Source organism: Erythranthe guttata, chromosome 3 (genome assembly GCF_056151865.1).
Source record: "Erythranthe guttata isolate IM_541 chromosome 3, IM_541, whole genome shotgun sequence".
NCBI lineage: Eukaryota > Viridiplantae > Streptophyta > Magnoliopsida > Lamiales > Phrymaceae > Erythranthe > Erythranthe guttata.
Genome location: NC_142535.1, coordinates 10,796,415 through 10,868,503, shown reverse-complemented (window position 1 = coordinate 10,868,503; position 72,089 = coordinate 10,796,415). Strand labels below are relative to the sequence as shown.

At 35.4% G+C, this 72,089-nt stretch overlaps 3 protein-coding genes and 2 pseudogenes across 3 annotated transcripts; 3 read left to right on the top strand and 2 right to left on the bottom strand.

Moving 5' to 3' along the window:
- The first annotated feature begins 21,752 nt into the window (after positions 1–21,752).
- Positions 21,753–26,373, top strand: LOC105975476 (uncharacterized). Its single transcript, XM_088815511.1, has 6 exons — positions 21,753–22,156; positions 22,462–25,058; positions 25,141–25,302; positions 25,384–25,440; positions 25,515–25,625; positions 25,701–26,373. The coding sequence occupies exons 1-6, from the start codon at positions 22,111–22,113 to the stop codon at positions 26,175–26,177; spliced, it is 3,450 nt and encodes a 1,149-aa protein (XP_088671637.1). The 5' UTR covers positions 21,753–22,110; the 3' UTR covers positions 26,178–26,373.
- A 15,353-nt stretch (positions 26,374–41,726) lies between these two features.
- Positions 41,727–45,256, bottom strand: LOC148771769 (uncharacterized; annotated as a pseudogene).
- Positions 45,257–55,373: 10,117 nt separating this feature from the next.
- Positions 55,374–57,725, top strand: LOC148771768 (uncharacterized). Its single transcript, XM_088815222.1, has 4 exons — positions 55,374–56,014; positions 56,172–56,321; positions 56,583–56,742; positions 56,826–57,725. The coding sequence occupies exons 1-4, from the start codon at positions 55,374–55,376 to the stop codon at positions 57,723–57,725; spliced, it is 1,851 nt and encodes a 616-aa protein (XP_088671348.1).
- A 7,896-nt stretch (positions 57,726–65,621) lies between these two features.
- On the top strand, positions 65,622–67,971 carry LOC148771767 (uncharacterized). Its single transcript, XM_088815221.1, has 5 exons — positions 65,622–65,852; positions 65,962–66,260; positions 66,418–66,650; positions 66,807–66,988; positions 67,072–67,971. Exons 1-5 carry the CDS (start codon positions 65,622–65,624, stop codon positions 67,969–67,971), a joined length of 1,845 nt encoding a protein of 614 aa, XP_088671347.1.
- A 2,846-nt stretch (positions 67,972–70,817) lies between these two features.
- Positions 70,818–70,903, bottom strand: LOC148771766 (small nucleolar RNA R71; annotated as a pseudogene).
- Positions 70,904–72,089: the final 1,186 nt, after the last annotated feature.

Genomic DNA, 72,089 nt, shown 5'->3' with positions numbered 1-72,089 from the left:
GAGAAACCGAAGACCAAGTCGAAGCGTGAAGTCGAAGAAGAAGTTCTCCTTTTGAAGAGTGAGGCTTGTTCTATTTATAGTAAGCTTTGCCTTAGATATTTTTTACGCATCCCAAGGCCCATATCGCGATATGAGAGGTAATATCGGGCGATATGGTAAAATTGCAAGCTCTCTGTTTCGTTTCTCCCCATATCGCGATATGGAATGGCATATCGCGCGATATGGCAAAAATGCAAGCTCTCTGTTTCGTTTTCTCCCATATCGCGATATGGAAGGGAATATCGCGATATGGTCGTTGCAATAACTTCAAACTCTGTTTTGACCCTTTTGCAGCCCGAATTTGACAATTTTGCATTTCACAAAAGTTGTAGCCCTTGCAGTTGGCTTTCTAAATCCATTTGAATCAGCTCAATCGGAGGCCGTATGAAGAAGTTATGCATAAAATACCGAACGCTGCCACCATCCACTAGATTGCAATTTTTGCTCTTGTTTGACTTGATTCTCGGCTTCGCTTCCAAAATCGTTTCGAATTGGCAAAAATAGCTTCTCTTTACCTAAAATATAAATAAAACAAAAACAACATAATATATACAAATAAAGCCGAAAACTCGTACGAACGAAGACCAAAACTTGAAGAATTGATAAGCGAAAATCATGCAAAATGAACACTTATCACCCCGTCAATTCCATATCCTCAAAAAATTGTAAAGACAAAGCTCGATGCCGAATACCAAAGCTTCTTAGACAAGTTGAAGTAAATTCACATAAATATCCCATTCATTGAAGCACTTCAAAAGATGCCAAAGTGGGTGAAATATCTCAAAGACCTCGTAACAAAGTGAAAGAAATTGCAAGGGAACGAGTGATCCAACTCACCGAGCAATGCAATGCAATTCTTACACGGCCCCTTCCACAAAAACTCCGCAATCCACGTAAGTTCACTATTCCTTGTACTATAGGAGTTAAAAATTTTAGATCCCTCATTGATTTAGGTGCTAGAATTAATCTTATGCCCTATTTAGCTTATAAAAGTCTTGGGTTAGGTGAGATTGAACCGACGCCTATAACTCTTTAATTAGCCGATAGGTCTTTAGTTTACCCAAAAGTTATTTTAGAGAATGTGCCAGTAAAACTCGATAAATTTATCTCCCGTGTTGATTTTGTTATACTTGATATAGATGAGGATAGGGAGATACCTCTTATTTTAGGGAGACCGTTTTTAGCTACGTCGATAACTCTAACCGATTGTGCTAGTGGTGATCTTACGATGACGGTGCATGATCAAAGCATCAAATTAAATGTTTTTAATGCAAATAAAAATTCATGTGATAGTAATGCTTGTTTTGCTATTGATATTATGGATTTTACAAATCTTGAAAATTTTGATGTTTTGATCTTGGACCCTTGGAAAGCATCTTTGAGTGCAGGAGATGAGGGCGGAAACGAGATTAGGAAGGAACAAATTTGCTTTATCGACTAAACAAAAAAATGCGCCAAGAGTTGATCGTAAGAGCTGGGGTGTTGACAGCAATGAGAGTGCGAGGAAACGGATGTTGCCACCCAAAGAACCGAGCAATCCACGAGAGAAGGCCTATGCAAGCTATTGAGATTGTAAGGATAAAGTCAAAGGGAAATTTCACAAAGGACAATTGGTGTCATTGTGCAAATCCCATTTTTGGTTATTCCCCACAAAGCACAAATCAAAGTGGTCGGAGCCATTCATTGTCCACGAAGTTCTCCCTCACGAAAATAAAGATAAATGAGCGTGATTCGGATCGTACGTTCAAAGTGGCTTTGGTCACTTTTGCTTGAAAATCAAGAAGAAACGTCCGGCTGAAGACTCTAAACTTAGCGCTTCTCGGGAGGCAACCCGAGCTTTATTGTTTTTTGTTTTTTTTTGTAAATTTATGTTTCGTTATTTTATTTTTATAGGCATGTATTCTAATTAATATATTTGGTTTTTTAGGGTTGAAATTGTACTTAAGCAATCCAGATGGCCGTCCGAAAATACAAAGGAAATTCGGGACGGCCGTCTGACATCTTGACGTCGAAAAACTAACCTAAAGCTTTTGAGACGGCCGTCCGAAACGTAGTTCAAATTTCCAAACGGCTGTCCGGAATCCCAGAATTGAACACCGACCTACAAATGGTGAGACGGCCGTCCGAAAATCAGTTCAAATTTCGGGACAGCCTTTCGAAACAAAAATTGGGCATTTTAAAAAGAAGGAAAATCAGAATTTCCCCGCATCAATTCTTACACCCCGATGATGATGTTGCGAATCAGGCACGTGTACGCATCGGAAAAAAAATTATATATGAAAAAAAAGTTTAATCATATAAACACGTACTCGATAATAGCAATTATTTGCGTACCTTCATGCCTCCAGTGTAAATTAAAATAAACATTTTCGTACCTTAATGCTTCCAGCGAAACTAAAATACAACGTGCATATAGTTAATTCGATAATTAAATCACGTAGCATGCTCGCAATAAATCACGGATTCATACATAAACAATTTCACAAAATCATTCGAGTAAAATCATACTGCGAATATCAACGTTTTATTTAATCTAATTAAATTAAAACCTAATTAGAACGGATCTGAAAATTACCTCTCGAAGCGTGAGGAGAGTTCTCATATTGAAGCTAACTGCCACAGAAACCAATCAGTGCAGTCGGGAGAAGCGGCGGCAAAGTGACAGCGGAGGACGCGCGGATCAGCGGCGGCGCATGAGGTTCACGCGCTGACTTCGGGCGGCGCGTGAGCGCGCGTCCGACGGCGGATCGACGACGGCGTTTAGGCAGATCGACTCCTTTGTCTTCTTCCTCTCGTATTTTACCTTGTATACCGAATCCAACTGATACGTGGCACTAGACACATAAAATATTGGAATAAGACAGAAGAATAATTAAAATGAAATTATTACCGAAGAGCTATCGGCGCGTGGGCGCTGATTCCGGCGACAGGGCGGCGGCGACGGCGGAGAAGGGGCAGCGGACGTGAGGTGAGCGGATAGGGTTAGGGTTGTGTATTGTGTCTTATTTTTTGTGCAGACCTATAAATCTTATATTATAGTGACTTATATAAAAGCCCTAACGGGCTTAAGTTGGACCGGGCCCAATAGCTTCAGTTCGTTAGTCTTTCTTCTCTCGTTTCTCACAACTCAATGATTGGAAAATTATAACAATTATATTTTTCGGAATCATTGCAACGTTCTCGTCATTACGAATGCCAATTCTTGATTTCCAATTTCGAAAACTGGAAACCCTAATTCAGTGGACATTCTAAATTTGGAAACTTCCCAAAATAGAAAGTTCACTAAGATGACCGCCTAGTTCTTTCATTTTCTTATTCTCATTCATAATTCCAGATTACGAATGTTGGACTCAATTATATTGACTTCTAATTATGCAAAGAGTAAACAATTTTATCTTTGACCATTTATTGAAAGAACTCTGGGGCACGAGCAGTGTGACCCTCGATGGTTCAGGTGTAAGCTTGCCATGGGTCCACAACTCTTTGTTGTCTAAACTCGTCCCTAGAGTTATAATTAAGATGAAGCTCATTTCAACTTAATCACCCAACGAAGCAAGATTGGCGTCTAGCAACTACGCGTAATGATTCCCTAGATACAAGTGAAGTGGTTGCAAGAACCGTGTGAAATAGTTAACGTACAGTACGATCCCTTCGATTCATATGTCCTGTTTGAACTAGAGGCATTGGTTCATCGAGACCTCCTTTGTAGTTCAATAAGTGTGCGACCGTTCTAAGTGCTGTAATCGGTACGTGCATGACTTAGAGAATCGAATTCCCTAATTATCACTTAGTCAGCACTTAAATATTACAAACTATAAGAACACACAGGACATCCAAGACTATTCTAGCGACCGAATCCCCGAATTCAATGCACAAACATCCCACTAGATTTCGGACTGCACAAACACTGGCCCTTGGGGGGGGGGGGGGGGGGGGGGTCCTCGGTGGAACTCAGGGACAGGTCACGATATAGCTGGTCCTCTAGTGAAGTCACGGTGATGTCTAGGTCATAAGGACTAATGATGTACAACTATACCATAGATATCACCATAGATATCTCTACTCGGTTATTGAGAACCACTTAGAGATTTCTAGGGTGAGGGAGTTTAGTGAACTCGTCAACTTACGATCACCCACTTATGCATGCCGATATCACAATACCGTTTTCTGATGAGATGCAATACACATACACTAAGTGCTAATCTCTTAATGGGAAAGGCCGATATGCTCATTGGTGGCGTAACCCTTCGACTAGGAACACACTTGACAGTTATAATACTAAAGTAAATATCTCATGATCCTAAAAGATCAATTACTAGCACTTGTAATAACTGTAAGGACTATATCTATGTTTGAGACAAGGTACAAAGATATAGAATGCGAAGTTGTTTTATCATTAATACAAAAAAGTATTATTTATTACAAGAATAAATGGAAAGACCACAGCCACAATTTGGCTTGTTGGTCACCTACTCTAAAGACGACAATTCCGGATACATCAAGTGTTTTCTATCCTTGAACTTTGTTCTAATTTCGTTGAGGGCAACAAAAATTTTAGGTTTGGGGTCGAAAAAAATTTATTTGTGCTTATTTGTTTTAGTTTGCAAGCCCTAGGCTATTTTATTTTATTTTAGATGTTTTTATTTCTTCCAAAAAAAATATTTGCTTGAGTTGAATGCATCAATGAATTGTGATGATGAGAGATGATGAATGTTTGATGATGAAATTGCTTGCGCTATTGTGATAAGAATTAGATGTTTGTTTAGCATTTGATTCAACGGAACTTAGAAACGAATTATTGCTAATAATCACACCTTGTGCATGTGTTTGGTTGAATGTTTTGTATTTTAAATTTGGAATTAATTTTTGTTTGATTATGCTATGTTCGGTTTTAGAACTCACCTTAGGAAACTTATGATACGAAGTATTGAGTAGTGAGTGATTTAGGATATGATTTGGGCCTTCTTTGAACCTTTTGAGCCTTTCAAGCCGACCTTTTTATCGAAATTATCCTTAGAACCATGATTTGAGCCTCGGAGAAAAGGTGTTCTTTCTTTTAGCCAATACGTTTGAGGTTATGTTCTTTCTTTTAGCCAATACGTTTAAGGTGGAATAGATGGAGATTCTTGAAAAAATTATCCCTTGGAGTTTCGTTGGAAAATTTTATAGAAGTCCATCTTCGTCCTCTTCAACAAAAATAAATGAAAAAAAAAAGAGAACAAGAGACTAGAAGGGAGCAAAATAAAAAAGGACTAGTTGTTGAATTGTTTTTGAAAGCTCGATCCATTGTCTTAAGAGCAAAAATGGAGACTTTTGAAATCTTGAGAATCGAGCTTGTTTAATTCCTTAGAGGTGAATTCATTGTTTCAAACGCCTATCTTTCAAATTTTGGCGTAATCACCTCAATTTAAGAAGCATAGCGACTTATACCTATATTTCCTACCTCGAACCAAAGAGCCTAACAATTGAGAGCCAAAAAGCCCCAATGATCGCAATAACTTAATATTCGGTATTAGTAGAGTAGAATAATTTGATGAGTGTTGGAAGTCAAACATATGCATGAAGCATAATTTGTTTCTATCTTTTAATTTACAAATATTGGATGCTTGAAGCAATTGCATGATTTGTGGTTTTTGGCAATGGTAAGTGACTAAGTGCTATTGAATTTTGAGCTTGCGAATGCCTAAGAATTTTCATTATAATTACAAGTTCTGAAAACGTGAAGTTGATCATTAATCTATGTAATGAGATGTAGTAGTTGACTTATTTGCTTATGAGTATATTTTGCTTGAGGACAAGCAAAAGTTCAAGTTTGGGGGTGTATTAAGTGTATATTTTGACCCTTAATCACATCGTTTAATTCGAGCTGTTGGTGTATTTTATTGATAATTGGTGCTTAAAGTGTTGATTTATTGTGTTTTAGGTACAAATTAAAGAATTGGATAAATAGAGGGTCAAAACTGCAACTTATGAGAAAATATGGGCGAAAAGTGAAGAAGTCAAAAATCTGAAGAACAAGATCCTAGACGGCTGTCCGGGAAATACACATGGAATTCGGACGGCCGTCCGAATATTTTCCTGGGAAGAACAAAGTCTCTGGAATTGAGACGGCCGTCTGGAATTTGAACTGAAAATCCAGTTCTCTCTCCTCGCCGAACCCTAACCCTAGCTGCCCACCGCCGCTTTTTGTCCTATTCCGGCGGCATGTAGCCACCAGACCAGCTGATGGCGCCTCCAGGGCAGCAGCCCCGCCCCTCTTTTGCAGCTATGCTGACCATCCAAAGAACTACTTCACCTCCCCGCCTAGTCCCCGTCGCTTTAGCCCCTCGCCCCACCTCGTATGTTGAACAAGCTCCAGAAGTGTTCTTCTCGTCAATGGAAATCGACCAACTAAATCGTCAGGTAGACAATACACTGATCATGAAATTCTCGGCAGGCCGCCCAAGTTTACAAGATATCCGTACACACATCAATACATAATGGAATCTAGTGTCGGAGCCAGCTATAGGATTTTTAGATCCAAGATATATCACGATTCTTATGGGCTTGACTCAAGATGCAACTCGCCCTTTAACGCAATTCCAATAATATAAAGAATTGTATGTTCAGACTTTTTCGTTGGACACCAAAATTTTCTATACACAAAGATAGTAGCAGGGTTGCGGTTTGGGTTCGTCTCCCTAAGTTACCGCTCCCATACTTCAACGTCTCATCTTTGGAACGAATTGGGACAGCGCTTGGTAATCTCTCACGAGTGGATGATAGAACGTTGGCTTTTACACACACACATTACGCGAGAGTTTGCATAGAGGTTAACGTTGCAAAGCAATTGCCGGAATCGATATTCTAGGTACATCTAACGAGGATGGGTGGTGGCAAAAATTCGAGTATGAAGGTAATCACCTGTACTGCTCTCATTGTGGGTAGTTGGGGGCATCTGGTTGGAGGATGCAGGAAAAAACAAGGGTTACCGAAACCTCCTAGCAAGCCAAAACCGATGGGGCAGAAACAACCTACTCATATATTGCACCGAGGTGAAACCGACACTACTGAGGTTGAGGCCGGTCATATCCCATGCAGCTGATTCTAACCCAAAATATGTATCATCAAGGAAGTCGAAAAATATCGAAACTCCACTCCTTACCACGTCTGGTACAGTTGCTGGTTATCAGGTGGACACCGGCCTCAACCCTAAGCACAAGACTCAAGACGGTTTAAACCTTACTCAACACGTTGACGGTACTCGAGACTCAACATGCCACGTAGATGACACGGAAAATACCCACACTCCCAACACTGAAACTGGTGACATACAACAACCATCCATGCAAGCCCACTCCCACGAAGTGGAACGGACTTTAGAAAACTCTTCCTTAAATCCAACAACCAATAAGGAAATGAGAGACGATTCAATTGCAGATGAAAATCAGTTTGATGCATTACATTTGGTAGGTGATGCGAATTTGACCCTTACAATTTACCATTCCGACGGGGAAGAAGATAACGAAACAGGTGTATCCATGTCTCCAAAATCGGCGAGTGAAGTCCATGCGCGAGCACCGGGAACTAAAGTTCTAAACCCTAATAGTAGGTATTTTATCCCACCTACCGATCGAGTTACCAAATCTATGGCAAAGTTCTCCGCCAATCAGCAAGTTTAACCATGTCGTGTTTGATTTGGAACGCGCGCGGGGTCAGTCCACAATCTAAAGTTAATCTTATAAAAACTCTCGTTTTTCAACAACGGGTCAATTTATTGGTGATATTAGAACCGAAACTTCCCACGGCTAAGCTGCACAATTTCGCCTAGAAATTAGGTTTTCCCTCATACTTACACGGTGAGGGTAAAAACCAATACATATGGATACTATGGAAAACCGAGATGGATGTTCAATGCCTGAATATTTTTGAACAAGCTATCATAGTTTCTATTAACACCCCTAGTAAACCGCCCTTCACAGCTTCCATTGTGTATGCTAGTTGTTCTCACCACTCAAGGAATGATCTTTGGTCTCACCTCTCTGCTATGAATGAAGTTATCTCGGATCCTTGGTTTCTGGGTGGTGATTTTAATGCGATTTTAGATGTGTCGGAAAAGAAAAGGGTCTTGAATGTCGTTACAAGACTCCATGATTTCCATAATTTTGTTATTCAATTGGGTCTACTCGATGCAGGGTTTATTGGAAACCTGTTTACTTGGAGCAACAACCGACATGGTACTAACCGGGTTTGGAGCCGATTGAATAGAGTGTTGGTTAACTATGCATTCCAGCTCCGGTTTCCAACTTTGATGGTGGTACACCTTGACCGCTCTCTATCTGACCATGCTCCATTGTGCATTTACTTCGAGCAGGCCCAAGCTTCAGTGCATAAGAGTTTTATGTTTCAACGCATGTGGATTGACCACCACTCTTTCCACGACGTGGTTAGGCAGGCGTGGGATATGTCTATGCATGGCTACCCGTTTTACATGTTCCACCAGAAACTCTCTAATGTGGGGAGAACACTCAAGAAATGGAACTGGGAAACATATGGAGACATTCATAAGAATATCCGTGAATGCCATATTCGTATTCAAGGGTTTGAGGATAATCTTCAGCAAAATTGGAGCGACTTGGTGGATGATCATTTTATTGCTGAAAAAAAAAACAATTTGTACAATTGGAGGAATGGGAAGCGGAGATGCTCAGCTCTAAGGCTAGGATTGCATGGGAGAAGGATGGTGATCGGAATACAGCCTTTTTCCACGCGAGCATTAAAGATCGGCGAAAACGATCATGTATCCAAGTTGCTCGTCAAGATGGCTCTCTTACTACACATCATCTAGATATTGGTCCCATTGCTAAAAAAATCTTCGCCAATTTATTTTCTACCTCACGGAGTGCCTGCTTTGGTAAATGATGACCTTAATGTTGATTTTTTCCATATTCCGAGTATGGAAGAAATCAATGATGCCATCAAAGGTTTGAATCCATCGAGCACTCTAGGTAATGACGGATTTACAGGCCACTTCTACGTAGCCTGTTGGGAGATCATTAAGTACGACATAAATAACTTTATTGGTGACTTCTTCCGTGGAGGTTATATGCTTAAGGAGACGAATAGAACCATCCTGGTTTTGCTGCCCAAGACCGAAAGTACTCGAAATATTGGCAATAAGCGTCCCATTAGTTTATGTAACTTATCTGGAAAAATTATCTCCAAAATTCTCGCTACCAGATTGGGGAAAATTTTACCTCTTCTTATTTCAGATGAACAAGCGGGATTTTTTCAGGGTCGGCAAATCACCACTCATATTGTTTTGTCGCAAGAGCTGATCCGCGACATCAATCCTAAATGTAAAGGAGGGAATGTTGTTTTTTAATTGGATATGGCCAAAGCATATGACCGATTGGAATGGCGGTTTCTCTTATGAGACGTGCGTTCCTTTGGTTTTTCTCATGCAACGTGTGACCTTACCTATCGGAATATTTGTGGTATCTGGTACTCGTTCCGAGTCAACGAAAATATTGTAGGTAGTTTTAAATCGACTCGAGGGGTCTGTTAGAGTAGGTGACCAACAAGCCAACATGTGGCTGTGGTCTTTCGTATTTATTATTGTAATAAACGAACCTTTATTCGTATTAATAATAAAAGACCTTGGCATTCTATATCTTTGTCCCTTTGTCACAAGCATAGATATAGTCCTTACAGTTATTACAAGTACTAGTAATTGATCGTTAGGATCGTGAGATATTTACTTAACTATTATAACTGTTAAACGTGTTCCTAGTCGAAGGGTTACGCCACCAATGAGGATATCGGTCTTTCCCATTAAGAGACTAGCACTTAGTGTATGTGTACTGCATCTCATCAGTAAACGGTATTGTGATATCGGCATGCATAAGTGGGTGCTCGTAAGTTGACGAGTTCACTGAACTCCCTCACCCTAGAAATATCTAAGTGGTTCCCAATAATCGAGTAGAGATATCTATGGTATAGTTGTACACCATTAGTCCTTATGACCTAGACATCACCGTGACTTCACTAGAGGACCAGCTGTATCGTGACCTGTCCCTGAGTTCCACCGAAGACCATCCCAAGGGCCAGTGTTCGTGCAGTCCGACATCTAGTGGGAGGTCTGTGCATTGTAGTCGGGGATTCGATCGCTAGAATAGTCTTGGATGTCCTGTGTGTTCTGAAAGTTTGTAATCATTCTAAGTCTCTGGACTGAGCTGACTAAGTGATGATTAGAGAATTCGATTCTCTAAGTCATGCACGTAACGATTACAACACTTAGAACGATCGCACGGTCATTGAACATATAGAGAGGTCTCGATGAACCAATGCCTCTAGTTCAATCGGGACATATGAATCGAAGGGACCGCACTGTACGTTAACTATATCTGAAGATTCTTGCAGGCACTTCATTTGTATCTAGGGAATCATGACGCGTAGTTGCTAGACGCCAATCTTGATTCGTTGGGTGATTAAGGTGAAACGAGCTTCATCTTAATCGTAACTCTAAGGGACGAGTTTTGACCACAAAGGGTTGTGGGCCCACGGCTAGCTTACACCTGAACCATCGAGGGTCACATTGCTCGTGCACATGAGATCTTTGAATAAACGGTCAAAGGTAAAATATTTTTATCTTTGCTTGATTGGAAGTCAATATTATTGGGTCCAGCATTCGTAATTTGGATTTATGAATGAGAATAAGAAAAGGAAAAGAATAGGCGAACATTGTAGTGGACTTTCTAAATCGGGAAGTTTCCAAATTTAGAAAGTGCACTGAACTAGGATTTCCACTTTTGGAAAGTTGGAAATTGAGAGTTGGCACTCGTAATGACGAGGACTTTATAATGATTCCGAAAATGTAATCGTTGCAATTTTTCGGTCATTGAATTGAGAGAGATGAGCAAGTAAAAGTACTAGCGAACTTAAGCTGTTGGGCCCGGTGCAACTTAAGCCCGCTAGGGTTTTATGCAAGACACTATAAATACAAGATTTATAGGTCTTACACACACACAACACAAAACCCTAACCCTAGCCGTCACTCTCTCTCTCTCTCTCTCACTCGACCACTCTCTCCCGCGGCCACCACCGCCGTCGCCGCCGCCGTCTCGTCAGAATCGGCCATTCGTTGGCCGATCCCTTTCGGTAGTTCTTTCCTTCTTTATTTTCTTCCGTTATTTCTAACTATTAAGTGTCTAGTGCCACGTGTTTAGTAGATCGAAGTATACGAGGTGAAATCTGAGAGGAGAAAGATCAAGGATCGAAGAATCGAGGAGCAGCGCACGAGCCGAAGCCTCACGGATCCCCACGCGCCGCCCGAAGACCGCGCGTGAGTTGCACGCGCCGCCGTGGCCGTCTCGCCGCTGCTGCCGCTCCACCGCTGCTGCCCCGGATTGTACGAATTGGTTTCCGTAGCAATCTCGTCTTGCTTAGCGCTCCTACCTCACGCTTCAATAGGTAAACCTTCGAACCAATTATCGATGAATTCGATTATGTTTAAATTAAATATGTATGTTCGTTCTTGTATAATTTTATGTGGATACATGAAATTGATTTATATGTTACGAGCATGTTATTTGATTTAAGCGCGAGCATGCTAATTGATTTAAATTCGATTGAATAATTAAGCATGTATGTTGTTTTTAATTTCGCTGGAAGCGCAAAGGTACGCAATTAATTGATTTCAATTATCGGGCATGTGTTTATGTGTTTTAAAGTTGTTTAAATTGCATAAACTTTTTGTTTTCCGCTGCGTACACGTGCCCATAACCCAACAGGGTCCGCCAAGGAGATCCGCAATCTCCACTCCTATTTATCCTGGCGCAACAAATTCTAACGATCAATATCTCCAATAAAATTGAAGCTAATCAAATTCAACAGTATAAAGCGGGGAAAATGAATTGACGGTTTCCCACTTGCTTTATGCATACGATATCCTCGTCTTTGCTAATGGGGGGCTGCAATTTATATAAGCTCTTATGACCGTTTTTACGGCCTACGAGAAATCCTCTGGTCCGTTAATCAACACAACAAAGAGTCATCTATATGTGGGAAAGTGGGCGGAGTCTGAGTATACACGTATCAAGCAGTTAACTGGGATTCGTAAGAAAGAGCTACCTCTACTGTACCTTGGGGAGCCAATTTACTCGGGAAGAAGTAAAGTCGAGTACTTTGAATATCTTGTTCAGCAAGTCCGTCGAAAACATCAAGGATGGAAAGGCAAGCTCCTTTCTTTTGCGACCAAAATCACGCTACTTAAATCGGTGCTTTCGAGTCTTCCGATTTACACATTAGCATGTTCGAAAGTCCCAACAGTAAATCTTAACCGTCTCGAACAGCTTGTGGCTTTCTTTTTATGGAGCTTGGGTGGTGATGCTCGTACATATTGGGTTAAATGGTCCACGGTTTGTACACCAATGGAGGAAGGTGGATTGGCTATTCGTCTTATTAAACAAGTATGTGATGCCTGCATGGAAAACTTTTATGGCAAGTGATGAATGGTGACTCATTGTGGGGTCGTTTCGCCAAAGCCAAATACTACGATTTAAGGATTAATATTAATAGGCGGACGACATCTCCCCTTTGGAACGCAATTCACAGCCATGTTGATACTATGGAGGAATGCACTTAGTGGATCGTGGGTCGAGGAGCGGTCAAATTTTGGTCAGCGAACTGGCTTGGTGAACGACTCACTGGACCCTTGCCTTGTGATGCTCGTCTCACGGTAGCTAAAGATCTTACACAAATCGAGGATTACTTACCGATAATCCCCACCCATTGGCATGACCAGATTCGATAGATTATTTTAGACGTTAATAGCCCTGGTCGATTCGTTTTTACTCTCACTCAAAATGGTGAATTCTCAAGAAAATCATACTGGGATCATATTAGGGTCTTAGGTCGTCAACATCAATGGATTGATCTTATTTGAGGAAAGTTCATAAAACCTAAAACTAGTGGTTTTATTTGGAAATTGATGCATCATGCGTTGCCGGTGGATCAACGTGTAATATCGAGGGGAATTCCTATGGTCTCTAGATGTGTTTGTTGCCAAACTCCCAAACAAGAATACATAAATCACTTGTTCTTCAACTCCGAGGTGGCTAGACAGGTGTGGCAGGGATTTGGCTCCCTCTTCCACCTTCAAGATCAGTTTTCATCGGCAAAACACGCATTAAATGTATGGATTCCAATTCCCAAGAACCTATCTTTCTACAATATTGTTCGTGCCTCGGTGGCCTGCAATATTCTTCGAGAACTTTGGGTTGCTCGATGTAAGGTGGTTTACGACAGCGGTAAGATGACAAGTGCCAATATTATCCATAGAGTTTTTTTATCACGTCCAGAGCATGGGCATGGTACATGTACCAAGGGAGCCTTCCACAAAAAATCAACGGTTACAAGTGGAGGCTGGGGGTTTTCGATTTTATCCAATACCAGTGAAACGAAGGGTGTGGTATAAATCGGAATATCCGAGCATTGGAGAATACAAACTTAATATGGATGGTTCGGCTACGGCAGAGCACTGTACTAGTGGAGGTATTATTCGAGACTCGGGAGGACATCTTGTTGCTGGCTTTTTTATATTCTTTGGCATGGGTTCAAATAACTATGCGGAATTCGTAGCAGTAGTTCATGGGCTGAGATTATGTAAATTGTTGGGAGTTACTGCGGTTACGGTTGAATCTGACTCCTTGTTGGTCATAAACTCCATTGGGACCAATATAGTTGCCTGGGATCTTGCATACGTTCATCGACTTTGCATGCAGGAGGTCGATGCTACTTTCCGTTTTCAGCATATATTTTGTCAAAAAATATGGTTGCTGATCGGCTTGCAAACTGGGCGTATACGCACAAATCAAGTCAAGAGTTTTTGCCGCCTCTAACTTACCGCCAGAGGTGAGGGCTGCCTATACATGTCACAAATTGGGAATAGCGAATTTTCGCATTTGATGAGTGCTGGAGGATGATGGTTCTACATAATGCACTTACTTACATTTTGGTCCTTTTTGGGGACGATTTCGCGATTTTCAGAAGTGTTGCGCTGGGTGCTTCGGTCAGGCCTCCTATGTTGGACTAATTATAGATTAACCCACATCTGGGGGGCTAACAACAATAATACAAACTTTTATTGGGTTTCTAAAATTAGGACTTGTAGTTTCTTTTATTTCACTTTTTACCCCATTTTGGGGTTGTATTGTAATAGTCTAGCTAGATTAGACACGGATTTTTTATTACCATTGTAGGGGTGCTCTTTTCCTTAGGTTAGGCCCACAAGGTTTTAACGAGGCCCCCTTTGCTCTATATTTAATGGAATAATAAAATCTTTTTGGCCAAAAAAAAAATATGAAAATCCTGCAGACGGCCGTCCGAGAAGGCGTAGAGCCGCAGTAAAGGAATTCTAGTTGCAGAAGGAAACGACCTCTTTCTCCAACTTTTCCACCCATATAAAAGACCAATTCAAGCACATAATTGAGGAGTAACTTTTGAGACAATCTTACAGCAAGAGGAGCGAGAGAACGGAGAGTCGAAGATAGAGAATTGACAAATCTTCATCATAACTCTTCTTTCATCTGTCTTTTCTGAATCTATGTCTTTCAATATTTTTATTATGTTTTTCGTAGAGAACATGAGTAGCTAAGTTTTTTATCTAACATTTTATTGTAACCCTATGTGGTGATTCAAACCTATTTTTCTAATATTATGCATGTTTACTTCCATGATTATTTCTTCTATTTGATCTTATTTAGTGCATGAATCTAGCTAATTTATGTTACTATGCGTTATTATTAGAATTGAATCGACAGATCGTTTTAATAATTAGAACAGGGATAGAAGAGCCTTCGAGTTGTTTTCACCGGATGAGTGTGTTAATTGCATGTATTATCGTAGACATACAAATTATAATACTTAGGTAGCCGTTAACGAGATTTGTTAGTTAATGCTTTATTCATAGCTGGTTTGCATAGAAATATAGTGAACCGTATTATGAATAGTAGATTCATAATACACACGACAACGGATTATGAGTAATTGCGTGTCTCGGGTTAATAATCGGGAATCGTAACTTGCATGATAGAGGTTTAATTCGGTGTTGAATTATCGAATATAGGGGGGAGATAAAATCCTAGATCCGTTTTTATTGATATTTTTCTCGTGTTTATTTGCTTTTATAATTAGTTTAATTATTTAGTTGATTAAATTTGACAACCTTGCGTAGGCTGGATAAAAATCATAATTGTTAGAATTTGGTAGTTAGGGTTAGATAATTTGAGTATTCCCCGTGGGATCGACATCCGACTCTTACGAGTCCACTATTACTACTTGTTTGTGATACGTAACTACAAATTTAGAAGTAATGGACAACTAAAGGCGCTTTGGTATGGTAGAAGTTTTCTTCCATTATACGTACATGTTCTTGTTTCCGAAAAACAGAATATTCCTTGTTTAAACGCAATTTGTCTAGTTCGATAAGTGTCTTGGCGAAAATGCCACGCTGATTTCAAAATATAAACTACATCTTATGATTAATTCTTATTCTTACTTCATTTTGTCGCCAGAATCTTAATACTTGAATGAATCAGGTGACGTACAAGAAAATTGCGTTAATTGGAAACAATAACTAAGAGGTATAGAAAAAAAGTGTAGCTCGATATCAATATTTTAATTTGATCGCATAAACACACGATATGTAGATTAATTTGAAATTTATGTGAAAAAAAGTGCAAAAGATGTTGTAAGTTAATAGAAAATATATTTTTACATTTTATTAAATGTTGGAATGTATAGATTTTTAAGTTTCTTTCGTATGATTTCATTTATTTTCAATCATTTATTTTCGTATGATTTCATTTATTTTCTTTCGGTTTATGATTTTTATGTTAGTAACTTTGTTTTTTTAATAATATTTTTAGTTTTATAAATATTTATAGAATGTAACTTCATTTTTTTGGAAATTTGTAAAAGCAAGGAGATTATCTTTTGACACACTCGAAATGTTTAGAAAACAAAATATAATTTTTTCTGGTTTTGCCTAGAAAAACGCAAAGAAAATTTACACCACGAGGACGAGTCCCAAAAAAACTCTTTGTAATCTATTTTGTCACTAAATTTTGATCACGTGTGACTATTTTGGCAGTTACATTATTAATGATATTGTAAAATGCAATAAATACTTATTACCTATATCATATACCTATAATGTTACAAGTGCTCTCTCTCAGAATCCTCAATAGTTGCTCTGACATAATTCTCTAAATTTTACTACCAAAAAAGAGGCAATATAAAATTAATCTTTGTTAACTGATGAATTGCGTAATTTTATAATATGATTACAGATTGATGCATTGGCATTCAGATTGGTTGTTTTAGTTGCGCTAATTTTATTCTCAATAGAAAAATTCAAAGACAATAAATAGATCTAGTATTTTCCAACAATTTCAACCAAAAAAATAAATATTTATAGAGTACATATTTTCAAGAAATTATCGAAACTAGTCTTATTATTCATTCAAATTTTCGCTTATCCTTGAATCTTGCTTCAGATCATGGATACTTGCAACTTTCATACGAAGGATCGACTGTTGTTATGATGCCAACATCCGTATTGCATGAACTTTGTTTCTTGTATACCAGATCTAGAACGTAACTTGCATGACCCACAACAGTGTCGGGATCATAACAAGGACCGCCTAGTTGAATGGCTGAACAATCAACAACTCCACAACCATAGTCAATAAATGCTTGCAACTTGTCTTGAGGAGCATTTGCTTGGGAAATGCACCAATCGACGGATTGCTTATGACCATTTGGTTCGAACTTTGTCTCATAACCATATACAACACCAAAAAGGCAAAAAACTAAAAACAAAGGGACATTGATTTTGTTCATTGCAACTTTGTCTATGTTGTTTGTCTTCTTAAGATTTTTCCTTACAGTAATTAAAACAATTGACAATCACAGTGATATTAAATAGTAGCTAGTTGCCACTTAAAATTAATATTTTCAAATATTTTTAAGCAATCCAATATGATTTTTCTTATAATTATTATAATCTTAAAAATCGATTATACAAAAGTTTATTGGTATTTTTTTATATTTGGAAGTGGACATATTTCATTATCGGAGGATTGTGTAATATAACTACGAAATAAGGTGACATAATAAAATTTAAATACTTAAATAAAAATTAAATGATGACTTTATATGACACTATGTAACAAAATTACAACGACAAGAAAAATCTATTCTATAAAATAAATATTGCCCGCATATGTAAATCGTTTTTTTTTTTTTTTTTGGAAAGTCACATATGTTATGACAGGAATCAAAATGAAATGTTAAAAATTTTGAACTTGGATTCTATTACTATTTTATAGTCTGTCGAATTAAGATCACACTGTTGTTTTTTATTTATATATTTGAGAGTAATTTTGACGTATATATGAATCTAATAAAATACTATTTTACTATGATTTACGTTTAAGGAATATCTAGTAGTATAATTAAGTAAGGTTGATAAAAAAAAAAAAAAAACTATGCTAATGCATATATTTCGTAATAAATATTTTGTACATCGTTTGAAATTGTATGATGTATATACAAATTTATTATAGTTTAAAAACAATCCTCCACCTTGTCAGATTCTCATTGGTATTTAATTATGGGAACATGAATATGTAACCATTTTAAAATACTAAATGACTAGACTTCAATAAAATAAAATAATATTTCATTAATCAAGGCCAAGAAATTAATTATTTCATCAACATTATGAACTAAGAAAATTTATCGACAACAAAACTTACATGTAGTAAAATAAATATGAAAATATCATTCTCCAGAACAATGACAATAGTAGGTTAATTTAGCCCGTTGGTGTTTTTATGGGAAAATTAGAGTACAGAAGTTTATTTAATATTTCAAACTTTAAAATTCAATAAATTTATATCTAATTTTGATATTACAATTGCTTCAAATATGTCTACTCATTCTATAAAATATATTATTCGCCTTGATTGATACATATTTCGGTATATCAATGGTTAAATTCCCAGTAAAATTTTCATGCACCCTGGTTTTTGTTAAGTTTACCAAAAACAATCACTATTTTAATATCTAGCCAAAGAACATCGTTTTTACAGTACACCATCAATGCTAAATGGTTGGATAAAAACTACAGCGATACATTCAATTTTTTTGCATATATTTCCCATTTTGAGTTCATAAACAATCTTTTTTTCTTCATTAAATCATACTATTTGTAACTAAGAATTCAGAAGTAATGGATAATCAAAGGCGCATTGGTACGGTAGAAGTTTTCTTCCATTATACATACGTTTTTTTTTTTCCGAATAACAGAGTATTTCTTGGTTAAACACAATTTGTCTACTTCGATAAGTGTCTTAGAAAAATTCCATGCATATTTGAAAATATAAATTACATCTAAGAATTAATTCTTATTCTTACTTCATTTTGTCGCCATAATCTTAATAATTGAATGAATCAGGTGACATACAACAAAATTGCGTAAATTCGAACCAATAACTAAGAGGTATAGGAAGAGAGTGTAGTTCGATATCAAGATTGTAATTTGATCGCATAAACACACGATATGCATATAATATTGAAATTTATGTGAAAAAAGTACAAGATATGTTGTAAATTAAGAGAAAATATATTTTTAGATTTTATTAAATGTTGGAATGTAATACATTTAAAAAGGATGTATAGATTTTTAAGTTTCTTTCATATGGTTTCATTTATTTTCAATTAAAATGTAATTATGGTTTATGGTTTATGATTTTTATGTTAGTAACTTGGGTTTTTTTTTAACAAAATTTTAGTTTTAAAAATATTTATAGAATGTAACTTCATTTTTTTGGAAATTTGTAAAAGTACGGAGATTATCTTTTCACTCACTCGAAATGTTTAGCAAAAAAAAATATATTTTTTTTCTGGTTTCGCTTGGAAAAACGCAAAGAAAATTTACACCACGAGGGTTGGTCACAAAAGAGTTCTATGTAATCTATTTTGTCACTAAATTTTGATCACATGTGACTATTGTGGCAATTACACTATTAATGATATTGTAGAATGCAATAAATACCTATTACCTATATTATATACTTATATTGTTACAACTGCTCTCTCTGAAAATCCTCAATAGTTGCTCTAAAATAGTTCTCTAAATTTTACTACCAAAAAAGAGAGAATATAAATTAATCTTTGTTAAGTGATGAATTACTTTATTTTATAATATGATTATAGATTGATACATTGGCATTCGGGTTGGTTGTTTTCGTTGCGCTAATTATATTCTCAATAGAAAAATTCAAAGACAATAAATAGATCTAGTATTTTCCAACAATTTCAACCAAAAAAATAAATATTTATTAAGTACATATTTTCAATAAATTATCGAAACTAGTCTTATTATTCATTCAAATTTTCGCTTATCCTTCAATCTTGCTTCAGATCATGGATACTTGCAACTTTCATACGAAGGATCGACTGTTGTTATGATGCCAACATCCATATTGCATGAACTTTGTTTCTTGTATACCAGATCTAGAACGTAACTTGCATGACCCACAACAGTGTCGGGATCGTAACAAGGACCGCCTAGTTGAATGGCCGAACAATCAACAACTCCACAACCATAGTCAATAAATGCTTGCAGCTTGTCTTGAGGAGCATTTGCTTGGGAAATGCACCAATCGACGGATTGCTTATGACCATTTGGTTCGAACTTTGTCTCATAACCATATACAACACCAAAAAGGCAAAAAACTAAAAACAAAGGGACATTGGTTTTGTTCATTGCAGCTTTGTCTATGTTGTTTGTCTTCTTATGATTTTTCCTTACAGTAATTAAAAATATTGACATACACATGATATTAAATAGTAGCTAGTTGCCACTTAAAATTAATATTTTCAAATATTTTTAAGCAATCCAATATGATTTTTCTTATAATTATTATAATCTTAAAAATCGATTATACAAAAATTTATTGGTTTTTTTTTTATATTTGGAAGTGGACATATTTCAATTATCGGAGGATTGTGTAAAATAACTACGAAATAAGGTGACATAATAAATTTTAAATACTTAAATAAAAATTAAATGATGACTTTATATGAAACTATGTAACAAAATTACAACTACAAGAAAAATATATTCTATAAAATAAATATTGCCCGCATATGTAAATCTTAATTTTTTTTATTTGGAAAGTCACATATTTGTGACATGAATCAAAATGAAATGTTAAAAATTTTGAGCTTGGATTCTATTACTATTTTATAGTCAGTCGAATTAAGATCACACTGTTGTTTTTTATTTATATATTTGAGATTAATTTGGACGTATATATGAATCTAATAAAATACTATTTTACTATGACCTACGTTTAAAGAATATCTAGTAGTATAATTACGATAGGGTGATAAAAAGAAAAAAAGCTTTGCTAATGCATATATTTCGTAAGTAATACATTGTACATCGCTTGAAATTGTATGATGCATATACAAATTTATTATAGTTTAAAAACAATCCTCCACCTTGTCAGATTCTCATTGGTTTTTAATTATGGGAACATGAATATGTAACAATTTTAAAATACTAATGATTAGACTTCAATAAAATAAAATAATATTTCATTAATCAAGGCTAAGAAATTAATTATTTCATCAACCTTATGAACTAAGAAAATCTATCTACAACAAAACTTACATGTAGTAAATTAAATATGAAAATATCATTCTCCAGAACCATGGCAATAGTAGGTTAATTTAGCCCGTTGATCTTTTTATGGGAATATTAGAGTACGTAAGTTTATTTAATATTTCAAACTTTAAAGTTCAATAAATTTATATCTAATTTTAATATTACAATTGCTTCAAATATGTTTACTCCTTCTATAAAATATATTATTTGCATTAATTGATACATATTTCGTTATATCAATGGTTAAATTCACAGTACAATATTCATGCACCCTGGTTTATGTTAAGTTTACCATAAAAAATCACTATTTTCATATCTAGCAAAAGAACATCTTTTTTACAGTACACCATCGATGCTAAATCGTTGGATAAAAATTACAGCGATACATTCATTTTTTTTTTTGCATATATTTCCTATTTTGAGTTCATAAACAATCTCTTTTTCATTATTAAATCATACTATTTGTAACTACGAATTCAGAAGTAATGGACAATCAAAGGGGCATTGGTACGGTAGAAGTTTTCTTCCATTATACATACATCCGAATAACATAATATTTATTGGTTAAACACAATTTGTCTACTTCTTAATATAAACTACATCTTATGATTACTTCTTATTCTTACTTCATTTTGTCGCCAAAATCTTAATACTAGAATGAATCAGGTGACGTACAATAAAATTGCATAAATTGGAACCAATAACTAAGAGGTATAGGAAGAGCGTGTAGTTCGATATCAAGATTGTAATCTGATCGCATAAACACACGATATGCACATAAATTTGAAATTTATGTTAAAAAAAGTTTAAGAGATGTTGTAAATTTAGACAAAATATATTTTTAGATTTTATTAAATGTTGGAATGTTATATATTTAAAAATGATGTGTAGATTTTTAAGTTTCTTTCATATGGTTTCATTTATTTTCAATTAAAATGTAATTATGGTTTATGGTTTATGATTTTTATGTTAGTAATTTGGGTTGTTTTACTAATATTTAGAGTTAACTGCAAAAAATCCCCTAAACTTTGGACGTTTTTGCGCTTTACCCCCTGAACGGAAAAAAGTTGCACGAGCATACCTGAACTTACGTATTTTTAGCACCGATTAAGAAATAGTCCATTTTTGGACATTTCTGGCCGGAATCAAAATCACGTGCCTTGCACGTGAATATAACAGGGGTAAAATAGTATTTTCCCCTTTTCCCCTTAACCCCCCTTTCTATCTCACGTTTATTCTTCTTCACTGTTATTATTCACTCACAGCAGTTTTTTCCCCTTTACAAAATATTTAGGGTTTTTCTATCTCTGCGAAATTGGGTCGATTTCTGTCCGCTCCTGAAGTGCAAAATGGTATGGAGGTTGCGACAAGCCAGTAGTGATGTTCCAGATTACGGTATGATGTTTGATTTGTTGATTTCCATGTCTTATTATAACTTTTGAAAAGAACCAATTTTTTATGTTGGGTTGTCGAGTTTAGGTCGAAAACGACAATGAAAATAGAGTATAATACTAAAGTTCCCAGTTTTTTAATGGTTTAAATCATATGGAAACAAGACATTCTTGGTCTTTGTCTGCTATTGATTTTTTTCAAGTTCTGGACCACTTTGTGGGCCATTTTTATTTATTTATTATAGTTTAATCAATTTTTTTATTTACAGTTGTTGACTTAGTTATTTGTTGTTGTGTTTTATAATCCAGGTCCTAATAGTGAACACTTCACAATCAAAATGTATCATTCCGGCAAGTTTCTAAACCTCAGTGGAAGGTGTTATTTGGCTGGAGATATTCACTTCTTCGATTACTGCTCAGTGGATGAAATGTCTATGATAGAGCTTACTGAGATGGCCAAGGAGTTAGATTTGAAAGATGTAGTTGGGTTCCTCCACAGTAGACATGGATGTGATGATTTAGTTTTGCTACAAGACGATAGTGATACATTGAATTTAGTGCACTTTCTTGATGAAGAAAGGGTGGCTGCAATTTATGTTCAACATCAAAGCGTTGAAGAGTCAGGCAATGAGAATTTGGGTGAGTCATCTGCACAATTTCCAGAAGTAAATGAACCAGTTGGTTATGCAGGAGATGATGATGAGCCTGATGTGTATGAAAATGCTAGTGATGCCTCAGATTCTGATAGTGTGCCTGAGTTGAACCATTTTGATGATGGTTTGATTGATATGAATGACAGTGGAGGCAGTGATGTGCAATCCCTTGGAGAAGATTCAGAATATAGTGATTTCTTGGTTGACAGTGAATGGTTTGAATCTGATGATGATGTTGACTATGATGACCATGTTGACTTCAGTGTAGAATGGGGTGGCTTAAGTGATAAACCATCAGCAGACAGTCCAACTGTCAAAAAGACCACTAGAAGATCTAAGAGACTGAATAAAGTGGTTCATGAAGAGGTGGCATTCACTCCCAAAAAAAACCAATTCACACATCATAAGTTCCCTGTTTTCAACCCTACAGTGGACATGGTCAATCCTCAATTTCAACTTGGTCTCTGCTTCTCTGATATGAACACTTTCAGGGATGCTGTGAAACAACATGCTGTTATAAATGGCAGAGACATTAAGTTCTCAAAGAATGAGAAAAACAGAGTTCAAGCAGTATGCAAACATGAAAGTTGTCCTTGGAATGTTTATGCATCAAATATGAGAGGTGAGGCTACCCTACAAATTAAAACCATCCATGCAGTCCATGAGTGTAATAGAAAAGAGAAAGTTGCCTGTGCTACTTCTAGTTGGTTGGCCAACAAGTATCAGGACAAATTAAGAAGTGATCCAAGATGGCCAGTTGACTCAATGATGAGTGTTGCTCAGAAGGACTGTAAACTGTTGTTCAGTAGACACCAAGTGTATAGGGCCAAAAAAAAGGCTACAGAAATGAACACTGGCTCAAGTGTGGAACAATATGGGCTTGTTTGGAGATATGCTGAAGAAATAAGAAGATGTAGTCCTAACACCACAATTAGAATCAAGACCAGAGATGATGGAGGCAAGCTGAAGTTCAAAAGAATCTACTTATGTTGGGGAGCACTGAAGCAGGGCTTTCTAGAGGGGTGTAGACCCATAATTTTCCTTGATGGTTGCCACCTGAAGTCCTCTTATGGGGGGATTTTATTATCTGCTGTGGGGATAGATGCCAATAATGGTATCTATCCATTTGCTTATGCAGTTGTTGAGAAGGAGAAGAGAGATTCATGGGTGTGGTTTATGGAGCTGTTGAAAACAGATTTGGAGATAGAAAACTGTGGTCTATGGACTATTATGAGTGACAAACAGAAGGGATTGGTTGATGCAGTTGATATGGTGATGCCTAACTGTGAGCACAGATTCTGTGTGATGCATTTGTATTGCAACTTCAAGCTCTCACACAGAGGATTAGCTCTGAAAAATATCTTGTGGCAAGCTGCAAGGGCTTCAAGAGTTGTTGACTTTGACAAAGTGTTGAGGGAGTTGGCTGCAAAAGACAAAAAAGCATTTCAATGGCTTGCCAAAAGGCCAGCAGCACACTGGTCTAGAGCATATTTCAGTTGCAATTCCAAGTGTGACACTCTGCTGAATAACATGTGTGAAAGTTTCAATGCCTTGATTTTAAGGCCTAGGACTCTGTCCATAATTGACATGTTAGAAGCTATTAGGATGATTTTGATGAAAAGGATTCATGTGAAGAGGGATAAAATGGCCAAATACAGAGGGGAAATATGTCCTAATATCCAAAAGCAGCTGGATGTTTCAAAAGAGAAAGCAATGGAGTTTATTGCACATTGGAATGGGAAGGATCAATTTGAGCTGGAGGGTTGTTTTGGTTCAAAGTTCAAAGTGAATCTAGGAGATAAAACCTGCAGCTGTAGAAGATGGCAACTCAGTGGAATCCCCTGTGCACATGCAATTGCAGGGATGTTTCATATGGGCTATTTACCTGAAAGTTATGTGGACAACTTCTACAGAAAAGAAACATATTTGAGGGTCTATAACCATCTGATGGACACACTTGATGGCCATGAAAGTTGGCCACAATCAGGAAAGCCTAAATTGCTTCCCCCTGACATTGAAAAGATGCCAGGAAGACCAAAGCTAAACACTAGAAGAAAACAACCTGGTGAAGCTAATGGGCCAAAGGATATACCAGCAGCAACTAGCAAAGGCATAGCAAAGATTGGAAAGCTGGGCAGGCAAGGTGTGATTATGACATGCAGTCACTGTCAAGAAAAGAGACATAATGCAAAGGGATGTCCATTGAGGAAAGCTAGTGGAATTGGCCAAGTACCAACCACCACCAAAAGAAAGGTATGAGCCTTACATTAATTAAGTATTTTCAGTATTTTTTATGTAACTTTATTTGTAATTATATACTGTTATGAGCTTGTAGAGAAAAGAAAAGAAGACTGATGTTGGAACTAGTGGAGTTGAATCTTTTATGCCTACTGCAACAAAATCAAGTGGAGTTGAAACTGTTAAGCCTACAGTTGTTCCAACAAGAACAAAGTTACCAGTCACCAGAAGAGGAAGAGGCAAGAGACCAGTGGATAAGGTAATTGTAATGATGTAATAGATTATTCTTATTGAGGTACAATTAGTCTACCATTATACCATTAATACTTTTGCCTAATAGGTTCAAGGTGGACTAAGATTACTTGATGAAGAGGATGATGAAATGCATATACCTACAGTAAGTCTACCATCATAGGGCAAGTTGTAAGATATTGAATTATGTTAATCTTGATGTACTCTATAATTTTGCAGTTTCAAAGCACATTTGGGAGTGATTTACAGTTTGAAAACAATGCTGAGAGTGATTTGCAGATTGACCTTGATTTAATTGATGAAGTGTATGCTGAATTGAAAATGCCTCCAGTAAGTGTGTGCTGAATTGTATGTAAAATAGATGATTTTGACTACATGATTTTGACTTATTGTATATTTTTGCAGGCTGAAAACAATGATGTCAATAAAATGCAAAATGAGAGTGAAGTGCATATTGAAAGCAATGTTGAGGTTGAAGAAAATGCTCCAACTAAAAGAACATGCAAGAAGAAACAATCACAGCCACCTACAAAAGGGCCCAATAAGAGTCTGGGGATACCCAAAGCAAGAACACCAAGGAGACCATTTTTTTCCTCAAAGAATGCAGCCCCAAGTACACTTGAAAGCAGTCAACAATCACAGCCACCTGTTCAATCAAAAAATGCAAGTGACAAAGGCAAGGCTGTAGTTGGAAGCACTCAACAATCAAGAAATTCAAATGTTACAGACAAGAGTGCAGTTGGAAGCAATTTCAAGCACTCAACAATCTTGTCAAGTAGCCAGCAGTCTTATCCATTGACTCTTCAGCCAATGAAGGCAATGATGATAGACATATACAACAAGAAGCTCACAATGCCAAGCACCCAACAATCAAACACCTAAACCAAAAAATCATCCATTTATTTTGTCTGATTTGTTTTTTTGAATTAAACTTGCTTTTTGTGGATCCACTAGGTGGATGAAACCTGCATCGTTTGGATTAAACTTGTGTTATTTTGTAGTCATCATGATTTGTAGAATTTTTGTATGGATTAAACTTGTGTTATTTTGTATGGATTAAACTTGTTTTTCTCTATTACATTATGTTGATGTTTCTGAATTGAGTACATAGCAACTCAAAGAAGTCAAATTTTTTAAGAACAAAACACACAACTAAATTTCATTAAGAACAAAACAGACATACAAATAGAGTGCTCAAATTGACAATTAAATTTCATTAATTCATTAGAAACAGCCATTACATCAAAACTAACCATTTTCTAACAGAAAAACAGAGTACTCCAAACACCCAAATACATAACCACTATATCACTTTACAGAAAACAGTACACAATTAACGATGAAACAAACATTCCAATCCACAGCCATTTTTTCATTTCTTGTTTCTTCTTCAGGTCCTCTTCAAGCTTGTTGATCCTACGAAGCAAACCAGGTATGATCTGACGAGCTCTTTCACACATAGGTGGATCAATCCAAGCAAAATAGTAACAACCCCCAACTTGCTAAAAAAAGAGAACAAATTCAGAAGAAAAAAGAATGAATATCGATGTCTTGCGAAATCAAAATCAGAAGAAAAAAGAAGAAACTTTACCCGATATTTTTCACACGTGGAGTATCTCCTTCCTGGGTTGAGGTCAGTCCATGAAGTTTTCATGGTTAGCTTTCTTCCACAGTGGCATGTCAAATCCATTGACGAATTGGGGCTGAAATCGCCTGCGAGAAGAGGGAAAAGGGGGAAGAAGGGAGATGCAGGTTCTTAATTTAGGGCAAAATTGTGTTAAAAAGGGGGGGGGGGGGGGGGAAGAGAAATGGAGGGAAAATAAGAAGAAGAATTAGCGGGAGATAGAAAGGGGGGAAAAGGGGAAAATACTATTTTACCCCTGTTATATTCACGTGCAAGGCACGTGATTTTGATTCCGGCCAGAAATGTCCAAAAATGGACTATTTCTTAATCGGTGCTAAAAATACGTAAGTTCAGGTATGCTCGTGCAACTTTTTTCCGTTCAGGGGGTAAAGCGCAAAAACGTCCAAAGTTTAGGGGATTTTTTGCAGTTAACCCTAATATTTATGTTTTAAAAATATTTATAGAATGTAACCATTTTCTTTGAAATTTGTAAAAGTACGGAGATTATCTTTTCACTGACTCGAAATGTTTAGCAAGAAAAAATATATACTTTTCTAGTTTCGCCTAGAAAAAGGCAAAGAAAATTTACACCACGAGGGCCGGTCATAAAAGAGCTCTATGTAATCTATTTTGTCACTAAATTTTGATCACACATGACTGTTGTGGCAATTACACTATTAATGATATTGTAGAATGCAATAAATACCTATTACCTATATTATATACCTATATTGTTACAACTGCTCTCTCTGAAAATCCTCAATAGTTGCTCTAAAATAGTTCTCTAAATTTTACTACCCGAAAAGAGAAAATATAAAATTAATCTTTGTTAAGTGATGAATTACTTTATCTTATAATATGATTCTAGATTGATAAATTGGCATTCGGTTCGGTTGTTTTAGTTGCGCTAATTATATTCTCGATAGAAAAATTCAAAGACAATAAATAGATCTAGTATTTTCCAACAATTTCAAACAAAGAAATAAATATTTATTAAGTACATATTTTCAATAAATTATCGAAACTAGTGTTATTATTCATTCAAATTTTCGCTTATCTATGAATATTCTTTCAGATCATGGATACTTGCAACTTCCATACGAATGATTGTTAAGTGTATATTTTTACACTTTATCGTATCTTTTTATTTGAGCTTTTGGTGTGTTTTAACGATAATTGGTGCTTAAAAAGTTGATTTATTGTATTTTAGGTACAAATTGAAGAATTGGAAAAGTATTGGGTCAAAACAGCAATTTTGGAGGAAATATGGGCCAAAAGTGAAAAAATCAAAATTCTGAAGATTTAAAGCTGGGACCCCGTCCGAGTTTTAGTTCAAATTGTGGGACCCCCGTCCGAGACTCCGAAGCTGCGCAGTAAAGGGATTTTAATTACACAAGGAAACTGTCTTCTTCCCCAAATTCTTCACCCTATATAAGACCAAGCCAAGCACACAATTGGGAATCTTTTTTGGACGCAAATTCAAGAGCAAAGAAGATTAACGAAGATTCAAGCATAGTTTTTCTTATTTAATTTATTTATTTTATTTTCTTTATCATAAGAATCACGAGTAGCTAAGTTTTTATTTCTAGGATTTTATTTGGAACACTATTTGGGATTTATGAACCCTATTCTATGATTTTATGCAAGTTTTAATTCCGGATTATTTCTTCTACTTGTTTTATTAAGTTCATGAAACTGGCCACTTTATGCGCTTTTATGTCATTGTTAATCGCATGAATCGGAAGATCGGGTTAATAATTAGAACTGTGGTAGAAGAGCCTTTGTGGTATTAACATAGGAATATAGTTAATCTCTTAGGTAGCCATTATTGAGATTTGTACTTAATGTTGTGTTCTAAAATTAATTGCATAGGAATATAGTAATTGAATCTAGAGTATTAGAATCGTAATACACGCGGAAGCGGGTTATGATTATTTTAGCATCTTAGGTTAATAATCCGGGTTAATTGCTTGCATAATTGAAGGAATTGGGGTAGTAATAATCACATAGGGGGAAGAATAAAATCCTAGGCTTGTTTACTTTGATTAAATTTTCGTTTTAAATTGCTTTCTTGTTTTCGCTTGCTTTTTAATTAACTTTAATTTAGTTAATTCTCTCTAAATTTGACTGTGTATGGTGGGCTTGATAATAATTGGTAGAATTTAGCGTCTAGGAATAGATAATTAAATATTCCCTGTGGGTTCGATATCCGGACTTAATTGTCCACTATATTACTTGTACGATACGTGCACTTGCGTGTAGGTTTTCGACCAACAAGTTTTTGGCGCCGTTGCCGGGGAATATTTTAATTATTTATTTTATTCTAGCTCTAAATTTGAACAATTTTCACGATTCACCCAATTTAATTTTTTCTTTAATTTTATCTTTTCGTTTTAATATTTTTGTTTTCTTTGATTACATGTCAGGTTACAATTTTTGCGCACCTCAAACGGGATATGAATGGCTTCCGTCTGGCGAATACCTCCAAAATACCTATGACATGCCGTCCCTTTGTTCAATATGTGGTGGAGATCGTTACACTAACCAATGTTGGCATGCACCGAAAGCTAATAATTTCATAGATAACACCAACGGCGGTTATTGGAACACATACACCAACACGCCACGAGAACCCACTATTCAAGAGTGTTATTTGAACTCCGTCCTTGAAGAATTTATGAAATCCACTCAAGAATCTATCCGGAGACTGGAGTTACAGTTGGAAGAATTCAAGCGCCAAAGGTCTCTTGAAAATATTTCAGACAGTATCGAGAAGGGTTGCAACAAAGAAAATCCGTCTGAAACTTGTAGTGAGAAAAATCTTTTAGACCTAGAAAATAGTGTCGATGAGAGGGAAAAAGAAATTACGAAGACGCTTAAGGATGATGAATCTGACAATGCAATCGAGCTCAACTCCAAAGATGTCTCGGAACAAGAGAAGAAGGAGATGGATGCTTTATTGTTAGTGCAAATATTCAAATTGAGGATATTATTGTTGTTCATGACGTGGCTTTGAAGGCATCAATAGAGGTTTATGAGAAGACGAATGTGTTTGAAGTGGAGGTTATACGCGGACGTGAGGTTTTTGTGTACTGATTTGAGGGAGCGGGTGATGAAGATCCCATCTTGGCTTCGTACCGATTGATTACAACCAAGAAATATTACAAGCTAAAGTGGACCCTGACATATTGCAATCCTATCCCATCGGTTGCAATTGAAATGACAAAGCTCATGGATGGATGCGCAATCTACAAGACTTTGGATTGGACATAAAAATTTCAAGAAGCAATGTCCGGCTGAGACTTAAAATTTAGCGCTTCTCGGGAGGCAACCCGAGCATTTATCGGTTTTTTTTTTCTGTCTCATATTTTTCGTATTTGTAGTTGTTTTTAATTTTTTTTAGAATATATATAAGCTTGCAATCTAATAATTTAATCATGTTTGAATTTTTAGGTCGAAAAACGGACGCAAAAAGCCCAGACGGCCGTCCGGAGAAGTTACAATGAATTGTGACCCTACTGTTTGTGGGACAGCCGTCCCAAAAACAGTGCAAAATGTGGGACGGCCATCCGGAACACCCCTGGAAATTTGTTTTTTTTTTTTTCGAAAAAAAAAAAAAAAAAAAAAAAAAAAAAAGGTGTTTGCTTGAAAGAGGAAAAGATGGAGGGGTGCAACACGTGGAGGACTTTCGACTATTCAAGGTGTATTCTATCCTTAAACTTCGTTTTAATTACATTGAGGACAATGTAAATTTTAAGTTTGGGGGTGCAAAAACACTTTTTATGTGCTTTATATGTTTAGGATTGCATGCTTTAGGATTTTTTTTTCTTTTTAGTCGTTTTCGTTTATTTATTGTTTTCTTTAAATAAAAAAATTGCATGAGTCGAATGCATCGATGATTTATGATGATGAGAGATGATCAATGTTTGATGATGAGATTGCTTGTTTTGTGTGATAAGAATTAGATGTTTGTTTAGCTTTCGATTCAACGAAACTTAGAAGCGAATTATTGCTAGGAATCACACTTTGTGCATTGCTTTGGTTGAATGTTTTGTATTTTAAATTTGGAATTAAATTGTACTAGATCATGCTATGTTCGGTTTTAAGACTCTCCTTAGGAAATTTATGATACGAAGTATTGAGTAGTGAGTGATTTGGGATATGATTTGGGCCTTCTTTGAACCGTTTGAATCTTTCAAGCCGACCTTTTTATCTAAATTATCCTTAGAACCTTGTTTTGAGCCTCGGAGAAAAAGTGTTCTTTCTTTTAGCAAATGTGTAAGGTGGAATAGGTGGAGATTCTTGAAAAAAATTATCCCTTGGAGCTCGGTCGAAATTTTTTATAAGGTCCTTCTTCTTCTTCGGAAAAAAAAAAAAAAGAAGAAGAAGAAGAAGAAGATAAATATCTATGCTTCTATATATATAATAAAATAAAATAAAAAAAGAGGAAAAGAGAAAAAGAGAAGAAGAAGAGACTAAAAGGGAGAAATAAGGACTAGTTGTTGAATTATTTTTGAAAACTCGATCCATTGCCTCAAAAACAAAAGTGAAGACTTTTGAACTTTTGAGAATCGAATTTATTAAGTCCGTAGAGGTGAATTCATTGTTTCAAACGCCTATCTTTCAAATTTTGGCGTAATCACCTAAATTCAAGAAGAATAGCCACATATACCCATATTTCCTACCTCGAACCAAAGAGCCTAACAATTGAAAGCCGCAAAGCCCCAATGATCCCAATAGCTTAATGTTCGATATTAGTAGAGTAGAATAATTTGGTGAGTATTTGGAGTCAAGCATATGCATGCAAGTATAAATTCTTTCTATCTTTAATTTGCAAATATTGGATGCTTGAAGCAATTGAATGAATTGTGGTTTTTGGTAATGGTGAGTGATTAAGTGTTGTTGAATTTTGAGCTTGCGAATGTCTAAGAATTGTCATTACAATTACAAGTTCTGAAAACGTGAAGTTGATCATTGATCTATGTAATGAGATGTAATAGTTGTGTTATTGGCTTATTGGTAGATTTTGCTTGACGACATGCAAAAGTTCAAGTTTGGGGGTGTGTTAAGTGTATATTTTTACACTTTATCGTATCTTTTTATTTGAGCTTTTGGTGTGTTTTAACGATAATTGGTGCTTAAAAAGTTGATTTATTGTATTTTAGGTACAAATTGAAGAATTGGAAAAGTATGGGGTCAAAACAGCAATTTTGGAGGAAATATGGGCCAAAAGTGAAAAAATCAAAATTCTGAAGATTTAAAGCTGGGACCCCGTCCGAGTTTTAGTTCAAATTGTGGGACCCCCGTCCGAGACTCCGAAGCTGCGCTGTAAAGGGATTTTAATTGCACAAGGAAACTGTCTTCTTCCCCAAATTCTTCACCCTATATAAGACCAAGCCAAGCACACAATTGGGAATCTTTTTTGGACGCAAATTCAAGAGCAAAGAAGATCAACGAAGATTCAAGCATAGTTTTTCTTATTTAATTTATTTATTTTATTTTCTTTATCATAAGAATCACGAGTAGCTAAGTCTTTATTTCTAGGATTTTATTTGGAACTCTATGTGGGATTTATGAACCCAATTCTATGATTTTATGCAAGTTTTAATTCCGGATTATTTCTTCTACTTGTTTTATTAAGTTCATGAAACTGGCCACTTTATGCGCTTTTATGTTATTGTTAATCGCATGAATCGGAAGATCGGGTTAATAATTAGAACTGTGGTAGAAGAGCCTTTGTGGTATTAACATAGGAATATAGTTAATCTCTTAGGTAAACATTATTGAGATTTGTACTTAATGCTGTGTTCTAGAATTAATTGCATAGGAATATAGTAATTGAATCTAGAGTATTAGAATCGTAATACACGCGGAAGCGGGTTATGATTATTTTAGCATCTCAGGTTAATAATCCGGGTTAATTGCTTGCATAATTGAAGGAATTGGGGTAGTAATAATCGCATAGGGGGAAGAATAAAATCCTAGGCTTGTTTACTTTGATTAAATTTTCGTTTTAAATTGCTTTCTTGTTTTCGCTTGCTTTTTAATTTAGTTTAATTTAGTTAATTCTCTCTAAAATTCGACTGTGTAGGGTGGACTTGATAATAATTGGTAGAATTTAGCGTCTAGGATTAGATAATTAAATATTCCCTGTGGGTTCGATATCCGGACTTAATTGTCCACTATATTACTTGTACGATACGTGCACTTGCGTGTAGGTTTTCGACCAACAATGATCGAGTGTTGTTATGATGCCAACATCCGTACTGCATGAATTTTGTTTCTTGTATACCAGTTCTAGAACGTAACTTGCATGACCCACAACGGTGTCGGGATCATAACAAGGACCGCCTAGTTGAATGGCTGAAAAACAACAACTCCACAACCATAGTCAATAAATCCGTGCAACTTTTCTTGAGGAGCATTTGCTTGGGAAATGCACCAATTGACGGTTTGCTTACGACCATTTGGTTCGAACTTTATGTCATAACCATATACAACACCAAAAAGGAAAAAAAACTAAAAACAAAGGGATATTGATTTTGTTCATTGCAGTTTTGTCTATGTTGTGTCTTCTTAAGATTTTTCCTTACAGTAATTAAAAAAATGACAATCAAATTGTTTTTAAATAGTAGCTAGTTGCCACTTAGAATCAATATTTTCAAATACTTTTACGCAATCCAAGATGATTTTCTTATAATTATTATAATCTTAAAAATCAATTTTACAGAAATTTATTGGTTTTTTTTATATTTGAAAGTGGACATATTTCAATTATCGGAAGATTGTGCAATATAACTACAAAATAAGGTGACATAATAAAATTTGAATAATTAAATAAAAATTAAGTGGTGACTTTATATGACACTATGTAACAAAATTACAACTACAAGAAAAATATATTGTATAAAATAAATATTGTCCGCATATGTAAATATTTTTTTTGTTTGTAAAGTCACATATGTTGTGACATGAATCAAAATGAAATATTAAAAATTCTGAGCTTGGATTCCATTACTATTTTATAGTCAGCCGAATTAACATCACACTGTTGTTTTTTATTTATATATTTGGAACTAGTCTTATTATTCATTCAAATGCTCGCTTATCCTTGAATCTTCCTTCAGATCATGGATACTTGGAACTTTCATATGGAGGATCGACTGTTGTTATGATGCCAACATACATATTGCATGAATTTTGTTTCTTGTATACCAGATCTAGAACGTTACTTGCATGACCCACAACAGTGTTGGGATCTTAACAAGGACATTCTAGTTTAATTGACTTCACAGACATAGTCAATAAATCCTTGCAACTTGTCTTTAGGAGCATTTGCTTGAGAAATGCACCAACTGACGGCTTGCTTATGACCATTTATTTCGTTTTTTTTGCATAACCATATACAACTCCAAACATGCAATAAACTAGAAACGTAGAGACGTTATAGGTTAAAGTCAAGGGGCTTTAAGATAAGCATCCCTAGTGTGAAAACATATTAGATGCACCGAAGGCTATTAAAACATTAGAATACATCCATTTGTGAAATTGTTCCTATAGTACCGTTACGGTGATATTAACACCGTGTATTTTGTTATTTGGTAAGTTGAAATTAGATCCCACCAATCCCGCCCATAAGAATCTATGTGATTCTATTATCCTAAATCCTATAATAACAGTGTCACAATCTAAACGACCGTCCCCCTTTTCCCCCAAATTAAGGTCGTCTTCCTCTCCTTCTCTACTGCAAATCGGCGGCAATAACTCTCATAGTATACAGCAACAAAAGTCAACCTCTCGTCGCCACAAACGTCTATGAATGTCTACGTCATGCAACAGATCGAGTAAGTTTTGTTTTTGTAACTTTTTTCTGAAAACTTAAACATTAGGGTTTTACACAATCTATTATGCAGCGGAGATGCGGATGAAGGGTCAGCAGGACATAAATGCGCTAGATCCAGGTTAGATTGTACATATGTGTAATTTCTTGTTTCATTATGTTCAATCATTGGGTGTCTATAAAAATAGTTTGGTGGTTTGAATCTGTAATTGGAATTTACTTATCTATGTGTATATTCTGCATATTTTTTTACTATAGTTATAGTAAGTGATGTGTTTAGGCGTATTTCTGTGGTAGTCTATGGGAATATGCAGTAGGTTGTGGTGTAGCAACTGTTATGGTAGTTTATGTTTAAAATTTCTATAGTCTATGAACATCTTACTGCAGTTCTGTGGTATTATGTGAACTGGTAAGGTATTTTGTACGGTGTGGTTATGTATTGCTGGGATTTGTTTATTTAAGCTGATTACAAAGTAGTTGGTAGAAGAAAATTGTATATTGAATATGTTGTTGGGTATTTAAATGGTAGTCTATGGTAATATGTAGTAGGTTGTGGCATAGTAATTGGTATTGTAGTTTATATTGTAATATTTCTATTGTAGTCTATGAATTTTTCACTACTTTTCTATGGTAGTCTATGGTAGTTTATGTTGTAATGGTTGTTGGTTTGATTATGTGAAATAGTGTTTTTAGTGTCTACAACATTCTAAGAACTGAGCTTGAATATAGATTCCGGCTGATTTGATTGTGTAAAACATAGTTTGGGTCTTTACAAAAGTTTATGCATTATTTCTGTAGATTTATGCAGAACAAAAAATTAGGGCTGATTTTATTGATGTTATAGAAAATAATGTACTTTGTGTACCATGTGTGTGGTAAATTGTGTAAAACCACAAAATAAGCACATTGTGTTCAGATAAGTGTTGTTACTTGTTTGTGAATTAATTAGTTGATTGAACAACAATTTTTTTGACTACCTATGGACAATGGCGAATCCAGGTTTTTTGCTAAAGGTGTTCGAAATTAAATATAGTAAAAAGTATAATGGTTGGCTAATAGTTTATGGGGGTTCGGGGGCAGCGCCCCCGAATTTTTTATTTTTTTTTGAATATTGTACACATTAAATAATAAAAAAATCTTTAAAATTTTTGAATTTAAAGGGTTTATTTTACCATTTTTGGGCAATTTAGGAAATATTTAGACATAACATTGGTGAAAATATTAAAGGAGTGGTAAACATATTAAAGTTGCAAGTGACAAAATGTACATTTCATTAACAGATTTTGAATTTTCAGAAAGAAAAAAAAAACCCACATAGTTGTAAATTTAGAAAACAAATTGAAATAATACATATATATATATATATATATATATATATATATATATATATATATATATATATATATATATATATATATATATATATATATATATATATATATATATATATATATATATATATATATATATATATATATATATATATATAGAATTTTGGAATAATTTATATTATATTTAATGTTAAATAAATGGTAAATAAATTAAAAGTTACAAATAGCAAAATATATGTTATATTAGGAGATTTTTTTTTAAATATTAAAAAATACCCACATTTTTTTAAAGAATTGAAATGTTGTATGTAATGGAAAATTATGAATAAAAAAGAAAAAATAATACAGAGGTTCAGACTCTAAGTAAGGTCTCGAATCTTGTACCTCTGCAAAATTCTATGGAGCACTTAACCAGTTCAGTTACAACATTGCATTGGATAGGTTTTACATTTGGAGTTATATATTCGAAAAAATATAGGAAATAGTTTTTTTTTTTAATCAAGGGTGTGCAGTAGCACACTCTTGGACCACACTAGATACGCCACTGCCTATGGATTCCTATGATACTGGTGATGTCAATACTAAAATGGATATGAACAAATTTTGTACTACTTATACTATACACAACTCTTAACATTTCGGGGTCCTCATAGCATGTAGCATATGTGGGAAAATTACAGTTTATGTCCCTAAACTTTACCACTAAAACGATTTATGTCCTCAAACATTTTTATCCACGAAATATGTCCTCAAACTTGCCACTTTTGATCACTCTATGTTCTGCCGTTAACGTCGGCAACTAACTTCGACGGAAATAGCGCACGTGGCTCACGTGATGTCTATGTGGCCGTTAAATGTCGATCTGTACAACACTCAGTGCCTACATGGTCGACGAAACGTGATGTGGAGCGACACGTCATTCTCCTCCACTATTTCTATTCTAAAATCTCTAATTCTCCATATCCCCAATGAACCCGTAAATCCAATCCCTAAAACCCCATTTCGAATCCTTCAATTGAGGTGAAATTCGAAAATAGCAGAATCGTCTGGGAATCCATGGCCATTTTTCGTGGTGTTTTACCAGCAAAATAGCCCAATAAACAAATGCCGAATGTTTCCTCGATTTCACTTTCATATAAGGGCTGAAATATCATGTATTCTTCCACTTCGTTGGGAAGTCAGGGAGCTGGAATCCGTTCTTGGGCACACTATTCTTGGCGAAAAAAGAATTATATGCAGCTTTGACAAGTGTTTCATGCTTTTTTTTTTCGGAATTGGTTCAGACATTTTGTCGAACATCTTTTGGGCAGATTCTGAAACTGCTGAGTTGGGTAGAATTTGTGTCATCTTCACCATCCTTGTGCTCGCTTCATCGAGACCACAAGAGCACAAGCATCAGCAGGTGACAAATCACACGACCCCAACGTTCTAGAAACGGAGTTGGGAGAAGAATTAAAGCTTCCTCTAAAATATTTTTCCCGTGAATCTGCTGTTCTTTGAGAAGGGAAAAACTCTTCAAATGTGAGAATGTTTTGATTTTTTATGGTTTTATGACTTCGATTTTAGTATGGGTTCGAGCAAGAATGCAGATTGGATTGAAAATTTGGGAATGGGAATCAAACGTGATTTGGGATTTGGGATTTGGGAGAGTGAGTTAGAGGAAATTAGTATATTCTTGTGCCACGTCAACATTTAATATTCAATATATTATTCCACGTCACATTTAACGGCCACAGACGTCACGTGAGCCACGTGTGCTATTTCCGTCGAAGTTAGCTGCCGACGTTAACGGCATAACATAAAGTGATCGAAAGTGGCAAGTTTGATGACATATTTCGTGGATTGGAATGTTTGAGGACATAAATCATTTTAGTGGTAAAGTTTAGGGACATAAACAGTAATTTTCCCTAGCATATGTGGATGTCTACACCATTTGTTAAAAACACAAGTCCCATGTTTTGTTTTCTATGCAGTCTATTGGTGTCTACATCTTTTTTTAAACTCTCCTGAATGTGTGATTGTCTATAAGTGTTTATGCATTGTATAGACTGAGCTTTTGAACATAAAATTATTCTTCTTTAACTGTATGGTATTTGTATTTTTTCCTATTTATATTCCCTGCATTTTTTACTAAATATTTATTTATTCATGTGTTTGTTTTCCAATTACATGAGTATATATATTTAACTTGTATAAGTAACATGCAAAAAAATACTTGGAGAAGACAACACAAGATAGGGAATTATGTGATATCTCATTCGGCGAACATTTAAGCATTCAGACTAGTTGCTACGGGGGTTAATTTATAATCGGAAATGCTATTCGCGGTTACGTTTTTGCTATTCGCGGTTCATAAAAAAAACTCTCTCTCTCTCTCTAAACATACAAAAACCAACAAACCGCAAATAGCAAAAAAAAAAAAAGATTAATTTCGAAATCTCGAATTGAAGCTTGAAGAACCATTGGGCTTTGATTTTTTGAGGTAATTTGGACTAATTTCCGTAAAATATGCATTGCCCATGTCGTTCACTCGCCCGGTTCACGCCCAAACCGGGCGTTCGATCTTTTTTTCTTTTTCTTTTTTTTGTTAATTCAATTATATTAATTTAATTAATTTAAAATATGTTTTATGTTTGTAGGATGTCTAACTGGATGAAAAAATTGGGAATGGGAAAAGGAAAGGGTCCCCTGATTCGTCCTCCTGCAAATCCGGTGGAGGAGAGTACTGCGGAACGGGAGGGCAGAACGCACAACCGTAATGTTACCAGTTCTAAACGTCGTGGGGAACGGACTGGTGCTTTTGTACAACCACGTATGACAACTGAGGAGGAGGAGGAGGAGACAGAGGCAGAACCCGAGCAGGAGATGGATACATATATGGATCCCCACGAGGACGAGTACGATCTAGGACTACGTTTACAGCAGATGTATCAGTTCCCGGTGCCTGATTTTCCATCCGATGATGATGACGAGGACGGTTTGACTCCGCCTCCGCCTCCGCCTCCGGTTTATACAATGGCTGGTACTTCCGGTGGTTCTACAAATACTAATAATAATACTAATACTAATAATAATACTAATAATAATAATACTAATAACAATAATAATAATAATAATAATAATAATAATAATAATAATAATAATAATAATAATAATAATAATAATAATAATAATAATAATAATAATAATAATAATAATAATAATAATAATAATAATAATAATAATAATAATAATAATAATAATACTAATAAAAATAATAATAATAATAATAATAATAATAATAATAATAATAATAATAATAATAATAATAATAATAATAATAATAATAATAATAATAATAATAATAATAATAATAATAATAATAATAATAATAATAATAATAATAATAATAATAATAATAATAATAATAATAATAATAATAATAATAATAATAATAATAATAATAATAATAATAATAATAATAATAATAATAATAATAATAATAATAATAATAATAATAATAATCATAATAATAATCATAATAATAATTCGCGTTGTAATAGTAATAATAGTACCAATAATAATAATAATAATAATAATACTAATAATAATACTAATACTAATAATAATAATAATACTAAGAATAATACTAAGAATAATAATAATAATAATAATAATAATAATAATAATAATAATAATAATAATAATAATAATAATAATAATAATAATAATAATAATAATAATAATAATAATAATAATAATAATAATAATAATAATAATAATAATAATAATAATAATAATAATAATAATAATAATAATAATAATAATAATAATAATAATAATAATAATAATAATAATAATAATAATAATAATAATAATAATAATAATAATAATAATAATAATAATAATAATAATAATAATAATAATAATAATAATAATAATAATAATAATAATAATAATAATAATAATAATAATAATAATAATAATAATAATAATAATAATAATAATAATAATAATAATAATAATAATAATAATAATAATAATAATAATAATAATAATAATAATAATAATAATAATAATAATAATAATAATAATAATAATAATAATAATAATAATAATAATAATAATAATAATAATAATAATAATAATAATAATAATAATAATAATAATAATAATAATAATAATAATAATAATAATAATAATAATAATAATAATAATAATAACTAACAACAACAACAACAACAACAACAACAACAACAACAACAACAACAACAACAACAACAACAACAACAACAACAACACTACTAAATCAAACACTAGTTAGAATATCCCACGCTTCACGTTGCTCCCGCAATGCCTCTGGCAAATATGTAACAGTATAATTGCTGTATCTCGCCCACTACAGGTTAAACGGAGGAAGCGGACAGTTGTCATTTAGCTTCAGATACACAAAGAGGCTTTCTGCTTCAAGAAATAGTATATGTTGCTAGCCGACAAGACCAACGCGTTGTAATATGTTGCTACAACCACGCCCACGTCCGCGATCGTCATCCACTTTTGCAGAGGTGCTGGGGCGTTATCCCAATAGGCGACACTCGCCAACACCCGATACACTGAATTACCACCACCGAAATAATCATTGAAGAACGGCGCGTGACTTCTAATATAGGTATACACATCCAATCTAACATCCATCCAATCATCCTCACTGTTCTTGACTGCACACGCCACGCTCCGATAACCACAATTACCATGCAATTGAACGTCCGTCCAGGTCACAATCTCTGGAACGAGGCAAAAATGAAGTTCTCGCATCCAACTAGGTCGGGGCATTCGTCCCATTTCGGGTCCACTCACAGTCGATGAACGACCACGACCACAACTAGATCTCTCAGAAGATGAACCACGACCTCTGTTGCCTCTTGATCGTCCTCGTCCTTGTCCTCGTCTCGAATTTTCTTCGCCGGGGTATAATGGCAACTCATGCGCTGAGTCATCCCTCTCTGTGGAGTTGTTCCGCGGTCTACCTCTTGGGCGGTCCAGTACTGGTGGCTCATTTATCTCCGTTGCCCCAGGATGCATTCGTTCAAAAACGACATCTGCCACGTCCGTGATCTCAATTTCTGAACGTTCACGCAACTCATCAATTAACCCGTCTAGCCTGCCAATAGCCTGTGACCTGTGATCGGGAACATAACCAACACTTTCTTCTTGGCCAGGACCGAATCCCGAAACCCATGTCCTCCAAAAAATGTGGACATCCTCAGCATAAAACACACCACGTCGTGCATTCACCTTTGGTTCGCTACAATGCCACTTCATGCGGCACCATTGGTTGCTGCCCGTACACCAACTCAAACGGGCTCATCCCCGTAGCTGAAGACTTGTGAAGATTGTAGCAGAATTGGGTTGTATCAAGCAAACGGATCCAATCCTTTTGGCTCGTGCTAACATAATGCCGAAGATAATCTTCCAACACAGCATTCATTTGCTCCGTCTATCCATCCGTTTGGGGGTGATTTGCCGTAGAAAACATCAACTCAGTCCCCAACATGTTGAATAGCACGGTCCAGAAACGACCCGTAAACCGAGTATCCCGATCGCTAATAATGTCTTCGGGAATACCAAAATACTTCACAACGTTCTTCAAAAACAACTCAGCAATAGTACGATCGTGCTAGAAGGGCCAACATTCTGTCAATCCCGGGATGACCGGCCCACGTCGGATCATGTGTTTCCCGCAATAGTTCACGCCTAAGGGAGTTGCTTGGCACATAAGCACGACCACCCTTAGCGAACAACAGCCCATCCTCTAGCCAATATTTCCGAATCTGCCCAGCCCGTACTTGTTCAGCCATCTTTTTGTAGACCAAATCAGTCTTGGCTACCTCTCGAACCCGTTCAAGAAAATCAGACTCCACACGAGTCAATGCACTAACGTAGGATTCAACGACTTTCCTACTCAGTGCATTTGCCACGTCGTTATGTTTTCCCGGTTGATGTACCCACTCGAAACCGAATTCACCCAAGAATTCTTGCCATCTTGCTTGTTTCGGCGACAATTTCTTTTGAGTCTTGAAGTATGTGTTTTCCACATTGTCGGTGACGACCACAAACCTTGTACCCAACAAGTAATGCTTCCAAGCATCCAAACAATGCACCACTGCCGTCATTTCCTTCTCATGAGTACTGTACCGCATCTCAGCATCTTTCAGCTTTCTACTTTCAAAGGCAACGGGATGCTTGTCTTGCACCAACACACCCCCGATAGCACGGTCAGAAGCATCCGTTTGCAACTCAAATGGCTTGTCGAACTCAGGCAACTTCAGTACTGGTTCCGAAGATATAACACCCTTCAATTTCTCAAACGAACCATCACAGTCCGAAGTCCATTCCCACTTCTGATCCTTCTTCAAAAGATCGGTCAAAGGATTCACGATCTTTGAATACCCTTTGATAAACCTTCGATAGTAGTTTGCCAAACCCAAAAAACGAACGGAACTCGGCCACTTTCGAAGGAGCGGGCCAATCAGTCACAGCCCGTACCTTCTTCATATCCATCTTGATCTTTCCTTGGCTAACAATGTGGTCAAGGAACGAGATTTTTTCCCGGCAGAAATCTTCTTCAAAAGATCGGTCAAAGGATTCACGATCTTTGAATACCCTTTGATAAACCTTCGATAGTAGTTTGCCAAACCCAAAAACGAATGGAACTCGGCCACTTTCGAAGGAGCGGGCCAATCAGTCACAGCCCGTACCTTCTTCATATCCATCTTGATCTTTCCTTGGCTAACAATGTGGTCAAGGAACGAGATTTCTTCCCGGCAGAAATCACACTTCTCCTTCTTTGCATACAACTTGTACTCCCTCAACTTCAAGAATACAGCCCGCATATGCCCAACATGCTCGCTCAATGATTCAGAATAAACCACGATATCATCAAGATATACCACCATAAAACGATCAAGAAACTCGTACAACACATCGTTCATGAGGTTGCAAAAAGTTGCGGGGGCATTGGTTAAGCCGAAAGGCGTAACCAAGAACTCGTACGATCCGTACCTCGTCACACAAGTTGTCTTTGCCTCATCACCTTGTGCCACCCGAACTTGCCAATATCCAGCCCGAAGATAAATCTTTGTGTAAAATCGTGCCCTTGCCAACTTGTCGAAAAGATCTTTATAGTAACCTTATTCAATGCCCGATAGTCTACACACATCCTCATTGAACCGTCCTGCTTCTTCTGAAACAGAACCGGCGACCCATAAGGAGCTTTGGAAGGTTGCACAAGACCCGCACTCAGCAAATCATCCAATTGCCTTCTGAGCTTAGCCAACTCCGAAGGACCCATCCGATACGGTGCTTGTGCTGGCGGCCTGGCCCCCGGTTCCAACTCGATCTTATGGTCAATGGCTCGCCGAGGCAGCAACTCTTTCGGTAATTCAGGAGGAATCACATCCTCGAATTCAGCCAGCAATTCAGCAACTGCATCCGGCACCTCTTGATACACATCCGGCTTGATTTCGACCAATGCAGCCAGGCAGGTTGGCTCGCCATGTCTTAGACCTGCCTTTAGTTGCAATGCCGACAATAAGCCCTCAGATTTCTTCTCTTTGGCCTTCTCCACAAACGTTCCCTTCACGAAACATGGACAGTTAGGATCCATGAACAACAATCCACTCAGGAAAGGTATGACACCAACACGGGCCGACAACAGAAAGTCTTGCCCAAAATCACGTCAAAATTGTCTAGTGGTACAGCAGTAAATGAACATTGTCCACGCCAACGACCAATGCACAACTCTACATTGGTCACACCCCTCACCGGCTTGGCTTCTGAATTCACGGCTTTAATTCTACTTGCATGTTGTGAGAGATTCAAATCCAACTTTCCAATCTCTCGAACGGCAACAAAGTTGTGCGTTGCACCCGAATCCACCATGGCCATCACTTTCTTACCGTTCAGCAAAGTTTCGACATACATCAAACCTTTGGGGTTGCTAGGCACATTCTCGACCGTCAAGGCACTCAACAACTGGATGGGGTTGACTTGCTTAGGATCATCACCATCTCCATCCGATTCCAGCATCAAAGCATTCAATTTGCTTCGTTTAGGGCAGTCCCTCATTCGATGGTCACCGTTACACAAGAAACATCCTTTGATTTCCTTGTTAACAGTCAATTGCCCCGCGGGTTTGGTCGTTCCCGTGGGCTTTTCGAAATTCTTCTTGGCCTTGAATTTCCCATCTCGGCCAAACTTTCCACCCGACTTCTTGGACTTGCCCTTATCCTTGCCGGATTCCTTATTTTCAGCATCCTTGGCACCAACCGTCTTGTAATCAACAAGGCGATCTGCAGCGGCAATTACTCCCGGCAGATCCTTCACGCCTTGTCTTCGCAAACTCTGATTGTGCCCAAGGTTGCAAACCGGCCATGAAGTTAAAGATCTTATCCTCCTTTGACATATCCCTAATGTCAAGCATCAAGGAACTGAAGTCCTTCACGTACTCACGAACGGACCCCTTATGCTTCAATTGACGTAGGGATTCCCTTGCCAACCAACTCATGTTGCAAGGCAGGAATTGTTCTTTCAACTCCTTCTTCAACGCTTCCCAAGTTTCAATTTTGTCCCGATTGGCACTAGCATCGTCGGAAATACGTGCTCACCACCACAACTTCGCATCACCCGACAAGTACATGCTTGTAATGGTCACCTTCTCTTGGTCGGACACATTTGCTGCCTGGAAATAGTTTTCCATGTCCCAAAGGAATTTTTCTAACTCCTTTGCGCTACGTGCACCACCAAACGTAGCGGGTTAAGGCACCCGTACTTTGGACGACGATGATCTGCCCTCAGCAGCACTCGACGTCCCCTCACAAATTGCCCGCTTCACCATAGCCAAATCCGTCAAAAACCTCTCAAACTTGGGTTGAACAGCATCACTTAGCAACCCGAGATCTTCAGCAGCACTTGCCATCCTAGTCTCCACAAACTCTGGTAGACCGGCTATAGATTTTGATAGCCGTTCAAATGCTTGTTGCCCATCATCAAGTTGTTGGAGAATAGGGGCTGCTCTCAGATCAACGGGCGGCCCAACAAGAGTCTCAAGACGTTTCAATCTCGCTTCCAAATCGAGCAACGCTGCCCGAGTAGGATTCGTCAGTGAGGAAGAACCCGAATCTTCCATGTCGAAGAACACCGTTCAGAACCCGAGAACCGGGCTCTGATACCAACTGTTACAGGGGTTAATTTATAATCGAAATTTTCCCACCGTACGGCCTGATTTACGCACTAAATCAGTCAGCCCACTCAACAATTTTTCCCACAAACGTAAGGCACCATGGTTGTATCAAATAAACAGCAACAATCACAAGTATGCAGCGGAAATCGAACAACACAAGCAATTTACGAGCAATGCCCGACCTTTATTGATTCACTCACGAACAATACAAGGAAAGCCCTTGCTGCACACAACGAATCCTCACAACAGATGCTAACAATTGTAATCTGAGTCCCTCTATCTGAATGGGTCGGATTTGTGCACTCAAGGGCCCATAAATACAAGTTACAATGCAGTTTACACACTAAACTGCCAAGGGACACATGGCGGCACGCAGGCCAGCCACTTGGCTCACTAGTACAACATAAAAGGGACAGTTTTCTAGTCATTGCTGATGCCGACCGCTCCGCAACTGCCTTTCGTAACTTCCCGAGTCAATTAGTTGCCCGACTTGCTCAATCGACGCGCACGCGCGCCCAATGATCGAATCCGCCCGCACGCGTGCTATTCAGCCCGCTTGCTTTGCCCACACTTGCCATGCCTTTCTCGGCCAAGCACCTCAATGCTTGCCAATCACTCGAAACCCTTGTCTTGTAACTCTCGGCCAAGCACCTCAATACTTGCCCAACTCTCGGCCACCGTTTGTCCCATGTGTAGCTTGCCTTGTGCCAACACTTCTTGGCACCATTTCAACTATAACTCTGCCACACTCGAGTTATAGTCGATATCACGGTTTAAGGGGGTAACACTAGTCCACAACAAAAATTTGAGAACAACGATTGCACTGTAATTGTGTTGTACATCATCAGAGAACATTTTCTTCAAGGATCATTGGAAATAAAAGAAGCAGAGGAAAGGGTTACAAATATTAGAGGAAACATTGTAGAATATTTATTGAATTACAAAATCGATTGAGTTATAAGTTCTATTAGTTAGTTTATTTTTTTTACGCAAATGTAAACATTTGTGCAAATGACATTTGCGGAGTTTCTATGTAAAAAGAATTATATGGTTAGATTGACAATATTTAATGCCCATATTCAGTGCACAGAGAGACGTTGAGAGGGTGAGAGAAGAGTTGGAGAGAATGAAGAAACGTGGCTGCCAAAGGAGCATTGTGAATTGATAATGTACACGTCAATCCCTATCTCAAATATAAATTATCAAAATTGGCTATAAAGCCAAATTGTTTTCTTAATTACCAAATGGATGACATAGCTTTAGATAATTACAATTTCTACACTTCCCATCAAATTCAAAATATATATAATTCCATATCGACACATATCAACTAAATAAATTCAATTTCTCCCAGACTTAAGCAACTTACCCATTTAGGGGTGTTATAATTACTTTTTCCGAACAATAATATTAGTAATATTATTGTCCCAAACAGTAATATTATTGCATGAGGCAATAATATTATGGTCGGTGACAGTAATATTATGGTCGAAGACAGCAAAATTGCAGGCCAAGACGATAAAATTAATCAATATAGTAAAATTATTGTCTCGTACAGTTAAATTACTGTTTCAGACAATTAAATTATTGTAGCTGCCAAGACGGTAATATTAATTAAAGTAATTTTTTTAAGAAAAAACAAATTTTGCAACAAAAACTAAAAAAAAAAAGAGTTTATTAACAATTAAATTACTATTGGAGACAGTAATTTAGCAGCCAAGTAATATTAATTAAATTTTTTTTTAAGAAAAAAAATCAAATAATAGTTAAATTACTTTCTCCGATAGTAAAATTACTGCTGAAGATAGTAAGTTAGAAGTCAAGACAGTAATATTAATTAAAATATATTTTTGAAGAAAAAGAAAAAAAAAGTCACGGCCGGAGACCCGGCGGTTAACGGCAGTTGACCTACCGGGAAAAATATTAAACAAAACAAAAAAGAAAAAGAAGTCAACGGCGGCTGACCGGCGGTATCCGGTGGTGGCCGCTCAAAACTGTTAATTGGTGAAATTTGCCTAAAATTGGGTGTAAATTATGAAATTGTAGTTGAATTGGTTTCAAGGAATTTGGGATACTTTGAGTATATATAAAAGGGTTTTTCTTATTTGTAAATAAGTTTAAATGGGATGTAAATATTTGAAAGACAAAAAAGTTGGATGTCACTTTTTTTTTAATGAAGTACCCTTTCAACAATGGCTTATCTAGTGTGGTACAAGGGTGTGCAGCTGCACACCCTTGATTTTAAAAAACAAATTCCTATATATGTACTAATACCAAAATTTTCTCACTCCGATATCACCAAGTTTAATACCATATTTTAGAGAAGTTTTTACATTATTTTTTTAGATTAATACCACAAATATTTTTTTTTAATTACAAAGTATTAAAATATCACTCATCAACAAAATACAATTTATAAAAAAAAAATATTTTTTTTCCTCATTTCAATACCGAAAATTAAAAAAACTCTATTCTTCTCCCGCAAACCCTCTCTTCTTCTCTCCAAAACCCAAACCCAACAATCCTCGTCTTCTTCTTCTTACAAACCCTAAAAAAATCTCAAAATTCAAAAAAATCAAAACCTCACAAAACGTATAAAATGGAGTCACAAGACAATAAAATAGTGGTTTAAATGGAATGAGAACTCATTAAATTAAAGTATCTATACATGTCTTTTTTTGAGCTTCAAGGTTGAATTTTAGTTGTTTTTTTTTTTTTTTGAAATTCGCCTACAATTTTCGACACATACAGGTCGAATTTTTGGTCAATTTCGGACACCAACTTGTCGAAAATTGTAGTTGAAAAAAAAAACCAATTTCGACACATACATGTCGAAATTTTGAGAAATTTCGACATGTATGTGACGAAAAAACATAGCTGCAAAAAAAAAAAAAAAAAAGTAGTTTTGAGAAACGGATACATATGTTAATGGGTTCTCCTTGCTCGTAAACTACCATTTTATCATCATTTGACTCTATTTGGCAATTTGTGTAAGATTTTTATTCTTTATTTTTGAGATTTTCAAGGACGGTTTGATGGTAGGAAGAAGGAGGTGAAGGGTTTGTGAGGAGGGAGATGGGTTTGAGAGGGTTTGTGTGTTTGATATTTTAGAAAGGAAAATTAGATTTGTAATATATATTTTGTTTTGATTTTCATTATGGGTATTTATATCATTACCTATTTATTATCTAATTATTTTTTTGTTGGTATTAAAGTAAGAAAATTTTGGTATCAGATCTAGCCAACCCTAATTTTAATTATGCTAATTTTAAAAGTGATGTTTTAGTTGAACTGCTTGAGCACTCTCCCAAATCCCAAGAGTTGTAGAGTTCGATATCCCCACGGGCCCGTGTTTTTTTAATGGCTGCGGCTGTATAAAATACTAAAACCACTTGGGCAAGACCAAATTAAAGAAAGATTCCAAAAATTTATATTTTATTAAGATGAAATGACAAATATATCCATAAATTAAATTATTTTTTTTTCTCATACAAGACCAAATACAAATAATGAAGAAAAAAAACCAAAAATAGATGCGTGAATTAAAAAAACAAACAGCCCACCTTCTCCACCTACGCTCACATTCTCCGCCGTCAAAGTTCCGCCGCCCAAGCTCTATCACCGAACACCGCCGCCCAACCTTACAAAAAAAGAGGAAAAACAAATTAAATCTGAAACTGGTAAAAATCGACACCAAGGTGTCGAAAAACTGTGCTAGAAATCGACACTTAAGCGTCGAATTTTATAGGTAAAAACGACATTGACATGTCGAATTTATAGCACAAATTCGAAATTGCCAAATGTCGAATTTACGCCTAAATATCGACATTTAAATGTCGATTTTTACCCATAAAATTTGACCTGTACATGTCGAATTCGTTTGTGCGGGATGCTTTTGGAAAAACCATATTCTAGCTAAAAAACTCATAAATGCATACCTTATTGGGTACTTCCACTGTAGAATCTTCTATTTTGGTGTCTTCTGAATCCATACTTGCCATCTTTGTAAGATTTGTTGAGTTTTGATGATTTTGAATGTTTAAGTTTTGTGGGTTTATGGAGGAGGAAGGAGAAAGGTCTTGTGGGTTTTGGAAGATGGAGAAGATGAGGGTCGGTCTTGTGGTTTTGCGGTCTTGTGATAGGGTTTTTTGTATTTTTGAATTTTTGGTCTTGCACATTTGGAATTTTCTTATTTTTTTAACAAGTAAGGGTATTATAGTATTTATACATTGAAAATTTTGATTTGATCTTGCACAAGTGATTTTAATCTTCCATATAGCTGCAGCCTTTTTTAATTTATTATATTTATATATATATTAATCAAATTAATTTATGTCTATCCTGCCAATGCTTTTAATTTCTTATTTTTCTTTTTATATGTATTAATTAGAATTTGACTTTCAAAATTGGCTTTTATCCCATTACATATACATAAATTTTCAAATATGTCGGTATTTTTTTATATTTCAAAAAATAAAAAATTTCTAATGAAATATATGTTTTGCTACTTGCAACTTTGATTTTTTTTTTTTTTTTTTTATCTCTTCTTGAACATTTTAGCCAATTTTCTCTATAAACATTTTCTAAATCGAATGCATATACTAGCCACGTGTAAATAGCATTGTATTCCATTAAAGGTAATTATGCGCATCCACACGGAAACGAGCGCCCATAAGATAAACCGAATAAAGGTATGGAAGGGAAAAACTATTATAATATATTACAAAAGAGCCACAAAATTCGGCCAAAAAAGGAAATTTGAAAAATACCTAATAACTAATCTTTACATAGATGTTATATATCTGATACAACATATGTATTGCTTTGATAGTTATGAAACTAGTGTTATATGCATCTAAGCCCATATAATGTTAATATTTATCGTTAACAACTATGTATTTACTGTCGTTATTGTTTTAATAAAAACCACGTTAAAAACTATGTATTTACTGTCTTTATTGTTTTAATAAAACCGCATAATCTATGCAACAATTAAATGTAAAAGTGTAAAATCCTGTACATAATTATATTTAATTGTTATTGTAATAATGTACAATAAGCATATCGGATATATACAAATTTTCACATGTACAATAATGTACAAAATTATATATTGTTTCCATATAATATAGGGCGAGTGGCAAAAAGGCCCATCACATGGGAAATAAATGCATTTTAGTCCACAAAAAAAACAGTCTCTCAATTAAGCCCATCCCCATGTCTTTAGTCCAAAATACCCTCAATAATATAATTTTTATCAATTCCACCCATTATGCTCTAACTTCCTTAATATTACACATTGACCCCGTATTTAAACAAATATATCACATTAACCCCCAAAACTATTTTTTTTCAGAAAATAATTTTTTTTCTGGAATACTTAGATTCCGGCGTTGACCGCCGGAGACCGGCGGTCTCCAGCGTTGACTTTTTCTTTTTTTTTTTTTTTTTTTTGAAAACTTTTTTTTTCCTGAAAATTTTTCCGGCTGGTCTCCGGCGTTAAATAACTGTTGGAGACAGTAATTTAGCAACGAATACCGTAATATTAATTCAAATATTTTTTATGAAAAAAAAAGTCAATTAACAGCTAAATTACTGTCTCCGACAACTAAATAACTGCTTGAGACAGTAATTTAGCAAACAAATACAGTAATATTAATTAAAAATATTTTTTTTAAGAATAAAAAAGTCAATTAACAGTTAAATCACTGTCTCCAACAGTTAAATAACTGCTGGAGACAGTAATTTAGCAACGAATACAGTAATATTAATTACAATATTTTTGACGAAAAAAAAAGTCTATTAACAGCTAAATTACTGTCTCCGGCAGTTAAATAACTACCGGAGACAGTAATTTAGTAGCCAAAACAGTAATATTAATTAAAAAAAAATTAAGAAAAAACAAAATTATAACAAAAAAAAAAAAAAAAAGTCAACGCCGGAGACCGGCGATCTCCGGCGGTCAACGCCGGAATCTGGCCGGAAAAAAAACATTTCAGAAAAAAAAAATATTTTCTGAAAAAAAAAATTTTGGGGGGTTAATGTGATATATTTGTTTAAATCCGGGGTCAATGTGTAATATTCAGGAAGTTAGAGCATAATGGGTGGAATTGATATGAATTAGGCTTAAAATTGGGGTCAAAATTGAAATTTGGGTTAAAATTGGTTAATTGATGAAATTGGGCTAAATTGGGGTAAAAATCATGAAATTGGAGTTAAATTGGGTTTCGATGAATTGGGGGTAATTTTGGTATATATAGAAGGATTTTCCTTATTTGCAAATAAGTTTGAATGGGCTGGATTTATTTGAAAGACAAAATAGTTGGATGTCCCTCTTTTAATTAAGTGCCCTTGTCATGGGCCTATTTGCCATTACCCCTATAATATATGTAAAATTTATCAACCATATATAAAATACATATGGATATTTTATATATCGGATATATATTTTCGTAATGTACGTATGGATATTTATTTTATATGTATTTTCGCACAATATATACTTTGTTTCCTTAATATTAATTAATAATGATGTAAAATTTTATAATTTTGTTTTTTCTTACAAAAATATTTTAATTAATATTACTGTCTTGGCTACTAAATTACTGTCTTCAACAGTTATTTAACTGTCGGAGACAGTAATTTAACTGTTAATTGATTTTTTTTTTCTTCAAAAATATTTTAATTAATATTATTGTCTTGGCTGCTAAATTACTGTCTCAAGTAGGTATTTAACCGTCGGAGACAGTAATTTAACTGTTAATTGCTTTTTTTTTTAAATATTTTAATTAATATTATTGTATTCGTTGCTAAATTATTGTCTCCAGCAGTTATTTAACTGTCGGAGACAGTAATTTAACTGTTAATTGACTATTTTAATTAATATTACTGTCTTGGCTGCTAAATTACTGTATTTAGCAGTTATTTAACTATCAGAGACAGTGATTTAACTGTTATTTGAGTTCTTTTTTTTTTCTTAAAATAAATTATTTTAATTAATATTACTGTCTTGGCTGCTAAATTACTGTATTTAGCAGTTATTTAACTATCAGAGACAGTAATTTAACTGTTAATTGACTTCTTTTTTTCTTAAAATAAATTATTTTAATTAATATTACTATATTTGCTGCTGAATTACTGTCTCCAACAGTAACTTAACTATCTCAGACAGTAATATTAATAATATTTCTGTTCGGAAAAATAATATTCATAATATAACTGTCCCAAATAGTAATATTATTGTCTGAGACGGTAATTTAGTAGCCATGGCAGTAATATTAATTAAAATATTTTTTTCTAAGAAAAAAAAAATCGAAAAAAAAGTCAACGCCAGAGACCGCCGGCCGGAAAAAAAAATCAGAAAAAAGTCAACGCCGGAGACCGGCGGTCAAAGCCGAAATCTGGCCGGAAAAAAAAATTCTAAAAGAAAAATATTTTCTGAAAAAAAAAATCAAAAAATTATTATGTTGGGGGTTAATGTGATATATTTGTTTAATCCGGGTTCATAGGTAATATTAAGAAAGTTAGAGCATAATGGATGGAATTGATAAGAATTATATTATGGAGGTTATTTTAGACTAAAGATATTTATTTGCAAGACTGTTTTTTTTTTCTTTTGTAGACCAATTAATGTGCATTCAAGTCCCTTGTGATAAGCCTTTTTGTCATTCGCCCTATATATATATATATATGAGTATACGATAGGTATTAGTTATTTATATGATGTTACGGCTATATGCAAGACTAATTCCACTTGTATAAGACCAAATTAAAAAAATTAATGTATAAATACTATAATACCCTTATTTATTAAAAAAATAGAAAATTCCAAATGTGCAAGACCAAAAATTCAAAAACATAAAAAATCCTATCGCAAGACCACAAAATCACAAGACCAACTCTCATCTTCTCCATCTTCCAAAACCCACAAGACCTTTCTCCTTCCTCCTCCATATACCCACAAAACCTAGACATTCAAAATCATCAAAACTCAACAAATCTTACAAAGATGGCAAGTATGGAGGCAGAAGACATCAAAATAGAAGATTCTACGATGGAAGAACCCAAGAAGGTATGCATTTATGGGTTTTTTTAGCTAGAATATCGATTTTCCAAAAACATTCCCGCGCAAACGAATTCGACATGTACAGGTCGAATTTTACAGGTAAAAATCGACATTTAGATGTCGATTTTGAGGTATAAATTCGACATTTGAATTTGTGCTATAAATTCGACATGTCAATGTCGATTTTTACCTATAAAATTCGACGCTTAAGTGTCGATTTGTAGCATAGTTTTTCGACACCTTGGTGTCGATTTTTACCTGTTTCAAATTTAATTTGTTTTTCCTCCCTTTTTGGGCAGATTTAGGTCATGTGCGTGGCGGGGCATGCGGCGGCGGCGATCGGCGGTGGAGCTTGGGCGGCGGAGCTTGAGCGGCGGAGAAGTTGGGCGTAGGTAGGGTTTCAGGAGGGGGAGGGGGCTGTTTGTTTTTTTAATTCACGCTTCTATGGTTTCTTTTTTTGTTTTTTTTTCCTCATTATTTGTATTTGGTCTTGCATGAGAAAAAAAAACCAATTTAATTTATGGACATATTTGTCATTCCATCTTAATAAAATAGAATCTTTTGGAATCTTTCTTTAATTTGGTCTTGCACAAGTGGAATGAGTATTGCATAAAGCCGCAACCTTATATGATTTCTTTTTTCCTTTCTATTTAGCATTTATTTATAAAGTGTTTTCTTACAATGTTTTCATATTGATTACATATGTTATTGGTTCGATTTTGTCGATAGGTTCATTGGCTCACCTAGCCGGTGGAACCAAACAGAACATTCCATTTGAACTTGAAGATATTACGTAATTTAAAACTCAATGAAATATATTTTTTAGATTTTACATGTGTTTTTCATATCAATCATCATTTTCTTTCACATGCAAGTGATTGTTTGCTAGGGGAGAACTTTACTGACTACATACTTCAACGAATTCAGGATATTAGTGTAGGGCTGTATATTGTTGTAATACAATTTGCAACTACAAAGATTAAGAATAGTATTAATTTGTTCAATATTTCTCTTATGTATTTGGTTTAATGAATGTGGAGGACATTTATTACATTTCATGACTATTCTTATGTTTTCTTAGGTGAAGTCCAGGTATCCAACCATTGGTATTCATCGCATGTGCTTATAAATGAGGATATTCCTGCAATTATCGAATTCAAATCGAGGTTATAATTTTATCTTTAAATAAATTAATTACTTTATTTTTACATTTATTTCGTTCATTACGATTTATTAGCATGTAGTTTTTATTTTAGTTTCATTCGAAGTAAACCAAATAGTTGTCAAGTGATAAGTCAGATGTCGTCGCAGTCTTCTTACTCGATGGAAGATGATTTCATACGTAAGACTGTTAGAATAAAATTGGACGAAATGAGTGACACAAATGAGGTAATAACAATGTGTTTGCTACATTATTTATTCGTACACTTTCAATAAAATACAAATATAAACCATTTATCAAATCTGATTATAACTATATTTAACTAACTATTGTTTATTTTCTCAGTATAGGATTTCCAACTCTCTTCATCACCATCACATGCAATCCTCAATGGCCTGAAACACAAAGGGTGTTGAAAGATACAAATCTCAGGTCGGGGTATCGGCCAAACATTCTATGTCGTGTGTTCAAGATGAAGCTCGATAGTATGATGACATAAATTAAGAAATGACGTGTATTCGGACGTATTAGAGCATGTAAGTATTTAATTAGATCCCAATTTATAATTATACATTTACTACATTCATAGGAATTAGAGATATGCATCATATGTAAGTTTTAATATTTATTTATTCATTAACTAAATTCATGCATATTGTTTCATATCATTTGTTTACAGTTCCTCTCCAGATGTGTGGACTATTGAATTTCAGAAACGATGTCTACCGCATGCACATATTTTGTTGTGGTTGCATAATGATGACAAGCCCAAGACCCCAGAAAAAATTGACAAGATTATATGTGTTGAAATTCCTGACGAAGAAACCGACAAATAGATGAACCAGTTGGTGGAGAAGTATGTGATACATGGACCGTGCGGTCAGGCGAATTTGAAATCTCCCTGTATGAAGGATCGAGTTTGCACGAAGCGATTTCCAAAGCCATTTGTGGAGCGAACTGGGTCAGATACATATGGTTATACTGTGTACAGGAGAAGGGAAGATGGCATAACGGTAATGAAGAAGAAGACTACTCTTGACAATGGTTTTGTAGTTCCGTATAATTGGGTATTATTGAGTAAATACAGATCTCACATTAATATAGAGCTATGCAACCAAAACATGTCAATCAAATACATGTTCAAATTCGTCAACAAGGGTCATAATCGAGTTACAACGGCATTTTACGAAAGACGCAATATAGATGGTTGTGCTGAGATTTGTGACGAGATAAAGATGTACTACGACTGCAGATATCTTTCGGCATGTGAGACAATGTGGAGGTTGTTTAATTTAGATATTCATTACAGAGACCCATCTATAATTAGGCTAATTTTTTATCTACCAGATCATCAGTCGCTTGTCTTTAATGAAAACAAGTCGTTACAAAGTGTTCTAGATAGGCAATCTGCCAAGCAAAAGATGTTCTTAGCGTGGTTTGAGGTAAACAAAAGTTATCCACATGCCAGGGACTTGAGGTACGGAGATTTTCCACAGCAGTTTGTGTATAGAAGGATTCTTGCACTTGGGCGCCAAGAAAAAATGGATTTTCTATTGGTAGGATTACAAATGTTCCCCCTGCAAAGAGGGAAGACTATTACCTTAGGTTGCTACTTAACATTCCGAAGGGTGCAGGTGTTACGAGGACATCAGAAAAGTTGCTGACTACGTTTACCCTACGTTCAGGGATGCGTGTTATGTGTTAGATTTGTTAGACGACGACAAAGAATACATGGATGCGATAAGAGAAGTGAATGCTTGGGCATCTGGGGATTATATAAGGAGGTTATTTGCGGTTATGCTGCTTTCCAATAGCTTAAGTCGGCCCGAACATGTTTGGCAAAGTTGTTGTTCGGGTTTGGCGGAGGGTATTGGTTACTGAGAACAATGGCTTCATAATAATCCAAGTATGGCAATTTGTATAGAATATAATTAGATTTTAAATATTACTCACTTTTTTAATAGGCTCTTTAAGTTTTGAACTAAATGTGTATAATATTATAATGTATCAAATTTTTGTGCAAATTTATCTATATCGGATGAAAGTTTGATGAACTATATTCTCACTAAAGTAGAGAAAATATTGCAAAGTAATGGTAAAAGTCTACGTAATTACGTGCCCATGCAATTTCCAATTGAATTCGCTGTGGAGGACACAATAAACATATTGGTCTTAGATGAACTGGATTACGACGGCTTGAAATGGGTAAAGAACTTCAACGATGTCTTGCCTCAATTACAGACGAGCAAACAAAGGTTTATGATGTAGGATGTTGTATCTAATGACAGTGGTGGAATGCTCTTTCTATATGGTCATGGTGGAATGGGAAAACATTTCTCTGGAAAACTCTTTCGGCTACAGGCCGTTCCAAGGGAGAGATTGTAATTAATGTTGCATCGAGTGGTATATCATCGTTATTGCTCATCGGTGGAATAACAACTCATTTTAGATTTCGACTTCCCATAACTGTACACGAGACTTCCACCTACAGCATAACGCAACAAAGTCCACAGGTGGAGTTGATGATTAGGGCTAAGCTTATTATGTGGAACGAGGCTCTTATGATGCATATGAACTGTTTTGAAGCGCTTGACAAGACAATGAAGTCAATATTACAGGTAGACAAACCGTTTGGACGTAAGGTGGTTGTTCTTGGAGGAGATTTTAGGCAGATTTTACCAATCGTACTGAAAACATCAAGGCAGGACATAGTACATGCTACGGTAAACTCCTCTCTGTTGTGGCATTTCTGTCGTGTCATGAAGTTGAGTAAGAACATGAGATTGCAGTCATGTTCTTCTCCTTCTAATGTGGACGAGCTAATAGAATTTGGGGACTGGATACTGAAGGTTGGTAATGGGAATGTTATGGAACAATATGATGGTGAAACTTCGCTAGATATTCCCGAGGACATGTTGATTGGTGATTCAGAAGATCTATTCACAGACCTATTGAACTTCTTATATCCTGATTTGTTGAGTAACATGTATGATCCAGATTATTTTCAAGGGAGGGCAATTCTTGCACCAACTAATGAACGCGTCGAGTCTGTGAACGATCACTTGATGTCTCTCGTTCCAGGTGAGGAGAAGGTGTACCTGAGCTCAGATAGTATGTGTAGGGACGAGCGAACAACGGATCGGAGGATAATGCAAAAATCTATTCGACTGAATTTCTCAACACAATAAGTTGTTCGGGGGTTCCTTCTCATGTATTGAAGTCCAAGGTCGGTGCACCAGTTATGTTAATAAGAATCATCAATCAAGAAGAGGATTGTGCAACGAGACCAGACTTCAAATTATTATAATCGACATTCACGTTCTGCATTGTAAACTTCTTTCCGGCAAAAATATCGGTGACATTGTGTTCATTCCTCAGATGGCTTTAATACCGTCTAACTTCGGATTGTCAATTAAATTTCAGAGAAGACAGTTTTTGTTGATTGTTTCTTTTGCAATGACGATCAACAAAAGCCAATGCCAAACTCTTTCGCATGTTGGTTTGTATCTTCCTCGGCCTGTCTTCAGCTATGATCAACTATATATTGCACTGTCCAGAGTTAAGAGCAGAGGTGGCATTAAGATAGTCATCAAGTGGGATTCGGACGAACTCATCAATGTTACTAGAAATGTCGTCTACAAGGAAGTATGTCATCGAATTTGAAGGTTGAAAATACTTTTACATTTATGAGTTCTTCATGTAACATGTCTTGGTTTTTATCATTTTTTAACATCTTACTATTTGGCATGTCTATCTTTCCTATATGTTTTCCCCCATGCGATGTTATTTTCAGTCATGTCCCTAGGATGCTGAGTGCAAATCTTATTATCTTTAAGATTTATTTTTGTCGATATACTAATATTTAATATTATTGTTATATTGTAACTATGAAGAACATGATACTTATAACATATTTTTAATATTGTTGGTCAATAACGTTTTGTACTTAAATTAATGAGCGTAATAATTGATATCTATGTAAATTTGTTTTACAGACATGTATTTCCAGTTGAAAATATGCCGCCCCGTGCATCGCACGGGTGAATACTAGTTTTATTAAGATGAAATGACAAATATATCCATAAATTAATTTTTTTTTTCTTATGCAAGACCAAATACAAATAATGACGAAAAAAAACAAAAAATAGATGCGTGAATTAAAAAAACAAACAACCCACCTTCTCCACCTACGCTCACATTCTCCGCCGTCAAAGCTCCGCCGCCCAAGCTCTATCACCGAACACCGCCGGCCAACCTTACAAAGAAAGAGGAAAAATAAATTAAATCTGAAACTGGTAAAAATCGACACCAAGGTGTCGAAAAACTGTGCTAGAAATCGACACTTAAGCGTCGAATTTTATAGGTAAAAACGACATTGACATGTCGAATTTATAGCACAAATTCGAAATTGCCAAATGTCGAATTTACGCCTAAAAATCGACATCTAAATGTCGATTTTTACCCATAAAATTCGACCTGTACGTGTCGAATTCGTTTGTGCGGGATGCTTTTGGAAAAACCATATTCTAGCTAAAAAACTCATAAATTCATACCTTCTTGGGTACTTCCACTGTAGAATCTTCTATTTTGGTGTCTTCTGAATCCATACTTGCCATCTTTGTAAGATTTGTTGAGTTTTGATGATTTTGAATGTTTAAGTTTTGTGGGTTTATGGAGGAGGAAGGAGAAAGGTCTTGTGGGTTTTGGAAGATGGAGAAGATGAGAGTCGGTCTTGTGGTTTTGCGGTCTTGTGATCGGGTTTTTTGTATTTTTGAATTTTTGGTCTTGCACATTTGGAATTTTCTTATTTTTTTAACAAGTAAGGGTATTATAGTATTTATACATTGAAAATTTTGATTTGGTCTTGCACAAGTGATTTTAGTCTTGCATATAGCTGCAGCCTTTTTTTAATTTATTATATTTATATATATATTAATCAAATTAATTTCTGTCTATCCTGCCAATGCCTTTTAATTTCTTATTTTTCTTTTTATATGTATTAAATAGAATTTGACTTTCAAAATTGGCTTTTATCCCATTACATATACATAAATTTTCAAATATGTCGGTATTTTTTTATATTTCAAAAAATAAAAAATTTCTAATGAAATATATGTTTTGCTACTTGCAACTTTGATTTTTTTTTCTTTTTTTTGTATCTCTTCTTGAACATTTTAGCCAATTTTCTCTATAAACATTTTCTAAATCGAATGCATATACTAGCCACGTGTAAATAGCATTGTATTCCATTAAAGGTAATTCTGCGCATCCACACGGAAACGAGCGCCCATAAGATAAACCGAATAAAGGTATGGAAGGGAAAAACTATTATAATATATTACAAAAGAGCCACAAAATTGGGCCAAAAAAGGAAATTTGAAAAATACCTAATAACTAATCTTTACATAGATGTTATATATCTGATACATAGATATGTATTGCTTTGATAGTTATGAAACTAATGTTATATGCATCTAAGCCCATATAATGTTAATATTTATCGTTAAAAACTATGTATTTACTGCGTTATTGTTTTAATAAAAACCACGTTAAAAACTATGTATTTACTGTCTTTATTGTTTTAATAAAAACCGCATAATCTATGCAACAATTAAATGTAAAAGTGTAAAATCCTGTACATAATTATATTTAATTGTTATTGTAATAATGTACAATAAGCAAATCGGATATATACAAATTTTCACATGTACAATAATGTACAAAATTATATATTGTTTCCATATAATATAGGGCGAGTGGCAAAAAGGCCCATCACATGGGACTTAAATGCATTTTAGTCCACAAAAAAAACAGTCTCTCAATTAAGCCCATCCCCATGTCTTTAGTCCAAAATACTCTCAATAATATAATTCTTATCAATTCCACCCATTATGCTCTAACTTCCTTAATATTAGACATTGACCCCGTATTTAAACAAATATATCACATTAACCCCCAAAACTTTTTTTTTTCAGAAAATAATTTTTTTTCTGTAATACTTTTTTTCCGGCCAGATTCCGGCGTTGACTTTTTTTTTGTTTTTTTTTTTTTTGGAATTTTTTTTTCTTTGAAGAAAAAAATATTTTAATTAATATTATTGTTTTAGCTACTAAATTACTGTCTCAGACAATAATATTACTATTTGAGACAGTAATATTATGAATATTATTTTTCCGGACAGTAATATTATGAATATTATTTTTCCGAACAGTAATATTATTAATATTATTGTCTAAGACAATTAAATTACTGTTGAATACAGTAATTTAGCATATAAGGCAGTAATATTAATTAAAATATTTTTTTAACAAAAAAAATGAAAAAAAAAGTCAAATAACAGTTAAATTACTGTCTCCGACAGTTAAATAACTGTTGGAGACAGTAATTTAGCAAACGAATACAGTAATATTAATTAAAAATATTTTTTTTAAGAATAAAAAAGTCAATTAACAGTTAAATCACTGTCTCCAACAGTTAAATAACTGTTGGAATTTAGCAACGAATACCGTAATATTAATTCAAATATTTTTGACGAAAAAAAAAGTCAATTAACAGCTAAATTACTGTCTCCGGCAGCTAAATAACTGCTGGAGACAATAATTTAGCAAACGAATACAGTAATTTTAATTAAAAATATTTTTTTTAAGAATAAAAAAGTCAATTAACAGTTAAATCACTGTGTCCAACAGTTAAATAACTGCTGGAGACAGTAATTTAGCAACGAATACAGTAATATTAATTAAAATATTTTTGACGAAAAAAAAAAGTCAATTAACAGCTAAATTACTGTCTCCGGCAGTTAAATAACTGCCGAAGACAGTAATTTAGCAGCCAAAACAGTAATATTAATTAAAAAAAAATTAAGAAAAAACAAAATTATAAAAAAAAAAAAAAAAAAAAACAAAAAAGGCAACGCCTGAGACCGGCGATCTCCGGCGGTCAACGCCGGAATCTGGCCGGAAAAAAAACATTTCAGAAAAAAAAAATATTTTCTGAAATAAAAAAATGTGGGGGGTTAATGTGATATATTTGTTTAAATTCGGGGTCAATGTGTAATATTCAGGAAGTTAGAGCATAATGGGTGGAATTGATATGAATTAGGCTTAAAATTGGGGTCCAAATTGAAATTTGGGTTAAAATTGGTTAATTGATGAAATTGGGCTAAATTGGGGTGTAAATCATGAAATTGGAGTTAAATTGGGTTTCAATGAATTGGGGGTAATTTTGGTATATATAGAAGGATTTTCCTTATTTGCAAATAAGTTTGAATGGGCTGGATTTATTTGAAAGACAAAATAGTTGGATGTCCCTCTTTTAATTAAGTGCCCTTGTCATGGGCCTATTTGCCATTACCCCTATAATATATGTAAAATTTATCAACCAAATATAAAATACATATGGATATTTTATATATCGGATATATATTTTCGTAATGTACGTATGGATATTTATTTTATATGTATTTTCGCACAATATATACTTTGTTTCCTTAATATTAATTAATAATGATGTAAAATTTTATAATTTTGTTTTTTCTTACAAAAATATTTTAATTAATTTTACTGTCTTGGCTACTAAATTACTGTCTCCAACAGTTATTTAACTGTCGGAGACAGTAATTTAACTGTTAATTGATTTATGTTTCTCCAAAAATATTTTAATTAATATTACTGTCTTGGCTGCTAAATTACTGTCTCCAGTAGGTATTTAACCGTCGGAGACAGTAATTTAACTGTTAATTGCCTTTTTTTTTAATATTTTAATTAATATTATTGTATTCGTTGCTAAATTACTGTCTCCAGCAGTTATTTAACTGTCGGAGACAGTAATTTAACTGTTAATTGACTTTTTTTTCTTAAAAAAATATTTTAATTAATATTACTGTCTTGGCTGCTAAATTACTGTATTTAGAAGTTATTTAACTATCAGAGACAGTAATTTAACTGTTATTTGACTTCTTTTTTTTCTTAAAATAAATTATTTTAATTAATATTACTGTCTTGGCTGCTAAATTACTGTATTTAGCAGTTATTTAACTATCAGAGACAGTAATTTAACTGTTAATTGACTTCTTCTTTTTTCTTAAAATAAATTATTTTAATTAATATTACTATATTTGCTGCTAAATTACTGTCTCCAACAGTAACTTAACTATCTCAGACAGTAATATTAATAATATTTCTGTTCGGAAAAATAATATTCATAATATTACTGTCCCAAATAGTAATATTATTGTCTGAGACGGTAATTTAGTAGCCACGGCAGTAATATTAATTAAAATATTTTTTTCTAAGAAAAAAAAATCGAAAAAAAGTCAACGCCAGAGACCGCCGGCCGCAAAAAAAAATCATAAAAAAGTCAACGCCGGAGACCGGCGGTCAAAGCCGAAATCTGGCCGGAAAAAAAATTCTAAAAGAAAAATATTTTCTGAAAAAAAAAATCAAAAAATTATTATGTTGGGGGTTAATGTGATATATTTGTTTAATCCGGGTTCATAGGTAATATTAAGAAAGTTAGAGCATAATGGATGGAATTGATAAGAATTATATTATGGAGGTTATTTTAGACTAAAGATATTTATTTGCAAGACTGTTTTTTTTTTCTTTTGTAGACCAATGTGCATTCAAGTCCCTTGTGATAAGCCTTTTTGCCATTCGCCCTATATATATATATATATATATATATATATATATATATATATATATATATGAGTATACGATAGGTATTAGTTATTTATATGATGTTGCTGCTATATGCAAGACTAATTCCACTTGTATAAGACCAAATTAAAAATTTTAATGTATAAATACTATAATACCCTTATTTATTAAAAAAAATAGAAAATTCCAAATGTGCAAGACCAAAAATTCAAAAACATAAAAAATCCTATCGCAAGACCACAAAATCACAAGACCAACTCTCATCTTCTCCATCTTCCAAAACCCACAAGACCTTTCTCCTTCCTCCTCCATATACCCACAAAACCTAGACATTCAAAGTCATCAAAACTCAACAAATCTTACAAAGATGGCAAGTATGGAGGCAGAAGACATCAAAATAGAAGATTCTACGATGGAAGAACCCAAGAAGGTATGCATTTATGGGTTTTTTTAGCTAGAATATCGATTTTCCAAAAACATTCCCGCGCAAACGAATTCGACATGTAAAGGTCGAATTTTACAGGTAAAAATAGACATTTAGATGTCGATTTTGAGGTATAAATTCGACATTTGAATTTGTCTATAAATTCGACATGTCAATGTCGATTTTTACCTATAAAATTCGACGCTTAAGTGTCGATTTGTAGCATAGTTTTTCGACATCTTGGTGTCGATTTTTACCTGTTTCAAATTTAATTTGTTTTTCCTCCCTTTTTGGGCAGATTTAGGTCATGTGCGTGGCGGGGCAGGCGGCGGCGGCGATCGGCGGTGGAGCTTGGGCGGCGGAGCTTGAGCGGCGGAGAAGGTGGGCGTAGGTAGGGTTTCAGGAGGGGGAGGGGGCTGTTTGTTTTTTTAATTCACGCTTCTATGGTTTCTTTTTTTGTTTTTTTTTTCCTCATTATTTGTATTTGGTCTTGCATGAGAAAAAAAAACCAATTTAATTTATGGACATATTTGTCATTCCATCTTAATAAAATAGAATCTTTTGGAATCTTTCTTTAATTTGGTCTTGCACAAGTGGAATGAGTATTGCATAAAGCCGCAACCTTATATGATTTCTTTTTTCCTTTCTATTTAGCATTTATTTATAAAGTGTTTTCTTACAATGTTTTCATATTGATTACATATGTTATTGGTTCGATTTTGTCGATAGGTTCATTGGCTCACCTAGCCGGTGGAACCAAACAGAACATTCCATATGAACTTGAAGATATTAAGTAATTTTAAACTCAATGAAATATATTTTTTAGATTTTACATGTGTTTTTCATATCAATCATCATTTTCTTTGACATGCAAGTGATTGTTTGCTAGGGGAGAACTTTACTGACTACATACTTCAACGAATTCAGGATATTACTGTAGGGCTGTATATTGTTGTAATACAATTTGCAACTACAAAGATTAAGAATAATATTAATTTGTTCAATATTTCTCTTATGTATTTGGTTTAATGAATGTGGAGGACATTTATTACATTTCATGACTATTCTTATGTTTTCTTAGATGAAGTCCAGGTATCCAACCATTGGTATTCATCGCATGTGCTTATAAATGAGGATATTCCTGCAATTATCGAATTCAAATCGAGGTTATAATTTTATCTTTAAATAAATTAATTACTTTATTTTTACATTTATTTCGTTCATTACGATTTATTAGCATGTAGTTTTTATTTTAGTTTCATTCGAAGTAAACCAAATAGTTGTCAAGTGATAAGTCAGATGTCGTCGCAGTCTTCTTACTCGATGGAAGATGATTTCATATGTAAGACTGTTAGAAAAAAAATTGGACGAAATGAGTGACACAAATGAGGTAATAACAATGTGTTTGCTACATTATTTATTCGTACACTTTCAATAAAATACAAATATAAACCATTTATCAAATCTGATTATAACTATATTTAACTAACTATTGTTTATTTTCTCAGTATAGGATTTCCAACTCTCTTCATCACCATCACATGCAATCCTCAATGGCCTGAAACACAAAGGGTGTTGAAAGATACAAATCTCAGGTCGGGGTATCGGCCAAACATTCTATGTCGTGTGTTCAAGATGAAGCTCGATAGTATGATGACATAAATTAAGAAATGACGTGTATTCGGACGTATTTAGAGCATGTAAGTATTTAATTAGATCCCAATTTATAATTATACATTTACTACATTCATAGGAATTAGAGATATGCATCATATGTAAGTTTTAATATTTATTTATTCATTAACTAAATTCATGCATATTGTTTCATATCATTTGTTTACAGTTCCTCTCCAGATGTGTGGACTATTTAATTTCAGAAACGATGTCTACCGCATGCACATATTTTGTTGTGGTTGCATAATGATGACAAGCCCAAGACCCCAGAAAAAATTGACAAGATTATATGTGTTGAAATTCCTGACGAAGAAACTGACAAATAGATGAACCAGTTGGTGGAGAAGTATGTGATACATGGACCGTGCGGTCAGGCGAATTTGAAATCTCCCTGTATGAAGGATCGAGTTTGCACGAAGCGATTTCAAAAGCCATTTGTGGAGCGAGCTGAGTCAGATACATATGGTTATACTGTGTACAGGAGAAGGGAAGATGGCATAACGGTAATGAAGAAGAAGACTACTCTTGACAATGGTTTTGTAGTTCCGTATAATTGGGTATTATTGAGTAAATACAGATCTCACATTAATATAGAGCTATGCAACCAAAACATGTCAATCAAATACATGTTCAAATACGTCAACAAGGGTCATAATCGAGTTACAGCGGCATTTTACGAAAGACGCAATAGATGGTTGTGCTGAGATTTGTGACGAGATAAAGATGTACTACGACTGCAGATATCTTTCGGCATGTGAGACAATGTGGAGGTTGTTTAATTTAGATATTCATTACAGAGACCCATCTATAATTAAGCTAAGTTTTTATCTACCAGATCATCAGTCGCTTGTCTTTAATGAAAACAAGTCGTTACAAAGTGTTCTGGATAGGCAATCTGCCAAGCAAACGATGTTCTTAGCGTGCTTTGAGGTAAACAAAAGTTATCCACATGCCAGGGACTTGAGGTACGGAGATTTTCCACAGCAGTTTGTGTATAGAAGGATTCTTGCACTTGGGCGCCAAGAAAAAATGGATTTTCTATTGGTAGGATTACAAATGTTCCCCCTGCAAAGAGGGAAGACTATTACCTTAGGTTGCTACTTAACATTCCGAAGGGTGCAGGTGTTACGAGGACATCAGAAAAGTTGCTGACTACGTTTACCCTACGTTCAGGGATGCGTGTTATGTGTTAGATTTGTTAGACGACGACAAAGAATACATGGATGCGATAAGAGAAGTGAATGCTTGGGCATCTGGGGATTATATAAGGAGGTTATTTGCGGTTATGCTGCTTTCCAATAGCTTAAGTCGGCCCGAACATGTTTGGCAAAGTTGTTGTTCGGGTTTGGCGGAGGGTATTGGTTACTGAGAACAATGGCTTCATAATAATCCAGGTATGGCAATTTGTATAGAATATAATTAGATTTTAAATATTACTCACTTTTTTAATAGGCTCTTTAAGTTTTGAACTAAATGTGTATAATATTATAATGTATCAAATTTTTGTGCAGATTTATCTATATCGGATGAAAGTTTGATGAACTATATTCTCACTAAAGTAGAGAAAATATTGCAAAGTAATGGTAAAAGTCTACGTAATTACGTGCCCATGCAATTTCCAATTGAATTCGCTGTGGAGGACACAATAAACATATTGGTCTTAGATGAACTGGATTACGACGGCTTGAAATGGGTAAAGAACTTCAACGATGTCTTGCCTCAATTACAGACGAGCAAACAAAGGTTTATGATGTAGGATGTTGTATCTAATGACAGTGGTGGAATGCTCTTTCTATATGGTCATGGTGGAATGGGAAAACATTTCTCTGGAAAACTCTTTCGGCTACAGGCCGTTCCAAGGGAGAGATTGTAATTAATGTTGCATCGAGTGGTATATCATCGTTATTGCTCATCGGTGGAAGAACAACTCATTTTAGATTTCGACTTCCCATAACTGTACACGAGACTTCCACCTACAGCATAACGCAACAAAGTTCACAGGTGGAGTTGATGATTAGGGCTAAGCTTATTATGTGGAACGAGGCTCTTATGATGCATATGAACTGTTTTGAAGCGCTTGACAAGACAATGAAGTCAATATTACTGGTAGACAAACCGTTTGGACGTAAGGTGGTTGTTCTTGGAGGAGATTTTAGGCAGATTTTACCAATCGTACTGAAAACATCAAGGCAGGACATAGTACATGCTACGGTAAACTCCTCTCTGTTATGGCATTTCTGTCGTGTCATGAAGTTGAGTAAGAACATGAGATTGCAGTCATGTTCTTCTCCTTCTAATGTGGACGAGCTAATAGAATTTGGGGACTGGATACTGAAGGTTGGTAATGGGAATGTTATGGAACAATATGATGGTGAAACTTCGCTAGAGATTCCCGAGGACATGTTGATTGGTGATTCAGAAGATCTATTCACAGACCTACTGAACTTCTTATATCCTGATTTGTTGAGTAACATGTATGATCCAGATTATTTTCAAGGGAGGGCAATTCTTGCACCAACTAATGAACGCGTCGAGTCTGTGAACGATCACTTGATGTCTCTCCTTCCAGGTGAGGAGAAGGTGTACCTGAGCTCAGATAGTATGTGTAGGGACGAGCGAACAACGGATCGGAGGATAATGCAAAAATCTATTCGACTGAATTTCTCAACACAATAAGTTGTTCGGGGGTTCGTTATCATGTATTGAAGTCCAAGGTCGGTGCACCAGTTATGTTAATAAGAATCATCAATCAAGAAGAGGATTGTGCAACGGGACCAGACTTCAAATTATTATAATCGGCATTCACGTTCTGCATTGTAAGCTTCTTTCCGGCAAAAATATCGGTGACATTGTGTTCATTCCTCAGATGGCTTTAATACCGTCTAACTTCGGATTGTCAATTAAATTTCAGAGAAGACAGTTTTCGTTGATTATTTCTTTTGCAATGACGATCAACAAAAGCCAATGCCAAACTCTTTCGCATGTTGGTTTGCATCTTCCTCGGCCTGTCTTCAGCTATGATCAACTATATATTGCACTGTCCAGAGTTAAGAGCAGAGGTGGCATTAAGATAGTCATCAAGTGGGATTCGGACGAACTCATCAATGTTACTAGAAATGCCGTCTACAAGGAAGTATTTCATCGAATTTGAAGGTTGAAAATACTTTTACATTTATGAGTTCTTCATGTAACATGTCTTGTTTTTTATCTTTTTTTAACATCTTACTATTTGGCATGTCTATATTTCCTATATGTTTTCCCCCATGCGATGTTATTTTCAGTCATGTCCCTAGGATGCTGAGTGTAAATCTTATTATCTTTAAGATTTATTTTTGTCGATATACTTATATTTAATATTATTGTTATATTGTAACTATGAAGAACATAATACTTATAACATATTTTTAATATTGTTGGTCAATAACGTTTTGTACTTAAATTAATGAGCGTAATAATTGATATGTATATAAATTTGTTTTACAGATGATAAGTGTTCGTTTTGCACGATTTTTGCTTATCAAATCTTCGAGTTTTGGTCTTCGTTCGTCGAGTTTCGGCTTTATTTGTATATATTATTGCATTTCTTGTTTTATTTCCTTTTTTAGGTTTTGTTAGCTTTTGTTGCCAAGTCGAAGCCATTTGGAAGCGAAACCGATTTTTGAAGCCGAGAAAGTGGTCATTAAGACCCAGATCGCGATCCAGGAAAGTCGGATCGCGATCTGGATGCAAATTCCAGTAGCGAGCAAGTTCAGAGCCAGATCGCGATCCAGGAAAGTCGGATCGCGATCTGGTGACAAATTCCAGTAGCATCGTGATTTTGGGGCAGATCGCGATCCTCACTTCCTGGATCGCGATCTGGGATGGCGGTTCACGTTTTTTCGAGAAGCCAGATCGCGATCTGACTTTATTGGATCGCGATCTGGCACGATTTTCGAAGGCAAATATTTTTAAAAGCAAAGCTTCTTGAGGAAGCTTTGCAATTTACTATAAATAGAAGCAAGCCCTCATTCTTCTTTACTTTTTCGACTTTTTACAGTTTTCGACGGTTCTTGGCGGGAATCATCAACGGGGGTTTCGACTTGGGTTTTTCTTACGCAATTTCTTTACGTTTTGTTCTTCATTTCCTTTGTACATTCTTTTGATACTATGTTTGTTATGAACTAAAAACATTTTCTTCTAGGGTAATGAAGCCTTGTATATATTGATTTCGATCGTCGTTTCTGTTATCTATTTGTCGTGTTTTGATTTCGTTTATGTTTTCCTGTATTAAATGCTTCTGATTGTGTTGATCAGCTCTCAGATTGATATTAAATAGGAATGAACTCGAGAGAGGATTTCTTGTTTGAAATTAGGAAAACATAGCTCGGGGTGTGGAAACGGAGACATGAAGACGGGGGTTAGAGTACACTGGAGACGGGGGTTAGAGTACATTAGTGTCTGGGTTAACGAATAGGAATGTGGCATTAGATAACGGATTTGTAGATCGTTGTTGATTATACATAGGTGGATTTGGCCCTAGAAGTCCCCTTTAAATCGAAGTCCCCCCCCCCCCCGCGTTGAGTTATCGTTACTTTATTTACGTACATTCTATATTTGCATGTTTACGATCTTGCATGCTTATAAATTAGGGTTTATCACCAATTCACTTATTTACGATCGGCTAGATAATATAACGATAATATAATTACACTACTCAACATTTGAATCTACAAGGTCCCTGTGGATCGATATCCGGAACCACTGTTCTGCAAAATGCGATACCGTATACTTGCGGTAATTTATACGTGAGGAAAACGCGTATCAAGTTTTTGGCGCCGTTGCCGGGGACCAATTTGATTTTATCTTTGTTGATAGTGTTACCAATTATCTGACTATACTTTAGCTATTTACCTGCTTTATTTTTTATTTATACCTTGATTTTAACCGATCACTTTGTTTATGCCCAGGCGTCGAAATTTAGAAATCATACCCTACGATCCCGAGATTGAAAGGACACTTCGTAGACTATAAGGGCCACGCGCAACCAACAAAGTGAACCAATGGCCGAAGATCAAGGAAATCTAGAGCACCTGGCCTTTGAATACGATCGAGAGCCAGGACGAGATCACGAGCAGCCAAGACCGAACCTGCCACCCGAGCGAACAATGCGAGAATACCGTACTCCAGCTGTGAATGAGAACTATTCAGGAATCAGGAAACCGACGATAGCCGCCAACAACTTCGAGCTGAAAACGGGGCTAATCAACATGGTCATGGCGAATCAATTCTCCGAAGCAGGTACTGCAGATCCAAATCTCCATCTTGCCAATTTCTTGGAGATTTGTGACACGATCAAAGTAAACGGTGTTTGTGATGATGCCATCCGGTTGAAGCTATTTTCATTTTCTGTCAGAGATAAAGCGAAGAGTTGGCTTCTGAGTCTTAATCCAGGATCACTCACCTGTTGGGAAGAATTATCACAAGCCTTTCTGGCACGATTCTTTCCACCCTCGAAGACCGCACAACTACGAAGAGATGTAGGCAACTTCAGACAGATGAGCCAAGAGCCGATGCACGAGGCTTGGGAGAGATTCAAGGACTTATTACGACAATGCCCTCAACATGGATTCAACCCGTGGGATCAAATGGAGTTATTCTACAATGGGCTCGACCAACCTGCCCGATCTCTAGTCGATGCTGCCGCAGGTGGATCATTGCAAAACAAGACTCCCACAGACGCTCGAGACATTGTCGAACGAATGTGTGAGAATGCTTACCATTGGCCGTCCGAACGAAGTGGTATACAAAAGGTGGCCGGAGTCCACCAACTCGATCCTTTAGCCGCAGTTTCAGCACAATTAGCGACCCTATCAAATCAGGTCGCCCAATTATCAGTTCGAGGGCCACAAACCGAACGAGTAGCAGCAGCAAGTACTTCGCAATCCACAAACGACGATTGGGAGCAGGCACACTTTATGAACCACCGATTCAACAATTTCCGGGGAACCAACAATCAAAACCAAAACCCTACTCATTACCACCCGGGAATTCGGAATCACGAGAACTTCTCCTACGCCAATCCGAAGAATGCTCTACAACCACCTCCCGATTTCAACCATCAAAGAGAGCAACGAGGGCCAACATATGACGAGCGTCTTCACCGACAAGAACAGGAAATGGAGGGCCTGAAATCAACAATGAAGAACATGGAAAAGCAAATAGGGCAAATCGCCCAATCCATGTCCACAATGGCAAAAGGTGGATTTCCGAGCAATACCGAAGTCAATCCAAAAGAAAGATGTCAAGCCATAACCACCCGAAGTGGTTTGCAAATGACCGATCCTCCTTATCCGACGGACGAGGCACCAAGGCCAGCTGTACAACCGACCCCGGTAGAGCCAGAAATCACCATTTCAGGGAGTAGTACAAAAGAGGCTAGTAAGCCCAATAACATTTCTTTTCCTGATAATCCCCCTCTTTTGATAACTCCTATTCCTTTTCCAGAAAGACAAAAGAAAAAGAAGTTCCAGGATCAATTTAAGAAGTTCATTGAAAAGATCAAACAGATTCGAATCAACATCCCTTTTGCAGAAGCCTTGGAGGTGATGCCAAACTACACCAAGTTCATGAAGGAAGTTCTATCAAAGAAAATTCGGATCGAAGAAGACATACCAGTGACACTCACGGCAACTTGCAGTGCCATTCTTCAGTCGAATCTACCACCGAAAATGAAAGATCCAGGGAGTTACACTATTCCTTGTATTATCGGAAATTCTACTTTCGATAAAGCTTTATGTGATTTGGGGGCAAGTATT

Excerpts from the sequence above, each read along its gene's own strand:
- LOC105975476 (XM_088815511.1), top strand. The coding sequence starts at position 22,111 with ATGGTATGGAGGTTGCGACAAGCCAGTAGTGATGTTCCAGATTACG. Across the intron at positions 25,441-25,514 it reads ATGAAATGCATATACCTACA|TTTCAAAGCACATTTGGGAG; the intron begins GTAAGTCTACCA and ends ATAATTTTGCAG. Across the intron at positions 25,626-25,700 it reads CTGAATTGAAAATGCCTCCA|GCTGAAAACAATGATGTCAA; the intron begins GTAAGTGTGTGC and ends ATATTTTTGCAG.
- LOC148771767 (XM_088815221.1), top strand. The coding sequence starts at position 65,622 with ATGAACCAGTTGGTGGAGAAGTATGTGATACATGGACCGTGCGGTCAG. Across the intron at positions 65,853-65,961 it reads TTGTAGTTCCGTATAATTGG|CGGCATTTTACGAAAGACGC; the intron begins GTATTATTGAGT and ends ATCGAGTTACAG. Across the intron at positions 66,989-67,071 it reads ATTACGACGGCTTGAAATGG|TGGTGGAATGCTCTTTCTAT; the intron begins GTAAAGAACTTC and ends ATCTAATGACAG.
- LOC148771768 (XM_088815222.1), top strand. The coding sequence starts at position 55,374 with ATGAACCAGTTGGTGGAGAAGTATGTGATACATGGACCGTGCGGTCAG. Across the intron at positions 56,322-56,582 it reads TCTGGGGATTATATAAGGAG|TTTGATGAACTATATTCTCA; the intron begins GTTATTTGCGGT and ends ATCGGATGAAAG. Across the intron at positions 56,743-56,825 it reads ATTACGACGGCTTGAAATGG|TGGTGGAATGCTCTTTCTAT; the intron begins GTAAAGAACTTC and ends ATCTAATGACAG.